The sequence below is a fragment of the Mercurialis annua genome, linkage group LG2 (genome assembly GCF_937616625.2).
Source record: "Mercurialis annua linkage group LG2, ddMerAnnu1.2, whole genome shotgun sequence".
In the NCBI taxonomy this organism is placed as follows: domain Eukaryota; kingdom Viridiplantae; phylum Streptophyta; class Magnoliopsida; order Malpighiales; family Euphorbiaceae; genus Mercurialis; species Mercurialis annua.
In genome coordinates this window covers 12,527,536-12,598,066 of record NC_065571.1, presented here as the reverse complement: position 1 = coordinate 12,598,066, position 70,531 = coordinate 12,527,536, and the positions used below count along the sequence as shown (strand labels likewise).

At 35.0% G+C, this 70,531-nt stretch overlaps 9 protein-coding genes, 1 long non-coding RNA gene and 1 other non-coding gene across 12 annotated transcripts in view; 4 read left to right on the top strand and 7 right to left on the bottom strand.

Moving 5' to 3' along the window:
* Window positions 1-4,092: 4,092 nt before the first annotated feature.
* LOC126669808 (uncharacterized) lies at window positions 4,093-10,009 on the bottom strand. The gene is made up of 2 exons (XR_007638569.2): window positions 9,590-10,009; window positions 4,093-4,497 (listed from the first exon to the last, which is right to left on the bottom strand). It is a non-coding gene; the product is annotated as an uncharacterized LOC126669808 (long non-coding RNA).
* Window positions 10,010-10,291: 282 nt separating this feature from the next.
* LOC126666625 (uncharacterized) lies at window positions 10,292-12,836 on the bottom strand. Its single transcript, XM_050359451.2, has 3 exons — window positions 12,634-12,836; window positions 11,666-11,871; window positions 10,292-10,746 (listed from the first exon to the last, which is right to left on the bottom strand). The coding sequence occupies exons 1-3, from the start codon at window positions 12,721-12,723 to the stop codon at window positions 10,488-10,490; spliced, it is 555 nt and encodes a 184-aa protein (XP_050215408.1). The 5' UTR covers window positions 12,724-12,836; the 3' UTR covers window positions 10,292-10,487.
* A 7,233-nt stretch (window positions 12,837-20,069) lies between these two features.
* On the bottom strand, window positions 20,070-20,537 carry LOC126668204 (uncharacterized). The gene has a single exon (XM_050361415.1). It carries the CDS (start codon window positions 20,535-20,537, stop codon window positions 20,070-20,072), a length of 468 nt encoding a protein of 155 aa, XP_050217372.1.
* Window positions 20,538-24,895: 4,358 nt separating this feature from the next.
* Window positions 24,896-25,003, top strand: LOC126670895 (small nucleolar RNA R71). Its single transcript, XR_007638884.1, has one exon. It is a non-coding gene; the product is annotated as a small nucleolar RNA R71 (small nucleolar RNA).
* A 6,514-nt stretch (window positions 25,004-31,517) lies between these two features.
* Window positions 31,518-32,789, bottom strand: LOC126667069 (uncharacterized). Its single transcript, XM_050360034.2, has 3 exons — window positions 32,707-32,789; window positions 32,256-32,621; window positions 31,518-32,148 (listed from the first exon to the last, which is right to left on the bottom strand). Exons 1-3 carry the CDS (start codon window positions 32,770-32,772, stop codon window positions 31,555-31,557), a joined length of 1,026 nt encoding a protein of 341 aa, XP_050215991.1. The 5' UTR covers window positions 32,773-32,789; the 3' UTR covers window positions 31,518-31,554.
* A 195-nt stretch (window positions 32,790-32,984) lies between these two features.
* Window positions 32,985-36,700, bottom strand: LOC126667067 (serine/threonine-protein phosphatase 7 long form homolog). Of its 2 annotated transcripts, none has more exons than XM_050360033.2 (5): window positions 36,455-36,700; window positions 34,173-34,273; window positions 33,339-34,090; window positions 33,173-33,266; window positions 32,985-33,101 (listed from the first exon to the last, which is right to left on the bottom strand). In XM_050360033.2, the coding sequence occupies exons 2-5, from the start codon at window positions 34,269-34,271 to the stop codon at window positions 32,985-32,987; spliced, it is 1,062 nt and encodes a 353-aa protein (XP_050215990.1). In that variant the 5' UTR covers window positions 34,272-34,273; window positions 36,455-36,700. The 2 variants fall into 2 exon arrangements, with proteins under 2 accessions (XP_050215990.1, XP_050215989.1); XM_050360032.2 differs by lacking the exon at window positions 36,455-36,700 and adding an exon at window positions 34,441-34,497.
* Window positions 35,157-36,075, bottom strand: LOC126668202 (uncharacterized). The gene is made up of 3 exons (XM_050361414.1): window positions 35,752-36,075; window positions 35,574-35,706; window positions 35,157-35,506 (listed from the first exon to the last, which is right to left on the bottom strand). Exons 1-3 carry the CDS (start codon window positions 36,073-36,075, stop codon window positions 35,157-35,159), a joined length of 807 nt encoding a protein of 268 aa, XP_050217371.1.
* Window positions 36,701-37,985: 1,285 nt separating the features above from the next.
* LOC126667385 (ABC transporter C family member 3-like) lies at window positions 37,986-44,286 on the top strand. The gene is given in 10 exon segments (XM_050360340.2): window positions 37,986-39,513; window positions 39,638-39,724; window positions 39,820-40,470; window positions 40,614-40,778; window positions 40,878-41,169; window positions 41,745-41,959; window positions 42,042-42,347; window positions 42,467-42,530; window positions 43,750-43,989; window positions 44,073-44,286. Coding segments are annotated over 10 exon segments (3,417 nt in total). The 5' UTR covers window positions 37,986-38,256; the 3' UTR covers window positions 44,213-44,286.
* A 143-nt stretch (window positions 44,287-44,429) lies between these two features.
* Window positions 44,430-50,968, bottom strand: LOC126667386 (COP1-interacting protein 7). The gene is made up of 9 exons (XM_050360341.2): window positions 50,653-50,968; window positions 50,395-50,574; window positions 49,862-49,980; window positions 49,525-49,565; window positions 49,382-49,434; window positions 49,138-49,290; window positions 48,413-48,654; window positions 46,172-47,778; window positions 44,430-45,752 (listed from the first exon to the last, which is right to left on the bottom strand). The coding sequence occupies exons 1-9, from the start codon at window positions 50,709-50,711 to the stop codon at window positions 44,805-44,807; spliced, it is 3,402 nt and encodes a 1,133-aa protein (XP_050216298.1). The 5' UTR covers window positions 50,712-50,968; the 3' UTR covers window positions 44,430-44,804.
* Window positions 50,969-62,600: 11,632 nt separating this feature from the next.
* Window positions 62,601-63,757, top strand: LOC126670144 (protein EPIDERMAL PATTERNING FACTOR 1-like). The gene is made up of 2 exons (XM_050363813.2): window positions 62,601-62,802; window positions 63,438-63,757. The coding sequence occupies exons 1-2, from the start codon at window positions 62,703-62,705 to the stop codon at window positions 63,662-63,664; spliced, it is 327 nt and encodes a 108-aa protein (XP_050219770.1). The 5' UTR covers window positions 62,601-62,702; the 3' UTR covers window positions 63,665-63,757.
* A 5,671-nt stretch (window positions 63,758-69,428) lies between these two features.
* Window positions 69,429-70,531, top strand: part of LOC126669820 (ricin-like) — a 1,855-nt gene continuing 752 nt past the window's right edge. Inside the window, exon 1 of the mRNA XM_050363384.1 lies at window positions 69,429-70,531. This exon is cut by the window's right edge and continues 752 nt beyond it. Within this exon, the coding sequence (XP_050219341.1) occupies window positions 69,434-70,531 (1,098 nt within the window). The 5' untranslated portion in view covers window positions 69,429-69,433.

Genomic DNA, 70,531 nt, shown 5'->3' with positions numbered 1-70,531 from the left:
TATAATTATTATAAAGTATTTTGAGTATATTAAAGATATATAGTATGATTTCAAAAAGAAAGCAAAAATAGATTTGGCAATGATCCGACAGAACAAGATTTCCCATTAGACGTTAATAGGACTGTGTGATCACCGGTTGTCAGTCGAGTATGCATGGATGTTATGATCGAGTCCGGCAACGACTTAGAAAGTTGGAGGCAATGGCCTAGACTCATCTGAAAGGAATCCTGAGGCAAAAGCCTAGATTTTCTGACAGTTCTCAAGACGACGGTATTAAAGTACGGCTGAAATCTGTCGTATTGTAAGAAAAGTTTGGAACTTTTAAATACGCTTAAACAAATTTGTCTAGAAAAAAATACTAAAATATGTGAAATGGATTGGTATGATATATATATATATATATATATATATATATATATATATATATATATATATATATATATATATAAGCATGTAGTAGCATGAACTTTAAGATTAGGGTTTTGTCCATGATCCAACTAGAATCGTATAATTTCATATGTGATTTCAATATCGTTTTTATTTAATGTATGTTAGTAAATTTATGAACTCACCAGTATATCTGACCCCATGTTGTGGAACTTATTTTCAGGTATGTTACCTGTGTTTGGACGAGACTTCATTATTTTTTGTTTCCGAAGTCTCTTCTAATTTTTAAAGTGGTATTCCTTGTACGTGTATCTTAGAAACTGCAGTAGTAGCTTTGACAGTTTGTCGTCGTATGCATGTTAGTCTCGGCGATGAATGCCCCTCCATAACTCTATTTTTTTCATCGTATGTTTTTTGATTGCATGCTTACGTTTTGGAATATAGTTGCAACCCGAGTACACAGTAATACCGGGAATTATGAGATATAGTATAAAGTAAACTGTATGCATCTATATATTATATGTATGATATAGGGCCCAGCGTGGCTATATGCATGAATGCATGTTATCGGTTTTGAAAAGATGATATTCGAGAAATACGCATTAAAACGATAACCAAGGATTGGAAACGAACGATTTTTATTTTAAAAAAGAGTTTTCTTAAAAGATAAAATTGGAAAGTGTTTTGAAAGATTTCGCGAAAGATTTATAGCCAATTTGCAAAATATCGTTAAAGATATCAAAAGTGATTTTTAAGAAAAAGATTTTATAACCGTTTGTATCAAGTTTTTTTAAGAGAAAATTAGGTTTGCTACGGACTTCGGAGCAACCACTCTCATTCCCTGTCGCCGGTCTCGATTTGGTAATCTGGTCGTGACACTTGGACGATCGTCTGTCGTGCACAGTTTATTAACTCCAAACTCGAGTCAAATTCATTTTACTCAAAATTTTCAGAACTCAAACTAAATTCTCTCAACTCTAAACACTCGTACTTGATCCTAAGCTTGGTCATTGAAGGTTTTGATCAAATTTATGATCCCTGAGTCAAAATAAACAAGATTTAAAGGTTTGAATTGCATGCAAGTGGTTTGATCAAGTGGGTTTTCAAAAAAGCTTTGATCTTCCCTTTTTCCAAGTTGATTTCTGAGTTTTTGAGCCTCTAGAGGTATATCCATCCTCTGGTTTTCTGAGATTGTTCTTGCATGTGTGTTTTGAGTTCGTTAAACATGATTTGGTGGAGTTTAGGAAATGGATTGTGTGTTGATCATGCTATGTGATGTTCTTATCATTTTCACCATGATTTATTAGCATGCAGGGTGATTATTTGAGTTTTTATATTCTGGAAATTATATATATAGAATTGCATGTTAATATAAATGGAATTAAATGTGGATAATTGGTTAATTGTGGCTTAATTTGAGATATATATGTTTAATTGTGAAATTGGATGATTTTGGCTATGTTTGGCCAAGTTTGGGTGATATAATTGTTGCTATAAATTTGATTATGGTCTATTTTACTTTTGGTGTGTTTGGCATGCGGTTGGTACGATATGGAGAAATTACAAGCTTACGTATCAAATTGTCATTTTCGGCAATTTGAGGGATCAATTTGTATCTTTTCCAAATCTGTGAGTTTTGACCCTAAGGGGATGTTGCTATATGTATTTTGATTGCATATATGAGTTAGTTGAATTTCGTGAATTTTCTAGAGTCGGTTATACTCCATTTTGATTTTAAAGGCGTTTTTGCGAAAAGTAGCGTGTTCGTTGATTTCCGAATTTCTTGAGATTTCGGAAAGATATTGGTTTTAATGGATTTGATAAAATGATATTTATGGAAAAATATGTCTTTTTGAGATTTTGGCGAAATTGTTGTTTTTACGAGATTCCGGGTTTCGGGTTTTCAGTGGGTATTTCGGCTGAAACGAGCGTGAGCCGCTCTTGACGTGGAAAATAGGTTTGTGAAAATATAAAGTATTTTATTAAATATTTTATACCACAAATTTTATTTTTATCGTGGAGCATAACAATGATTCCAATATTATACGAAATTGCCGATGTTTGAGGATTATGTGGTTTTGATGTTTCGGGTCGTTTCTTTGTCGCTCACTATATGTGTGGCCTAGAAATATCTAGAGTTAGGGGTTTTGTGTTCCGTATTTTAATTTGTGTTTTTTCGTAGACCTGTTTATGTCATGTGGTGTGGAGTCGAACCGTGCTTAACGTGGAACTTACGTTGGAGTTTATTTTAGAGATTAACAAGCTGTGAGTAGTACTTTTATATTTTGTTATTAAGTAGTTTTGTAAATTCTAGCAACGTTGTTACAAAATGTTTTTGAAACGTTTTTCGAATATCGTTATGGAAGAATTGAAACGTGCTTTCCAAATGTGTGGCATTAGGACTACGTGCGCACTGGTTTGATCGAATTATGATATGCACATATTGTGGATATTTTTATAGCAATGTACTTGATAAATTAATTTCTCGGGTTTCGACAGAGATGCAATCAATTGATTAAATTTTTGGGCTTCACAACTTATGGTTTAAGTGAAGTCGGTGATGTACTCGATGGATTAAATTCGCGGGCTTAATGACTCCTTGGATTGATCAGAATTATGGATTAAGTGTTGGATCCGTGATGTACTTGATACATTAATTTATCGGGCTTCACGGTCATTTGAATTTCTGATATTATGAGATATTATGAGTCGAGGTTTATGGTTTCAGTTGATTTCGTAACAGCGATATTAAAGTTTTTTAATGATTTTAAATTCACTTACTATATAAATATATTTGTACATACTCTCTCTGATTTTTATCTGATCAGTGGATTTTAACATTTTCAGATGATTTCATTTCGAGGTGGTACTTCCGATGCTTTATTTACTCGAAAGCGTTATTATCTATAGTTTAGAACCTCCGTAGTATTTAGTTTATGTCTGTTGTGTCTATGTTTCCTCGGGAGTTGTCCAAGAGGGTCAGTTTTTATAACCGTATTAGATGTTTATCCGCTGTTGACATGCTTAATTATGATTATATTGTATTTATAGCTTGGCATGTTTTAACTTTCGCATATATTTATATCTACTATGCTATGTTAGATCTAGGTTAGAGTCTCATTTGCCTCCGAATATTGTATGATTGTTGTTCGTTTTATCGTTTTCTTTGGCTTGCTACAGGTTCCGGAGCAACCACCCCTATTCCCTAGCGCCGGTCGCGATGCCACGAAAATCGAGTCGTGACAGGATCCTTGAGCATTTTCCTGTCGTAAAAATACCAGGACTCCAATATAGATGTACAATATGGTCGAAAAAGGGTATTTAAGAACTGCACAATCAATGCAAAAGGGTATTTAAGAATTTGCTTGAAAACGAACCTCTATTCGTCTTCCAGGACGAACCCATCTGGCTTCGCCATTGAAGACTAACAGAGCTTCTTGTGTTTGTCTTCAATGGAGGACAAACAGAAGAAGCTCTATTCGTCTTCCATTGAAGACGAACAGATCTGTTCGTATTTTGGATATTTTAAATTTTTGGGTGTTTTGATGACATGTAAGGTGATGTGGAGTGTTTTTAATCTTTTTTTATAAAATGCCACAACTTCTGTTAGCAGTGTTAGATGAAAAATGGACGGAAGGAGTTTGGTGATGGTCAAACCAAAACTTAGAGGTTTTACGGGCCGAAAATTGAACTTAAGGACTATGGTGATAAAAGGCCCCAAAATGAGGGACTACAGGTGCAAATAAGCCTGTTTTTCACTATTATCAATAGCGGATACACCCAAAACCACAAACTAGAAATCTTCAAAGCTTAAATGCATAAAAAGAAGAAAATTTAATTAAACAAATGTGTAAGGAACCCATTATAATCATTATAAATCTATCAACCAATAATTATGGGAAGAACAAGGGCACATGTCCGGCAAGATTCATGTTTGAGACGTTTCTTGAAGCACAAGAAAATATTAGGTCCCATGGTAAGTAACCGACTTGTGAGAAGTACAGTAAATCCACTCGATCCCAAACTAGTAGCAATGTCTGAATTGTATTTGCAGTATTAATAATGTATTTCGAATTCATATGCCAATTCCTCATGAAAGCCAATCTCGACCTGAAAATCACAAAATAAACAAAAATTGTAATAATAGTTTAAAATTCTTGTCTAATTAAACAGATTTTTATTGCTAATGTAGGGATTTCCCGTACTCGGGTTTGAATTTCTTTAGGAGTCCTTCCTATATCTTCTCTAAAACTTGATTTTGGCCATTTCTCTAAGTTGTAGTCTTCAGTATGCCATCCATGAGTATGGCATATTTTATGTGAAAGTTTTGAGTTATGTTTTTGCCACTTTTTATGGCTCTTAATATTAACCATATCAATAAAAATCAGAAAATCCTTACCAATATTGACAGTCAAACAAATCAACAATCATCATATCAATCACCTCCTACAATCAAGGAAAATTAATCATGTTCATATTACAAATATATGAAATTTATATTAGTGTATCATTGTAATTATATCAATTATTCTTGCTATACTTAACATTGTAATCCTATAAAGATGTACCTCATTCAACAGTAAATATATAAAATTTCAAAAACATTCAGCAACCTTGTCTCATATGGTATCACAGCACCATCAACGATCCGCAACAAACAACCTCCGACCAAAACGCTTCACCTTCAAGCGCACCAACCCACCCTTGCCTCAACCCCGTTCCACCATGACAAACACTGTGCAAGAAACCCTGATTCCCAACCCGCATGAAACCACAAAACCCTTAACTGCTCTCAACCTAAGCCATGTCATTAAGTTGACACCACTTAATTATTCCTCGTGGCATTTTCAGTTAACAAATATACTTTCCGGGCTCAGCTTACTCGGTTTCCTAGATGGATCCGAGTCTCCACCACCCGCCACAGTCCTTGACTCTGAGACAAATGAAAAACCCAATCCCGCCTACTTGGCTTGACTCAAGCAAGACGGACTGATTCTTGGTGCCTTAATGGGTACTATCTCTTCTGCTCTCCAATCCTTAATTGTAAGGGCTAAAACCACTAAGGAGGCTTGGGACATCCTTGCCCATACTTACGCAAACCCCTCGCGTGCGCATATTATGCAACTTAAAGACAAATTTGACTATATTGTTAAATCAATGGATCAAACCATCTCGGACTATATGCACTTGATTAAAGCGTGTGTAGACCAACTCGCCCTTATGGGAAAAGTCCTTGATCCCGAAGATATTATCTCCAAGGTCTTAAAGGGCCTTAACTACGAGCTCTATAAACCCGTCATCAACGCCATTAGAGCTCGTGATACACCCATTAATTTTGAAGCATTACATGAAAAACTACTTCAACACGAACTGATTGTCAAACACCAAGAAACCACCAATCATTTCACCCCATCTGCGAATCCTGCATATCGCCAGAATAACCAGCACCACCATCGTAGTTATTCCCGCCACTAACCCAACTCTCCTTACTCACAAACCACCACCCACAACCATCCAAATCCCCGACCCTTCCAAGGGCGCTGTCAGTGGTGCCGTCAAACAGGCCATGTTGTTGCCAATTGCCCCTTATTCAGGAAACTTTTTCCAACCACTGTCTTCCCGGCGCCACCATCTACTCGCCATAATCAACCACCACCTCAGGCCCACTCGGCCACCTACGGAGCACCTCCACCGAACCCAAACTTCCTGCTTGACAGCGGCGCTACCAATCATATCACCCACGATCTGGACACTTTAGCTTTTCATTCTCCTTATACCGGACTTGACGATCTCATCATCGGAGACGGTTCAACTCTCCCGATTGAAAATATAGGTTCTTTTACTCTCCAATCTTTTTTAATTCAATAATGTGTTGCATGTTCCAACCATCTCACGTAATATTCTGTCAATTTCGCAATTATGTAAAGATAATAATGCATTTATACTTTTCTCACCTGATTTGTTTTGTTTAAAGGCAATATCATCGGGGAGAATTCTGCTCCAGGGCCGAGTTAAGCAAGGAATTTATGAGTGGTGTCCTCAACAACCAATTGCTCAAACCGCTGTCAAAGGAACTGCTCCAATATCTTGGCATCATAAGTTAGGCCACCCATCTTATAATATAATTAAGATTATTAATAAAAATTTATCTTCACCAACATTGGACTATGAACACTGTCATTCTTGTTGTGTTGCTAAGAGCAAAAATCTCCCTTTTTTCTAATTCTTCACTAAAGTCAAATGCACCACCTGATCTTTTGTTCTCGGACTTATGGACCAGCCCGGTCCTATCTCGAGATCACTACAAATACTATATCGTATTCGTAGACCACTTTAGTAAATATGTTTGGTTATATCCATTAAAACGCAAATCTGACACCACGCCAATATTTATTCAATTTAAGGCATTAATGGAAAAATATTTCCAAAAACCGATTCGACATTTTTTTCTCGATAATGAAGGTGAATATATTAAGTTAAATAAAACACTTCTTGAAAATGGAATATCCCACTCTACATCACCACCTCATACTCCTGAACACAATGGATATGCCGAAAGGCGTCACCGTCACATTGTGGAAACTGGTCTAGCTCTCCTAAACCACGCAGGTCTTCCGACCACTTATTGGCCATTTGCATTTAGTACATCAACTTATTTTATAAACCGCCTCCCTACCAAAACCTTAAATGGTAACTCACCATATTCTGTAATACATAATAAACAACCCAATTACACAAAACTCCATAATTTTGGATGTCTTTGTTACCCTTGGTTAAGACCGTATACTAAGAATAAATTAGAAGACCGCTCTATTTCATGCATTTTCGTTGGCTATTCCACCACTCAAAGCGCATACCATTGTCTTGACCCAAAAACTTATCACATTTACACTTCAAGACATGTAAAATTTGTCGATGACGAGTACCCATTTCGTAAATTATCAGTACCACCATCATCCCCTTCGCCTCACACTGATCCAAATGACTGGTGCACCATGTCCATACCCATTCTTCCTCCCGCAAACCCTGCACCTCCCTCAACCCCATCCGTCACTGATCAACCTCACACCAAACCACCCATTACAATTGTTTACTCTCGTTCCCAACCAACAAGCTACATCCAACCCCTCTTCGCCCTCGGATCCGAACCCATTAGACCCCACCTCTACTACAGCTACTCCATCTTCCTCCTCTGATGCCACCTCTATCCATCAACAGCCCACCCAAACCTGCCCTCCACCCAAGTCCACTGCTCCGCCACCTGCCATAAAACAGTCGCTACTCGCCTCAACAACGACATTCGTAAACCCAACCCAAAATACGCTAAAGTTGCTACCCTTAACCGTCTCCTGACAATCTGCCCAACACCGTAAAACAGGCCCTAATACTTCCCCAATGGCGTAATGCAATGCACGACGAATACCAAGCACTTGAGCAAAACCACACATGGACTCTCGTTCCTCGATCTCAATCACAAAATGTCATTGGCTGCAAATGGGTATTTCGTAACAAATATAACCCGGATGGCACCCTAAAACAACACAAGGCCCGACTTGTTGCTAAGGGTTTCCAGTAACGACCGGGTATTGATTATACTGAGACATTTAGTCGTGTTATAAAACCAACTACTGTTCGTCTTATTTTTTCTCTAACTGTTACAAAATCATGGCCTCTTCGTCAATTGGATGTCAACAATGCCTTTCTCTAAGGCAATTTGACCGATAATGTCTTTATGATTCAACCACCCTGCTTTGTTGATCAAACAAAACCCGACTATGTTTGTAAACTCCATAAAGCAATCTATGGACTAAAACAAGCTCCTCGAACTTGGTACACTGAATTAAAAACCCATCTACTTACTCAAGGTTTTAAACAATCTATTTCAGATTCATCTTTATTCATTTTACAAACCAAAAACACTTGTATTTATATGCTAGTTTACGTTGATGATATTATCATCACCGGACCAAATCTAGCACACCTACAAATGTTTATTACAGTATTATCTAAGCGATTTTCCTTAAAAGATCTTGGACCACTGTCGTACTTTTTAGGCTTAGAAGTTATACCAAATGAACTCGGCCTACACCTAAACCAATCTAAATACGTTCACGATCTCCTCACGAAATACACCATGATTGAAGCCAAACCAAATACTACACATATGGCTACCTCTCCATCACTGCTTCTCGAAGACCATCTACCCATTCATGACCAATCAACTTATCGCGCCATCGTCGGAAGCTTACAATATCTATCTCTAACTAGGCTTGACATTGCCTTTGCTCTAAACCGCTTAGCTCAATTTCTTCATCACCCCACAGCTACTCATTGAGCCGCTTTGAAACGTCTACTTCGCTACTTGCAAGGGACTCAAACCTTCGGCATCCAACTGTATCGTAATTCACCACTGTCTTCATGCATTTTGTGACGCTGATCACGCAGGTGACAAAGACAACTACATCTCCACAACAGGCTACATCATTTACCTCGGTCGCAATCCTATTTCCTGGTCCTCCAAAAAACAAAGGGGTATAGCACTCTCCACGACCGAAGCTAAATTTTGGGCTGTCGCTTCCGTTACAACTGAAACACTTTGGCTCCGCAACCTACTCACCGAGCTTCACATCATCGTCAGCAAATCACCATCCATTTATTGTGACAACATTTCAGCTACGCTTTATGCCAAGAAACCAGTCTTTCACTCCAGAATGAAACACATGGCTCTCTCCTTCCACTTCGTCAAAGAACAACTTTAACTCGGCCAAATTCGCATTCAACATGTCGCCAGCAAAGATCAACTGGCTGACATTCTCACCAAACCGCTGCACAAGACTTCATATCAAGAGTTACGAACCAAGATTGGACTCACGCATCAGACGTCCATCTTGCGGGGGCATATTAACCATATCAATACAAATCAAAAAATCCTTACCAATATTGACAGTCAAACAAATCAACAATCATCCTATCAATCACCTCCTACAATCAAGAAAAATTAATCATGTTCATATTACAAATATAGGAAATTTATATTAGTGTATCATTGTAATTACATCAATTATTCTTGTAATCCTATAAATATGTACCTCATTCAACAGTAAATATATACAATTTCAAAAACATTCAGCAACCTTGTCTTATACTTAACACGCATTATTCATCAAAAACAAATATGAAAGTTAATAATGATAATACTTACAGTAGTTCTCCTGTGCTTTGCTGCAATTGCTAGCGAGAGAGCTATGAAATCAAGAAGAATGGCCGATGTAAGGTGCAACATTGATGGAACTGCCAATTTTTCTGAATTTTAAAGAAGTCTAATTGCATTTGACCTCATAGAAAAGGCGTAGAAGCCGGAGTAGGGCCCGAACAGGGTAGTCGCCTAGGCGGTCGTTCTTTCACCGACGATCACCTATTACTTTCGGTTGTCTTTTTAATTTAACATTACAGCCTAGCAGAATCTTTGCTGGCAAGATACTTCATTTCTTTTTAACATTGACACATAAGTAATTAAAATAGAATATGTTTGCCTTGGCACTCAAGCATTGCTTCCAGATCTGCTGCCAGATCAGTGGCCGAATAAATTATATTTTTAGTTATTATGTTTTGACTACCACATGGTGGAGTGAAAGAGCAAGCTAAAATGAATCAGATACATAGTGCTTTTGCTTAATGTTTTTGTTACTTGATATTAAATTATATACTTATGAAAGAAAATATAGAATTCATATTACTATAAAGAAGGTCAATGAAGATCAATGTTACACATAAATTTTTCGAATTTTATTCGATATTACTTTTTATTTCCATACTCGAAAACACTTTTGAAACTCCAAAATTCTACTCTTACAAAATATTAGGGTCTCGGTTTATGTTTTCACATTTCAGTGTTACACATAGATGAAAAAAAATTGTTTACTAATTGACTAGTTCAACAATGTTGATAGTCAAAATATCATATTGATACACAAACAATACTCACCTATTATTGTACTCATACATATCGACAATTTCAGAAAAAAAATCACGAAAACCGCATCGACGAATCTTGCTAAAGGAGCTACACAGTTGTATATATGTATGTTAAAGAGGGTGTCTCATTTGTAGTTTCCCATAGGGACAGAAGCTTCGATGCCGAATGAATGGAAGCTGTCTCTAGCCTTGGAATAGGAAACATAGTAGAATTGTGAAACTATGAGAGTGAAGAGAGTAAAAGCTGCTCCTGCACCAAAAACTCCCTTTCTCAAGGTTTGGCAATCAGGAGGAGTTTCACTGAAAACTGTCCTGTACTTGGTGTGATATGCATTCTGTACCGAACCCGCCAATAAACATACCTCCGCGATGAAGAAAAACACCCTGAAAGATACATTTGCACCAAGTTAAATCGAATTTTGCAACAATTCGTCGAGTTGAAAATTATTAAAAGAATAAAAAAGTTCAGATACCAAAAAAGAATATTTAGAAAAACTTGTGCACCATTTTTGTATTTTGTCCTTTACATTTTATAAATATAATCAAAATCTTTCGGTCATTTTAACTCAATTTTGATTGTTGGCTGTCCCAATTGATTGGTGTCATGCTAAAAAAATGAATATTAGGAGTTATGTGTAAAACTGTGAATATGAATTAAAAGAGATATATAAAGTTTCTTTAGTCATATTACCAGTCACGGGTTTGGGGAGTAGCAAAACTATATATTTTTTTTCATTTGGTTTCCAAATATTTATTGGTTTTATTTTACTTATTAAATTTTAATTTATTTCAATAATAGATTTTTGGCCAAATATAGGCAATTGATTTTTTATTTTTACCTGAAAAATGTGCCACATACGCATAATTTCAGTACACCAAAAATTCTGAGGCAAAATTATGAGTATGTGGTAAATTTTCTATACACAAAATTAGAAAAAAAATACGATGCCGCATAATTTTTTTTTTCTTCAAAAAGTCTAGTTAAAATGAAATTAATAATTAAAATTATAATTGAAAAATTAATATATGGCCCCCAAATTAAAATAAAACAATAGTTTGAGTACCTATATAATCAGCTATCCTTGAAAATACTAAAAACACATGTAAAATTAAACTATCAATGAAATTAAACCTAAATTATAATATATCTTTTAAACTGAAATAATAATTTTTAAAATAATTTTTTTTGTTTGATTTGCAACAAGATGACAAAACTTGTTTTTTTTTTTAAACAATTAAACGAAAATTAAAATTAGTCAATTAAGTATATAAAGCTGTCGGTGGAGGGTATATGGTCCCATACCAGCAAAAAATGAAGAGGATGACAGCCCAAGCCCTGGAGCCACCAGGATTCAAAGACTTGCCACAGCAGAAACATTGACTAGCCAACATAACAATCACCTGGCTCACCATCACAAACAGAAATGCACCCACCCCGAACCCTGTTGCTATGTCCGAGTCATACACACAATAATTATAATCTACTTCACCATCTTGTTTTATTGTTGCCTGCAAAATTTCAAGATCCATGTAATTTATTTGCTCATTCATCCTATAGTAATTGATTGAAAATGCAAGATAGATTTATGTATGACATATTGGTAACTCTAAAGATAAATGAAGAATCGAAACTAAGACTCCTAAATTAAAATACAGCATTGTTGTTATATTGCACGAAAACTTCTCGAGTCTTACATTTTAGCGTTTCGTTTTCATTTCTGGATACATTAATAAAATTTCCGTTCCAATAGGTTTTTTGATGTTGTGTCATTAGATTTTTTTGTTAAATTATTGCAAATGTAATAATTATATACACAATTAGCATTCTTTTATATGATTTCCTCTAAAAATTTAAAAATTATATGAACCTCTGCAGATCAGGTAGTTTGGTCCACATATAAGTACAAGCACATTCCATTTTGGTAAAATTTGTTGTTAATGAGAAATTTCAGAAAAGGAAACAAATTTAAATAACCAAAAATGGAGAACACAGTTCCTATGACAAAAATTAATCATAATTGTATAATCTTTACTAGAAAATGTATTAATTAGTATATCATGTTAACAAGAAATCTAAGATTCATTTTCAGTCAGTTTTTCAATCAAGATTCAAGAAACAGAACCAAATATAAACTTAACAGTCCATATGGACATTACAAGACTATAATAACTCAGAAAATCCAAGATTTTCATTTTTTCTTTCATTTTCTAGGAAACCAAACAGACCCCATCAGCAAAACCAAGAATATAACATTACAAATATACACTTACAGTGCTTCTTCTCTGCTCAGCTGCAACAGCCAAACCAAAGGCAATGAGATCAAGAATAAACACTGTAATCAATAACAGTTTTGACGCCATAGTTCAAGAATCAAGATCTCTTTTTTTCTTATCTCTCTCAAATAACTTTGGTCTAAATAAGAACACCACCAACTACTAAAGTATGAGAATATAAGAATGTGTAGTGTAATAAACAAGAAACAGTTTTACCTAAAGATAAAGACATTACACCTATTTATTTCAGTTTCTTGAAAATGGGCATTTTACCTTCCATTCAAACTATTGCCACTCATTCTAAATATATATATAAGATAAGAGTCATTTCCATCCATAAAGTTTATTGTAAGATTGATTCTATTTAATTTCATTTATTAATATTAAATAGATCCATAAGTTTATAATTACTGAATGATTGAATTAATGGATCTATATTTTCTTATTATTATATCTTGACTTGAATCTTTCTGATTTGATTTTATAAATAATGGATCTGATTTTTCTTAGTTGATCTAATTAAATTTATTTAATTTTGAAACATGAATTTATGGATTGAAATGGTTTTTCCAAAAAATAAAGTATTATTGTACATATTTTGTATAGTTATAAAGGTATTATTGCTTATTTCACAAGGTACAAGAGTTTTGCTGCTGCACTTAATTATTAGGCCAAATATTGTAAAAAGACCAAACCTTTTATAAAAGTTTCACAAAAGTCCCGACCTTTCAATTTTATCGATTTTGGCCAAAAACAAATTATTTGGTTTCAATTGTGCTCAACTCTCAATTTGATTTCAATTTGCTTATGTGACGCCTATGTGGCGCCTATGTGGCATGCCAAATATTGAAAGATCAGAACTTTTGTGAAATCAAATAATTCATTTTTGGCCAAAATCGACAAAATTAAAAGGTCAGGACTTTTGTGAAACCAAATAATCAGTTTTTGGCCAAAATCGATAAAATTGAAAGGTCAGGATTTTTGTGAAACTTTTGTGAAAAGTTTGGTCTTTTTACAACATTTGGCTTAATTATTATATATAGAAAGGGTAGGTATGTTAGTTGCCAAGGTGTTGTTGGTAATTTTGACAGCAATAAAGAATTACTACTACGCCATAAAATGACTATGCCATTTAGGGGTAGGTGTGGGGCTAACCAGTTCACTAGGGTAACTTATAAATCGGTACATAGTAGTATAACTTTTAAAATTAAAAATCTAAATTAAAAATTTTAAAGGTTAATAATTTAAAACGGTTTGATTTTTTTATTTTGCGGTTTTTAACCATGTAACCATTAAAAACCTCAACAAATTGCACCAATGAATGAGTGTCACATCAACACCGTGAATGAATTTCAAAAAAAATAAAAGTTGATATATTTTTATAAGAAAGTTTAAAAAACGTGATTAAATTGAGAAAATGTGTAAAGTTGGTGAATTTTAATGACATTACCCCAAGTATATATTATTTATAAACCGTTTAACCGCGGTTCTTAAAACTCCAAAACTAAACCTAAACCATTAACCGTAAAAATTAAAAATCGAAACCTAAACCTGAAAACTTGGACCGATTAACCACATTTTCCGGTTCGATTTTACGGGTTCGGTTAATCGGTTTTTTTTTGCCTACTCTGATTTAAAAGTGTGCATCCGTTTCTTTGGTTCGGTTTTGAATATTAAAAAACTGATGGTGCCAAATAACTTCTATATCTATACTATACTATAAAGCTGAGCTCCAAAACAACTTTCAATATCATTCTGCCAAGTGGATTTCTCTAATTCAGCCAAGTGGACTTCTACTTATGACAATTATGCTCTTTCATTTCTGCAAATTTCAGTTACGCTATTTGGTTTATAGAACTATTAAAACCCAAAACTATTAAACACTCTCTTGAATGCCAATAGTTACTTCAAAAACGTTTTGAAACACTCTTAAACACACAGGCAAACATAGCGACATCGGAAGTGTTATATATTTATGCTTTAATCGATCGATTTACAGGCAAACACTCTTAAACACTCATAAAACAGTGCCTCAAACCATTATTTCACATGTATCTAGACAGATTTACTTCTTGGCAATACAAGATCAATGAGTGAGCAAAAGGAAATGAGATTTCGTTTTCTTGTTATTGTTGAGCAAAAAGCACAACTTGTAATAATCCGGAAGTCGGAATCGATCCCATGAGGAGTGAATCTAGAGCGATTGATGAGAATGAACTTTAGTTGCGATTCAATTCGTTTAGCGAAACACGAATGGTTGAAGTTCAAATAAGATTAACACTAAATAGGCACTAAACAACTAAACAATTAAACTAACAATTCAAGCAACTATAATAAGAACGAGTTTAATCAATAAGTAAAAGATGTCTAGGGGTTGAAATCATTCCTAGGTCATGCATACATAGTAATGGATGAATTGGTATCTAGCAAGGGCCGAGTTGTGCCTAGCGCACCGTTCCCGCTCTCTCGAACCTCTAAGAACGACAAAATCAATCATCAAGTAATCAATTAATGCCTAACTCACTCTCGTGATACTAAACAAAACCAATTACCCAACATCAATTAATCAACAAACTCAAGGTCACCTAAATCCTAATCCACTCTCGTGGTATTACAATCTAGGCTTCTAATTCCAAAGTCTATTCACCTAACCATTTCTCAATGAGTCAAGCAAACACTAAATCATGCATTAGATAGCTAGGCTAACACAAGCATTAGGAGCTAGAATTAGAACAAGCATTTAACCAATCAAACATACCATTTAACATAACAAGAAGGAAATCATCTCAACCCCCAAACATGGGGGATTAGTTACACATACCAAGAGCTAAATTAACAAAATGATAAATGGAAGGCATGGTTAAAGAGTACTTACAAGGAGATGAAAAACCCACAAATAATAGTTGTAATAGAAAATAAAACTTGTTCATTCAATGAAGCTTCAAAGATCTCAACAATGGTGTAAATATAAAAATCTGGAAATTCTATTGAAGAAGAAGACTAAAATTTAGGGATTTCTAAAATTAGGAGAAGATTCAAAAGTACACTAATAGAATAAAGTCTAGGGAAATCTTCTATACCTAAAATAGAGATAAGGCTCCTTATATAGTACTTACAAAAGAAGGAAAAAGACAAACAATCATTTAACATGTGTTGGGCCCAAAATAGCAAATTAATAAAGCCTTGTTGCATCTTGAAATAAGATTTCCCCATTCCAGCAAGCCCAAGCTCGAATAGAGCTCCTTGGGCTAAATGAGGAGCCCGATTCGAGCTGCCATTTTCTGCTCCGGATCTCGATCTTCAAACCTTTGCAACTCGGTGTAGAAATGTCCGATTGAGTCGATTCTTGAACCGTTGGAAAGCTTAGGACGTCTACTTTAACTTTCATGAAGATCACGAGTTCATTTGAGGCTTCTAGATAGTCCCAATTGGTCAATTAGTGCCCAGGGGTCAGTTTTTCAAATTTGCAAATGAGCTTCCGCATCGCTTTTGTCGTCTTTCCCAACTTTTGCACCAAAATGCTTCCGCAATGCTCCTAAGTACCTGAAATACTAAAACACGTAATAAGGCATTCGAAATACCATAAAACCGTGATAAAACGTTAATAAAGCATGCGGAAACGACACTAAAGATAGGAGTAAAATACTCCTATCAAACCTCCTCACACTAAATCTTTGCTTGTCCCTAAGCAAGAAATGAACTTAGGCAAATCAAACGGTAACTAACCATGGCGATCTCGAACAAGTATCAACAAATGAACTCCTATTCAACAATGGCTCAAATGATATTGTCTAAAGTCAACAACCGCTAATGATGCACACAAGAGATGAATGCACTTTTAATGACAAAATGTGATGACAATTAGACTACACTTGCATTGGCTTAAGGTTCTTGTTGAACAAATCAAGTCATTAAGGTCATCTAAGGGACATGCACTACTTGGTCAAGTGATAAGAGGGCAATCAAGGCATAGCAAACATAGGCATCAATTAAAAGCATATTAATTCTCACAAGATTCACTCTAACACACAAATGTTTGGGGTGCACACAATTAAGCTCAAGAAAAATGCTAATTCACCATAGGCTTGCTTTTAGTCCGATTCTCCCCTACTTAGTTCGGTAATCAATTGCTATCATATGGTCTTTTGAATGGGTTGTAACTTGGCTAGGGGTTAGGGGGGTAGATAAAGAAGGATAATTTGGCTACAAAAATTTGACTTGATAACTAGATATTTGTTCACATTTATTTGTCTAACTTGGAATTTTCTTGCACATTAGAACTTCATCTTGATTTTCATGCCTTTTATTCAACTTTTCTTTTTACTCTTTTTTTTTTCTTTTTTTTTTCTCGATCTTTCTTTATTCTTTCTTTCTTTTGCTTTTCTTTCTTTTTTTTAGGCACATAATTACTTCTTTGCTCATGCTTTTCCTATTCTTCAAGTTAGACAAACTTCTTAATAGTTAAGAGTCATTCAAGTCAATTTTTTTGGGGTATTTTCAAAGGGTAATTTGTTGAAGGGATAGTGTGTTAACATGTGTTATAATTTGAAAGAAATGGTTTAAGGCTCAAAGGGGTGACCTAGTGGTAAGGGTAGGCTTTTTAAGTGGTCTTAAACAAATGGTGATCCTAATGCCATAATCACTTAGCAATCGACACTCAACTATATAGTCTTAAATGGACACCAAGCAAGTTCTAGGAATATAGCTACACAACAAACAAGAATTATAATCAAGGCTCAACATTTTAGAAAAGAATGTGGTGTTATGCACTAATTTAATTCCTATGTTCTCATGCCAATCATGCCCAATTTTATTCACAAATGACCCAAAATATTCAAAAATTTGCACATCATGCATCCATATACCAAAACAACTATCATGCTCACAATTGTTTTCACCAAAGAACATTTTCACCCAATTTCCATCAAAATTTGTCACATAAAAGTATTTTCATCAATCAATCATCATTGGAAGTTGCTTAAATTAGACAAAAACACATTCATGCCATTAAAGATCGGGAGATGTCACAAGTTGATAAATTTCCAAATTCCGCCACAATCACAAACATACAAAACATTCAATAACATGCTTAGAACAAAAATTTAGTGGAGGTGACTCAATAACTAGACTACTAACACAAACTAAAAACAACAAAGTAAAATAAAACACACTAAAGCATAAAACAAGATAAATTTCAACTAACGACATACAATTGACTAACCCTCCTCACACTATTTCGAACTTAGTCCCTAAGTAAGAAATATAAAGCAAAATTGTATGAGTTGAGTTAGAGAAATGCAAATCTTGTTTTAGTCGAATTCCGGTGGTTCGGGCGATGGAGTTGGAGATGGATAAGCCGGCGCCCCCGGGGCATTGAAATAGTCACGTAATTTCTCCTCGTGGCGCCTTTGTCGATCATGAAGCCTCGTCATGCGATATTCCATACATGCCCACATCTTGCGTTGATCCTCCATGAATCGGAGTTGGGCGGCTTCAAAGTCATTCCTTGTATCCACATTAGGAGCGGGAGGCTCCCATTGCACGCCCTCCGGTATTGCTCCTCCTTCGGCGCTTGTTCCGGCCGCATTTTTGTCTTTCCGTCGCACCGGCTCTTTAGGTCGCCTCGGCTCTACTTCTTGTCTTGGTGATGCGCGCAACCTAGGCGAAATTGGCTCGCCGGGATGTGCTTCCACCCAATTATCATGCTTGTACTTTCCCACAACTCTTTCCTTCCGCACATACCCTCCGATGCTCAAGTGATCCATGTCTATCATTCGTGGCGGTTGAATTTGATACTTGCTTTCATCAAACTCCGGATCTTTTCGTGCCAAAAACAACACCAACCATCCAAATCCTTTCTTCTTTTGAGCTTTAGGCTCCTCTTGAAGCAACTTCATCAACCGATACGCCAAATGCACTTGCTTCTCTCGTTCCGTTGGGTAATTCAAAGCTTGCAAAAGGAACAAATCCGACCGTGCTACTTTGTGATGCTCATGGCGTCCATAGAAGGTGTAGCCGTACCACTTAAGCAAGATTATGGTGGCAATATCCCGAACCTCTTTAAACTTGGAAAAGTGTGAGTCGTAGCTTGGTTTCCCCGATGCCTTGTTCATATCACGTTTGCATCAAAATCACCCTTATGCGACAATTCTTTCATCCCTAAGTCGGTTAACCCAAAATCTTGATACAAGTTGATCATGGAATATTCCCGCTCCTTGCCGTCCAACCGAAAGGTAATAGAAGTGTCGGTGGTGGACTCAATTGTAGTGAAGAATTCGTATGTGAGTGCTTCACATTGCTCATGCGGTATCCTTATCAACTTATCAAGAAAAAAGAATTGAATGAGATCATCCAACTTCTCATGAATGCCCAATTTTTCCATAGTCATCTAACAAATTTCATACGCATCGGTGACACCAAATTCCTTAAGCTTCTCAAAGCGTTCACCCTCACTAACCGAGCGGATTTCGAAGGGTGCCTTGTATTTCCGTGAGAGAGCCCCGAAATTGGTTGTTTTCTTCGATGAACGGATAGGTTGTGGTGGTAGTTCAACTTGAAATTCTTGCTCACTAGGAGGTATGGATTTTTGCTTGGAGGCTCGGCTTGCTCTTGTATTCCGAGACATTGTAGAGGAGGGAAAAGGGTGTTTGGAAGTGTGTTTAGATTTGAGTTTGGCTTGAGAATGGTGGAGATAGAGCTTGGAAAATTTTTTTACTAGAAGAAAGAGAATGGAGGTCTTGGCTATGGAGTTTTTGATAATTGGGGAAAAGAATTTGGAGAAGAAGAAGTGTTGGAGTTCTTTTTGGGGTAAGATTTGAAAAATAGGAGAAGAGGGGTGGAGATCTTGCCATGTCATGAATATTTGTGAAATGTTTTTCTAATTTGAAGGCCAAGATTTAAACACCTCATCAATCCATGAGCCTTAAAACACCAACCAATAGGAACATTTCAAAGCCAAGAAGGAAAAAAATCCCCCCCCCCTTAATAAAGGTGGGCTCGAATCGAGCCCACCCTTGAGATGTCTAGCTCGATTCGAGCTAGACAAATCTGGAGGCCAGATTTGTCTAGCTCGAATCGAGCTTTCCTTTTAACAAGGGAAGCTCGATTCGAGCTGGGCAAATCCAGATTTGCCCAGCTCGAATCGAGCTCGCCATTCTTCTAGGGGAGCTCGATTCGAGCTCCCTTATAAGGGTGGGAGTCCGATTCGGTTCTTGGTCCCCCTTTTTTTTTTCTTTTTTCGCCACACCTACGCACCAAAACCAAACACACCGGCGTTATCTCGAACAAAAACACATAAAACTAACAAAAAAAACAATATCTAAACAATCTAAAGAAGGTTAAACAACAACACAAAAACATTAAATCGAACCTCTTGGGAATGCCTCCCAAGTGCGCTTGTTTAAAGTCGAAAGCTCGACCGTCTCACGATGGACTCATGTAGGAGTTGTGAAAGATATCTCATCTTCCACCCGATTTGTCAAGGGTCCAAGATACGGTTTGCACCGGTGGCCATTAACCTTGAAAGTTTCACCCTTAGAATTCTCCAATTCCACCGCACCGTGATTCGCCACATTCCGGATTTTGAATGGGCCACTCCAACGAGATTTCAATTTTCCCGGAAACAACCGCAAGCGTGAATTGTAAAGAAGTACAAACGAACCAACCTCTAAGACCTTTGGGGAGATGTGAGCATCATGCCATCGCTTCGTTTTCTCCTTATAGAGCTTGGCATTCTCATATGCCATGAATCGGAATTCATCTAACTCATTCAATTGAAGCAATCTCTTTTCCCCCGCCTTCTTGAAGTCAAAGTTCAACTTCTTAATAGCCCAATATGCTCTATGCTCAAGCTCTAGAGGAAGATGACACGCCTTCCCATAAACAATACGGAATGGTGACATACCGAGTGGGGTTTTGTAGGCCGTCCTATACGCCCACAATGCATCATCCAATTTCAAAGACCAATCTTTCCGGGATCCATTCACCGTCTTCTCTAGAATTCTTTTCAATTCACGGTTCGAAACCTCAACTTGACCACTCGTTTGGGGGTGATAAGGTGTGGCGACCCGGTGATGCACATTGTACTTCCTCATAAGAGCTTGAAACTGCCGATTGCAAAAATGCGAACCACCGTCACTAATAATCACTCTAGGAGTCCCAAACCGATTCACTAGCCGCTTAAGAAAAATCAACACCACCTTAGCATCATTAGTGGGCAAAGCCTCCGCTTCTACCCATTTTGAGACATAATCCACACATACCAAAATGTATTGGTTTTTGAATGAAACCGGAAAAGGCCCCATGAAATCTATACCCCATACATCAAATATCTCCACTTCTTGAACCGACGTCAAAGGCATCTCGTCTCTTTTTGAGATGTTGCCTACACGTTGGCACCGATCACAATGGTCAACAAACTCTTTAGCATCACGAAATAAAGTTGGCCAAAAGAACCCGCTCTCAAGCACTCTAGCGGCGGTTCTAGCCGAACCATAATGTCCGGTCTCATGACATGAACTCAAAATGGGCATCATTTCCCCAAGGACACACATCGTCTCAACATTCCATCACCACATATTTTAAACAAGAAAGGTTCATCCCACAAGTACCTTTTAACATCGGATAAGAACTTCTTCCTTTTGTGGGATGTCAAGTCCGGAGGCATGACTCCCGATGAGAGGTAATTTGCAAAATCGGCATACCATGGTGTCTCCACTTCCCGAATCATCATAAGCGTTTCGTCCGGAAACCGCTCATTAATCTCCACACCAATAGGGATTGGTTCCGGAATTTCAAATCTCGAAAGGTGGTCCGCTACCACATTCTCCGTACCTTTCTTGTCTCGGATTTCTATATCGAACTCTTGCATTAGATGGATCCATCGAATAAGCCTAGGCTTTGCGTCTTGTTTAGTGAAAAGGTATCTCAAAGCGGCATGATCGGTATAGATGATGGACTTTGATCCAAGCAAGTATTGCCGGAACTTGTCCAAGGCAAACACTACCGCCAACATCTCCTTTTCGGTAGTGGTGTAGTTGAGTTGCGCGCCCGCCATAGTCCGACTAGCATAATAGATCACATGCACCCGCTTATCTTTTCTTTGCCCCAACACGCAACCCAATGCTTGGTCGCTAGCGTCACACATTAGCTCAAAAGGCAAACTCCAATCCGGAGATGATATAATGGGAGCGGTCACAAGTGCCTCCTTTAGCTTCTCAAAAGCATCTTGACATTCCCTTGTGAATTCAAACGGCGCATCTTTGACTAACAAACTTGTCAAAGGTCGTGCAATAGACGAAAAATCCTTAATGAATCGCCGGTAAAAACCCGCGTGGCCCAAAAATGCCCGAACTCCTTTGACCGTAGTCGGAGCGACTAATTTTTCAATAACCGCCGTCTTTGCCCTATCCACTTCAATTCCCGCCTCCGATATCCTATGCCCGAGTACAATGCCTTCATCCACCATGAAGTGGCACTTTTCCCAATTTAGCACCAAATTTGTCTCCACACATCGTGCTAAAACCCGCCTTAGATTCGCTAAACAACCATCGAACGAATCGCCAAACACGGAGAAGTCATCCATGAACACCTCCATAATATCTTCAATCATATCGTTGAAGATTGAGGTCATACATCTTTGAAATGTGGCGGGTGCGTTGCATAGTCCGAAGGGCATTCGCCGGTATGCAAAGGTACCGTAGGGGCATGTGAAGGTCGTCTTCTCTTGATCTTCCGGGAGGATTAATATTTGATTGTAACCCGAGTACCCATCAAGGAAACAATAAAACTTGTGTCCCTCTACCCTTTCTAACATTTGATCGATAAATGGTAGCGGAAAGTGATCTTTTCGGGTTACCTCATTGAGCTTCCGATAATCGATGCATACTCGCCAACCGGTTACCGTCCTTGTGGAGATTTGCTCTCCTTTTTCACTCTCCACCATTGTCATACCGCCCTTTTTAGGAACACATTGAATGGGACTAACCCACTCACTATCCGAAATCGGATAGATTATTCCGGCGTCGAGGAGCTTGACGATCTCTTTGTGCACTACCTCCTTCATATTCGGATTTAATCTTCGTTGCCTTTGAGCCGACTTCTTTGACTCGTCTTCGAGATTAATCTTATGCATCACAATTTGAGAACTTATTCCTCGAATGTCGGAGATTTGCCAACCCATTGCTAACATGTGCTCTTTCACTACTTGCACAACCTTCCTTTCTTGATCCTTAAAGAGCTTGTTTGAGATGATTATCGGCAAGGTCTCATTCTCCCCAATAAAAGTATACCGGAGGTGTGGCGGAAGCGGCTTCATTTCAACCTTCGGGGGCAACTCCGAAGATGGTGGAGTCACACCATTACTCTTGTTTAAACTTTCCGGCTTCGGTTCATCCTCTCTAGTATATTCATCATCCCCCGACTCGGAATGAAACGAAACTTGAGAGATTTGTTGAGGACAAATTTCTACCCTCTTTGCTTCGTTCAATAATTGCACATTCTCCCGGAGTTGCTCTTCCACAATCTTATCAATCACATCAATCCTCATGCAATCCTCCTCCTCGATGGTACCCCGCATGACTTTCTTCATATCAAACTCAACCGATTCCTCGTCAATCCGCAAGGTCAATTTTCCACCATGCACATCAATTAAAGCCCTTCCGGTGTTCATGAAGGGTCGCCCCAAAATCATTGGGCACTCCTTATCAACCGCATAGTCCAATATAACAAAATCAACGGGGAAGATAAATTTATCTACCTTGACAAGCACATCCTCAACAATCCCAAACGGCCTTTTTAACGAATGATCCGCTAGTTGGAGTACCATCGAGGTGCTTTTCACGGTTTGATCTCCACAAAGCGTCCTGAAAAGAGTTAAAGGCATAAGATTGATGCTAGCACCTAGATCACATAAGCAATTAATGGAACTCATGTTTCCTATAGTGCAAGGTATAGAGAAACTCCCTGGGTCCTTCAACTTAGCCGGTAGATCATTCAAGATGATTGAGCTGCACACTTCCGGAATAGGAACCGTTGCACCGCTATCCCAACTCCGTTTGTTGGTAATGATGTCCTTCAAGAACTTGGCATATTGCGGCATCTCCCGGAGTGCATCCGCCAAGCTAAGATTGATTTGCAATTTCTTGAAAATCTCAAGGAACTTATGAAACTTTTCGTTCCCTTGAGCTTTCCTTAACCGGCTTGGGAACGGAACCGGTGGTACAAACGGCGGTGGTGGTGGCGGTCTCACATAGGGCTCTTCAACCTCAATAGCCACCTCCTCACAAACAATAGGTGGCTCTTGACTAGAGCTAGCAACATTAATCACCACTTGAGGCTCATCCTCCTCAACCACATGCTTCTTACCATTAGCTTTTTCTAGATTTCTCCCGCTTCGGAGCTCTACCGCCTTAACATGCTCTCTAGGGTTGTTCTCCGTAGTAGATGGCAACCCTCCTTGAGGTCTTCCTTGAAGCGAAATGGCCATTTGAGAAATTTGAGTTTCCAAATGATGGATAGTAGAGGCTTGATTCTTCTCCCTTTGCTCCATTTTTTCTAGCTTCTCTAGTACCTTAGAAAGCACATTTCCCTCATCCGTATTCTTTTGTGGTTGGAATCCCGGAGGGTGTTGAGGTCTACCACCATAGTTGTTTCCTTGCCCTTGTTGGTTGTGATAAGGACCTTGATAAGGACCTTGTTGTTGGGGCCTATTTCCTCCTTGGAAACTAGGACCCGCTTGTTGATTTGCTTGCACATTGCCTTGGCCCTCTTGATTCCTCCATCCGAAGTTAGGATGGTTTCTCCAACCCGGATTATAAGTATTCGAGTAAGGATCATTCCCTTGGCGTTGACCTCCCATATAATTCACTTGTTCGCTCCACGCTTGACCCGTGGCATAGCACTCACTACTTCCATGATTGAAATCCCCACAATGCTCACAACCTACTTGGACATACGCGACCGGAGCATTCCGTGGGGCCACTTGCTTCTTCAAGGCATCAACTTGACTTTGCAAAGAGGCATTCATAGCTTTCATCGCTTCAAACTCCTTGGATTGGTCAAGTGTCATTAATGTCTTTTGAGCCGGTGGTCTTCTCCTTTCCGAGGACCCAGTGCTACTAACCATAGCCAATTTCTCAATCAACTCATTAGCCTCATCAAGCGTCTTTTGCATCAAAGAACCTCCCGCGGCCGAATCAATGGTAGATCTTGTAATCTCACCCAAGCCATTATAGAATATTTGAAGCACATGCTCCCTTACAAGTCGATGATGAGGTACGTGCCTTTGGAGATCCTTGAACCTCTCCCAAGTTTCATAGAGAGATTCCCCTTCATATTGGTAATAATCAATGATGTCCTTTGTCAACTTTGTGGTTCTCCCCATCGGAAAGTACTTGTGAAGGAAAGCTTGAGCAAGATCCCGCCAATTGTGGATTGATGCATTAGGTAATGACCGAAGCCACAAGCTTGCCTTATCTCTTACTGAGAATGGAAACATCCGAAGCTTGATTTGATCGGAGGTGACATTATGGAGCTTGAATGTGTCCAACACTCCCAAGAACTTGGCTATGTGTTCATTCGGATCCTCACTTGCTAACCCAAAGAATTGGCACCGATTCTCTAGGAGTTGAATCGTGCTAGGCTTGATTTCAAAAGTAGCCGCGGTGACCGGTCTTGCAAAGCACCCATAGGTGACATTATCCATATCCGGGAGGAAGAAATCCCCCAAAGTTTGTCTTTGTGCTTGATGGCCTTGAACTTGAGGGTGATTGTCCCCTTGTTGCTCTTGCCGATTTCTCTCATCGAGTGGAGGAGGCGGATGTTGCCTCACTCCATCGTCTTGAGGGTGATATTGCTCCTCCTCATAATTATCATCCCCATGTTCCATGATAACGGGTCTACGATTCTCCCTTCTCACACTTCTCTCAAATCTCCCGAGGTTGTCTTGAAACGGTTCTAGCGGAAGATTGGCCCTTCGTGTATTGTGCATACACTATAGTTGATCTCCTACACAAACCACAACAAACAAACCACGCGTAAATCCGGAAAGAAGCAAAAACAACAAAAGTGATAAAAACAGAAAATAGAGCTAACTCGACCGAACAATAACTAATTTCAATCAATCAATAAACACTCAACACTCCCCGGCAACGGCGCCAAAAACTTGTTGAGCAAAAAGCACAACTTGTAATAATCCGGAAGTCGGAATCGATCCCACGAGGAGTGAATCTAGAGCGATTGATGAGAATGAACTTTAGTTGCGATTCAATTCGTTTAGCGAAACACGAATGGTTGAAGTTCAAATAAGATTAACACTAAATAGGCACTAAACAACTAAACAATTAAACTAACAATTCAAGCAACTATAATAACAACGAGTTTAATCAATAAGTAAAAGATGTCTAGGGGTTGAAATCATTCCTAGGTCATGCATACATAGTAATGGATGAATTGGTATCTAGCAAGGGCCGAGTTGTGCCTAGCGCACCATTCCCGCTCTCTCGAGCCTCTAAGAACGACAAAATCAATCATCAAGTAATCAATTAATGCCTAACTCACTCTCGTGATACTAAACAAAACCAATTACCCAACATCAATTAATCAACAAACTCAAGGTCACCTAAATCCTAATCCACTCTCGTGGTATTACAATCTAGGCTTCTAATTCCAAAGTCTATTCACCTAACCATTTCTCAATGAGTCAAGCAAACACTAAATCATGCATTAGATAGCTAGGCTAACACAAGCATTAGGAGCTAGAATTAGAACAAGCATTTAACCAATCAAACATACCATTTAACATAACAAGAAGGAAATCATCTCAACCCCCAAACATGGGGGATTAGTTACACATACCAAGAGCTAAATTAATAAAATGATAAATGGAAGGCATGGTTAAAGAGTACTTACAAGGAGATGAAAAACCCACAAATAATAGTTGTAATAGAAAATAAAACTTGTTCATTCAATGAAGCTTCAAAGATCTCAACAATGGTGGAAATATAAAAATCTGGAAATTCTATTGAAGAAGAAGACTAAAATTTAGGGATTTCTAAAATTAGGAGAAGATTCAAAAGTACACTAATAGAATAAAGTCTAGGGAAATCTTCTATACCTAAAATAGAGATAAGGCTCCTTATATAGTACTTACAAAAGAAGGAAAAAGACAAACAATCATTTAACATGTGTTGGGCCCAAAATAGCAAATTAATAAAGCCTTGTTGCATCTTGAAATAAGATTTCCCCATTCCAGCAAGCCCAAGCTCGAATAGAGCTCCTTGGGCTAAATGAGGAGCCCGATTCGAGCTGCCATTTTCTGCTCCGGATCTCGATCTTCAAACCTTCGCAACTCGGTGTAGAAATGTCCGATTGAGTCGATTCTTGAACCGTTGGAAAGCTTAGGAGGTCTACTTTAACTTTCATGAAGATCACGAGTTCATTTGAGGCTTCTATCTAGTTCAAATTGGTCAAGTAGTGCACAGGGGTCAGCTTTTCAGATTTGCAAATGAGCTTCCGCATCGCTTTTGTCGTCTTTCCCAACTTTTGCACCAAAATGCTTCCGCAATGCTCCTAAGTACCTGAAATACTAAAACACGTAATAAGGCATTCGAAATACCATAAAACCGTGATAAAATGTTAATAAAGCATGCGGAAACGACACTAAAGATAGGAGTAAAATACTCCTATCAGTTATCTACTGCTTCTCAAGCACTTATGCAGGTCTGATTTATTAACTATGATAAAACAAATTATTGAATCATGAAAAATTTACATTATGTTTATATATGCTACTGCTAAATGTGCATGCATGCCTCTTACATTATAAAAATACTATTATTGACACTAATATTTTTGCACATTAGCTGTTTGATAAAATGAGACTCAGCCTACTTTCTTAGTGTTTTTTCATTCATCCATTTTGGCTGGCTGTATCTTATTTTTCTACATTATCCTATCCTAAAAAAAAAATGCTTGTAGTTTTGCAATTATGATCAGATATTTGTAAATAGGAAAAATAGGTCTAAATAAGTCTTATCTCTAAAAAATGGTTAGATATTTGTAAATAGGAGGTTTTAAAATCAATTCTATGACATTATGGAATTCCACAGAAGTGGCATCATGTCTAAAATCTGATCAGTGTTCCACATAAAAAGATCAGCTATTCTAATACTCTTTTAATTTTAGAAATTACATTTACTATTTTAAAGTTTTACTATTGTAATCTCCAAGGGTCTATAATTCTGTTTTACTTGCTTTAGTGGTAGATTCCTTTTTATTTAAACTTCTACTATCTTACATATTTAATAGCTAGAATTGGGATTTTTAGACATATTACATCAGAAGTGGTATCATGTTATGAAGAAACTGAATGTGACTTTAATTTTTACATTTCTATTGTGTGAATGAAATTTGACATTTTTTTGTATGGAATACATGTATTTTCTTATCTGTTTATTGATTTATTTTGTGAAATTCATCCGTTGTATTACAATTTTTGAAGTTGAAAAAGATGCTCATGATATCAGTCGTATTACATGTTCTTAATAGCTTTCAGTATGAATCGACCAATATCTGCAACATCGTTTGGGTTTATAACAATTTCATGTGTCAATTTTGCTTTGTTATACTTATATGGTTTCTATGATGAAATGACTGTTATGAAAGTACTGTTTTACCATGATTTTTTTATAATATTATTAATATTTATAAAAATTGTGAAATATGAACAGTTTTTAAAATTTCATAAATAAATTATTTAGTTTAATTAAAGTTTAAAACTTGTCAAAAATTTAATAATTTCATTTTTATGAAATTATACGATATTTTATTCATAGTTATAAATTGTGGAATTTTAAGAGTATTGTATAGTAAAATTTTGGATTAAATTAATTAAAATTGAAATTTAAAAGATAGAATTTGCACCCGCGCATTGCGCAGGCATCGACCTAGTGGATATTAAAAACTAAATTGCACATTTTTTTAACTTAAAACCTAAATATTTTACACCGAATTCTGTCGGTCGGTTTCAGTCAGGTTCGGTACTTCGGTTTCGGCCTTTATAATGGCCTCTATATAGGCCTTTTGCAAATAAAAAAGACTTAACAAAATACATAAAAATATACAAAATACATTTCCTAAATACAAATTTTTCAGTGTTTAATTTCCTTCCTCATAAATTTACAAGTAATATATGTAAAAAGTTACATCTCAATCAAAAATCTTTACTACCAATGCTCTAAACTAATAACCAAAAACTATAATCATATTACAATTGATCCAATCCAACATTTCATTGCAGTAAAAGAAGAGCAGAGAAAAACTAGAGTATGAAGTAGAAGGAGGAGAAGGTGGCAGAATCAAGCTGTTGTGAAATCAAAAACAAAAAATGTAAAACTGAAAACAAATTATTGATTTCTCGACTTTTCCGCTCGAGCTTTCGTCCGTCTTTTCCGTTCCCGCTTCCGTTCGTCTACTTCCGATGGATTTCTCGTCGTTTCCGTCGTTTTTCCGTTTGTCTTTTCCGTTCGCGCTCATCCGTTCACGCTATGGATTTCTCGACTCGTTTTTAGATTTGTATAATTTTTTTTGCTTATTTTAATGATTTAAATATTTTGTAAATAAATCATTGTACATCTATAATTTTTTGTTTATAAAATTATTCTATTATTCCTATAATTATTTATTTTGTCTTTCTCTTATTTATATATTTGTTTATTGCTACTGATTTTTTAAAGAAAAAATTGGTTTATGGTGCATTTATAGTAATTTTATAATATATTTACGTTTTAGTGTATTTTTGGTGTATTTATAGTGTATTTCCGGTGTTTTTCGGGATATTTATATTTTTCGTGTATTTCTGCCGTTTTTTAGTATATCTATGGTGCATTTACAGTGTTTATGGTGTATTTGCAGTGTTTATGGTGTATTTGAAGTGTTTTCATGGTCTATACTATAAAAACACTACAAAATACATAAATACACTATATATATACACTAATCTTACACTATAAAAACAACATAAAAACACTATATATATACACTAATCTTACACTATAAAAACAACATATAAACACTGTATATACACTATTGTTACACTATAAAAAAAATTCCAGAAAAAAATCTATAAAAATAAATAAATTATTAAAAACTGAAAAATAGGGCTGTGCAATCGGTCGGTTCGGTCGATCGAACCAAAAAAACCGAAAACCGAAATTGAAAACTGAAAAGGTATTTGTGAAATTAAAAAAAGAAGGTATTTTTCGTAAATAAAAAAAGTCAGAAAAGAAAAATCAAAACTTGACAGGTAGAAATGTAGATAAATTACCGAAATATATATTTCAGAAAATTACCATTAAAATATATCACAATTATTTCTATTTAATTAAATTTATTCATTTTTACACTGCTAATTTTTCTTTTTGTCATTAAAATAATTTTCTATTAATATCAATTATATGTGTAAGAATTTAAAATTTAAAAAGGATAATAACCGTTTTTAATAAGTTAACATAAATATAGATGTAAAAACTTGTTTGTAGATTTATAAAATTAAAATTAAAATTGCATAATATTATAATAAGAATCTAATTTTTGACTGTCTAATAGAAAACTCACTGAATCTTCATAATAGAAAGCGACAAACAAATCTTTTATAAAGAAATAATATAATTTTTTTTTATAAATAAAGACGGCCATTATAATATTATTTTTTAAAAATAAAATTAACATAATTTTATCTTCAGTTTTGAAATATCTTAATCTATTTTTATGTATATATTAAAATTAAAGTGTTTCGTCAATCAATTTAACCGACGAAAATAAAAAAATCGGCTATATATTTTTATTTTATGAAAAAAAAAAAATGCTTGCCGAAATTGTTGACTACAGGCAAAGCGAAAAATAAAAAGTAATTCTGGACTGATGACTTATTATGATGGATTTGTGTGGCCTGTAGTGTAGCAATATATAAAGCGAACAAAGGATTAAAAAACTCCCTCAACTTGTCACGATATATCAAATAAACCCAAGGTCGTAAAAATGGGTCAAAAAAATCAATAGTTGTGAAAATCAATCAAATACACCCATCTAACACAGAAAGAGAGTGGATAGCCAATTAACCCTAATTTATACTAATTAATCTTAATTAAAATTATAATTAGTCCCAATTAATCAAAATTCTAACTAATAAAAAAATAGGGGCCTGTTCTACCTTTTTTCCTTAATTGAGTTTAATATAACTTAATTAAACTCTAAATTAACTTAATTAAACTCTCCTAAAAAAGAATAAATTCCTAAGTAAACCTAACTGGATTTAACTACCAAGATTCATAATCTGTGAACTCAAATCCAAATAACAAAAACCAGCAAAAGCTCACAAAAACAAGGGTTTTTGACGGATCTGTGCCTACGGGCTTTTAAAAATTCCATTTTGGTGCCTGTGTGGGAATTAATCCCAAATTTGTGCCTGTGCCCACGTCATCCGCGATTTAATATTGCGGATGACGTTGCCATCCGCGATATTAAATCGCGGATGACATTAACAACACTAATTGGGGTAATTAACCCCAATTAATGCCATCCGCGATTTAATATCGCGGATGGCATCTCTCCCTAATCATTGGGGAGACAGTAATCTGTCTCCCCAATGATTGGGGAGAGACAATGATTGGGTTACCCCATCATTTTGTTTAAACTTTTTTTATAAAATAAATTCCGTATTTTAATTTATAAAATAAATTCCGTAATTTAATAAAATTCTAATAGAACATAAAAACCGTTTTTTAGTTAGCATTATATATTATTTTTTATGTTTTTACTAGTTTATACAAAAATTATAAATTGCATAAATAATATAATTACAAAATCGATAAAATAAAGTAGGATTACAAAGTTGATAGTGTTTTACAAAAAACAACAAAATCATAAATAATCTCGATATCTAGTGTTCTTCTCCAGTTGAGTCCTCATATCGTACCTCATATCTTGTCTGCGGCGCAGACTGCTCTCAGTAAGATCGCGATACTGTCTATCACCCGGTCTGTCACCTGGCGCGCCCTCGCTCTCGTGATCATCGTCTAGGGATAGCTCCTGATCATCTGCAGCCGGTGCAATAGTGGGTGCCTCCTGTGACTGCGGAAGGAGGCTGAAGGACGGACCCGAAAACTGAATACTGCCGGACTGTAACTCCTCGAAAGAGCCCCCCTCCCCGAGACCTGGACTGTTCAACCAAGCCTCTGATATCGAAAAAAACATCTGCGACGGATCCGCGACCGGGGTGGAAGGGGAGGGACGCGAATGTGACGTTGACGGTTGATCGAGCCAAGAAAACACGGGCCGGTAACCCTGATCAGAGGGGGTAGAAGGTTGACCATGCAGAGGTGCCTGAAATGGGGGTGGTGTAGCCTGTCGATACTGAGCCGGCTCTGTCAGAGGAGTGGTATACGACGTCTGTTCAGAGGAGTAAAACAACGGCCCGGATGACGGTGGTACCGGAAACGATGAGGTTGGAGGGACCTGAAATAAAGAATAAAATTAAAAATATAAAAATCAACATTTATTAACTTGTATTTTAAAATAAAGTGAAACTATTTTGCAAAAAAACTTAATAAAGTACGCAATACCTGCGAGTGCTGCTGAAACTGTGAACCGTCACCCTGAAACTGAGTAGGCCCGCAATAGTTCTGTCGCGTCTGCGAGCTCTCTCCTGCATCGTAATGATAGTACACAGGGGGCGGTATAGGCTGATCTGGCCGCTGGCGAGGCTGGCGTGGTGTAGGCCGCTGTCTACGACGACCGTGAATGGAATCCAAGTCAACCGTCAGAGGAGGGAGAGGAGGCAGTACAAATGCCGGGACTGCTGGCTCTGGCGGTGGAAGAGTGACATCCCGACGATCCTCCATGTACGCCATTTGTGAACTGCGTGCAGCGGACCCAATTATGGAGTCACGGCTAGATCTCCGGACGTGGACCATCTCCGCCAGATCACGCTATACAAGGGAAAACAGTAATCAGTAAATATATAGAAAGTAGAAAATGTAATTGTAAATTTATAAAAATAAAAAATTTACGTACACTCGAACCGTCAGCTGCACCCTGCCAGGTAATCCACCTCCGGCTGTGTCTTCGATACCACTCCATGTACTGGGAATGGTAGTGTGGTGGACGCTCAAAATGGTAACCGCCAACGACATGTGACTCCCTGTGGAGCCAAATCAGTACGTAATACCCTTGATCTCCATGTAGTTGTTGCTGCTCTTGTAAAGGAGGGAATGGAGGCGGTGATCTTGCACTGGGGCCAGAGGGATAGGCTTAATAAGCCCAAACTGCTGCAATACTCTATCTGGCTGGTGCTACTCCACAATGTTGTAGTAAATCAAGGGTACCCGAGCACGCCAAACTTGTGAACCCGCAAGGTACAGGGAGGGTGTGGATCTGAGGAGATCGTCGGTGTATGGCTGCCAAACAATCTGCATAGAAATAATTAGGTCAAAACATAAACTAAATTAAAATGAAAAGTATTGTAAAAAAATAAACTTACATCATCGTAACGCAGCCTGTCAAGCAAGAGTCTAAAGTAAGACAAATCGTGTCTGGGGGCCCCTCGGACCCGACGCTCCCTAGGGCCCGCCCATCTGTCAATTAAAAAAATTAAATGTCAAATTCATATATAACTATCAAATTAAATTAAACATTATAGTAAATACCTGTCGCCTAAAGGAAGATGCTGTGTGATGGGAAGCGCAGCGTAACGGGGACGTAACGGCGTCAAACGCTCAAAAGCCCAAAGCTGCAAAATCCAAAGGGCGCCACCGATGTTACGTCTGTGCTGTGAAGCCATAGAACAAATGCAAAGCTCGTGGTACAGGTGGGCAAGCACGGCTGATCCCCAACTGATGGATCGCTGATCCTCTAAATCCTCCAAATGTGGTAAAATCCTCAACCCCAAATGTCCACTGTTCAAATCAGTGAAGCACAGACCATCCAAAGCGGCCCAGAGATAAGCCCGAACAGCCCACTCCACCTCCATATCTGAAACGTCGTCGTCTAACTCTCGAAAATGACGGAACTGCTCGAATAACCACCCAGTCCCTACCCACGAAGAACCAGAAGTCGTCCCGCTCAACTCTAACTCTCTCCCCAAAAGGGCTACGCCGACGCCCTGGTAGTCGTGATGTGGACCTCCGATAACTGCAAATCCATCTACAGGCAGTCCTGTCAAGATGGCAACGTTCTGTAGTGTGACTGTGCACTCCCCCTCAGGTAACATAAAGGTATGGGTCTCCGGCCTCCACCTCTCCACTAAGGAAGTCACCAGAGACATATCTACCTGATACTGTCTCATCTCTATAAAACCAGACAACCCTGTCCGTACGACCCCCTCCCGGATACGAGGATGGATACTGTCGAAGGGCGTAAGTCCAAGACTCATACGCGATCCCAATGGTCTCAACTCCCCCTGTCAATAAGAAATGAGATGCAGTTAGATTGCGTTAACATAAAACGTTAAATAGAAATGTACAATATAAAAATTTACTTACCGGGTTGTCCCAAACAACCGATGAAACGTGATCATCCTGCATGGTCAACAAATCGGTCTCTACAGGACCGGGATCGTAGTACTCCTGTCGGGCAGCCATAACTGCATTTCAAATTACAAAAATACGTAAACACATTTCATACTAAGTAAACACATTCCAAACTAAACAAAATAAACACATTTCATAAAAGATAACCATTCATTCAAGTTAAATAGTACACAAAGTACATAAATTACAACCAACATGAAATTGAAAAGTTAAACATTACAACTAACTCTAATTTCCTGGGTTCCTAGCAGCATTAATACAAACTTGTGCCTGGTGGCCGAAAATGCCCGAGAAAATATTCGTGCGGAACATCAGCCCATTCAGGACGCCTCAGAACTGCTAAAATGCCAGCATGGCGATCAGAAATAATGGAAACCTTCCGTCCAAGAATGACCTGTTCCCGTAAATGCCCGAGAAAATATTCGTAACTTTCAGTACTTTCTGATTCCACAATTGCAAACGCTACTGGCATTATATGGCTGTTTCCATCTATCACTGACGCTATCAACATCGTCATCTTGTATCTCCCATACAAATGGGTCCCATCGACAAACAGAACAGGTTTGCAGAATCGAAATCCAGCAACCATCGGAAAAAAAGTCCAAAAACATTCTAACGAACGTTCTAATATTCGGCTGAAGCATCCCGTTAATGTAAACCTCATCGCCTACGCCAAATAATATAGAAAGTTTTAGAGTTAGAATATAAAATGTTTAATTCACCGTTAAACATGATTACATACCTTCCGCATGCCAGAATGAACCCGGATTTACGTGAACCATATTATGCATTAAGTCATTGATACATCCGAAGGATTCATGCCAGTCCCCGTAAACAGAAGCAATTGCCTTCTCCTTTGCATACCACATTCTTTTATATGGAGGTCTCACTCTATGTTCATCCCGAATGCCAGCAATAAGGGTATTAACGCGTATGTCACGCTGCTCCATCACTTCCCCTCCGCACGTATTTCGCAATTTCTCGTGCCCCAAAATTTCTATGATTAGCATTTGGCACCAGCTCATTGCACGTATGCGGCCCGATATATTTTGTGCATGTCCACGTATGAGTTGCTTGAAGCAGAGTTGCACGCAGCCACCATTTGCAAATAGGATTATACCTACATGCAAACACAACAGTATAGTTGGTTGTCTGGCGACTTTTGTGCTCCCTCCCATTCTCAACAGAATAAGCAGTAGCACATGCCTGAACAGAAGCACGATTTGGGAAGATCATCCCAAGTTGGAACTCCATCCCAGGATTCCACATAAGGTTCTCATCAGATTCTGGTGCCACATCAAAATCATCCAAATTGACATGGTTAAAACCTTCTGGGAGTTGCGATTGGTACACTGTCTTCTCCAGAATCATGATCATTGCAATCCTCTTGCTCTTCTGCCTCTTCCTCGCAACCAAAAAAATCCTCTTCATCATCTTCATCTTCATCACTCCCTATCTCCGACCCACTTGATTCACTCAGAACCAACTGATCCACAGAGACATCGTTACAAACGACAGTACGATACTAGACGTAAAATTCTAAAGTATCAAGCGCTCGGTACCGCATCGTCTCTCTCAAAATTCCAAAAATATGCTCGTTGTTTTCCACTGAGTACAACGAGTAGGAGACAATACGACCACTTTCAATTTTTGGAAGCCGAAAGTAGATTTTTGTAATCTCCACTTCCGAGTCCGTAGCGACTGCCCTTATACAAATATTTCTCAATTCTTCAAAATTCATCCTATCAATAATTGGCATATCCACCCGACGGCCGCCCTGGTATTCTACTCCAGCCGGAGAGCTTACCATACGGCCATCGCACCATATCACAAACGATAGGTTCATAGTCGTCATTGCTACAAATTTTATCAAAATAAATATACATCCGACTTATTTTAGCATTTTTTCAAATTCATTAAATAAAGTCTATTTTTTTTAGCAATATTTGTTTTTCATTTAAAATAGTGTAAACTATTTTTTGTCATTTTTCACAATTTTTACTATTTTTTTTAAAAATTAATATTTCACTAAATTAATATTTCTGAATAAACTATAATAACACCTACATTTTTGCTAACAATGACTAATTGAAAAATATAACATATTATACTAAAACTTCGTATTTTTTTAACGTACAATTACTTAATAAATAATTAAAAACCTAACATTTAAATTATATTAATCTATTTTTTTCTAATTTAATATAACAATAAAAAATGAAAAGTAAATTTACCTCTTGTAGTCCTCCTCCAATAGTTCTAAAATAATAAAACTCTTCAAAAATAAATTTCTAATGGAACCGCCATAAAAATAAAATCCGCTCTAAACCGCCGCTTGAGACATTATAATTGAGAGATATTTGTTTCGGTGTGAGAAAAATGAGGGCTGTGAGCCCCCATTTTATAGAATGCAATTCGCGATTTAATATCGCGGATTGCATTTAATTGTTGACCGTTGGAAGTTGTGCTTCCAACGGTCAACAGATTCCCTGCCAATGGCAGGGAATCTTTAAATGCCATCCGCGAAATTAATTCGCGGATGGCATTTAAGTTAGGTTAATCCACAGATTAACCTAACTTAATATCATCCGCGATCTATGAAGCACGGAAACTTCGACAAAGTTGCGTTTCCCGTTTCGAAAACGTTTCGAAAACCGGAAACTTTTGGACACCCGCACGAAACGTTTCGGGCCGTTTCCGTAAATTGTAAAAATTAATAATTTGTAAAAAAATTAAAATTATTGCCCACAAATAAAAAAATCTAACTAGTTACCCATAAATTTTACATTCGCATTGCCCACAATACATCAAATATACTTATTTGTGTTGAATTATATTATATTTTTTTATATATTTATAAAATTTTAAATATTTAGTATATTAGAATGAATTATTTTGTTAATTATCATAAATATTTTTATAATATTTTTATAAATATATCCTTATATTTTTGTTATTTACACGTTTCCCCCACGTTTCGTGTCCTCCATTTTGAAAAACTTTCGTTTTTCCGTGTCCGTTTCGCATCGTTTCCGTTTCCCGTTTCCGTTTCCGTGCTACCTAGTCCGCGATTTAATATCGCGGATGGCAACGTCATCCGTAATATTAAATCGCGGATGACGTGGGCCCAGGCACAAATTTGGGATTAATTCCCACACAGGCACCAAAATGGAATTTTTAAAAGCCCGTAGGCACAGATCCGTCAAAAACCCCAAAAACAACAGGATTGTTGTTCCTTTTCGTTTAGCGGAGCACAACGCTTCCTCGTTCGTCAACCTTGGTGACGATGGTGCAAAGACGATGTTGGTTAAACGACGGTGATGGTATAACGGCATCGATATTGGTTGAACGGCGGTGATGGTAGAACGCCGGAGTTGGTTAAACGGCAGTAACGTTCCCATGTGTAAGTTGATGTCCTAGCGCCGCAGGTTACGGGATTCGAAGAACAAACGGGGAGGAGCTGAGAGAGTTAGGTGAAGAAGAACAGACGACGAGGAGCTGACGGAGTTAGGTGAAGATGGTGGTTGGCGGCCGTCGTGAGTTGGGTAAAGATGGTGATCGTTTTTTTTGTTGGGTTTGTTTAGAAATTAGGGTTTGATTTTGAGAAGATGAAATGTAAAGGAAAAAGTAATATGAGGTCCCTGTATTTTTATTTCAAAAGGTTCCTGTATTTTTAAAGAAAAATTAAAATGATATAAAATTTAAAAATTATAAGGATTAAATTGTGAACAAAGAATTTAATTTAAATTTGAAAATCTTAAACTGTTAATTTAAAAAAAAATTAATATTAAGGACCATTTTGAACTGTTAACCTTTTGTTAATGGAGAGTGAAATACAATTGCAGAGGTGAGAGTAGGGGAGGGTGTGTTTGATCCGGTTTGCCATAGTTGTGGACTTAATTGATCCGGTTTTATAGATTCGTTTGTCCAGTGCCTAAATGGACAAGGAAGATTCAAAAATCAGGGGTATGTTTTGGCTTCTGCCTTCCTGGTGGGAAAGCTTATAGAATGTCTTTCGCAAAGGCATTGGTACTTTATGTTGCAGCAAATAAGAATTAGGATGCGTGCCGTACTTGTGGCAATGATTTATTGCAAAGGGTTGACACTTTCTTGCCAGTCGAAGCAGGGCCAGACTAGTGGGGAGATCATCAATATTATGACCGTTGATACCGAGCGAATTGGTGATTTTAGCTGGTGTATGCATGACCCTTGGCTGGTTATACTCCAAGTTGGTCTGGCCTTGTTCATATTGTATAAAAATCTTGGACTCGCATCAGTTGCTACTTTGCTTGCAACTATAGCTATCATGTTATTGAACTATCCGTTGGGAAGGCTAATGGAGAACTTCCAAGACAAGTTGATGGATTCTAAAGATAAACGAATGAAAGCAACATCTGAGATTTTAAGGAATATGAGAATTCTCAAGCTTCAGGCGTGGGAAATGAAGTTTTTGTCGAAGATTGTCGAGCTTCGGAAGATAAAAACAGGATGGTTGAGGAAATTTGTTTATACTTCAGCAATTGTTAGTTTTGTCTTCTGGGGTTCCCCTACATTTGTGTCTGTGGTCATATTTGGTTTTTGTATGCTTATGGGAATTCCCCTCGACTCGGGGAAGATATTATCTGCACTCGCTACATTCAGGATCCTTCAAGAGGCAATCTATAATCTTCCTGATACAGTGTCTATGATGGTTCAAACCAAGGTTTCCCTTGATAGAATTTCATCTTTTCTCCGGCTTGATGATTTACAGTCTAATGCAGTTGAGAGGTTAACAAGAGTCAGTTCTGTTACAGCAATTGAGATAGCAGATGGCATTTTCTCTTGGGAATTATTAGCTCCTAACCCGACATTGAAGGATATAAACTTGAAAGTACTCCATGACATGCGAGTTGCTGTATGTGGTACAGTTGGTTCTGGCAAGTCAAGCTTGCTATCCTGCATTTTGGGAGAGGTACCTAAGATATCAGGGACTCTTAAATTGTGCGGTACAAAGGCCTATGTCACACAGTCACCATGGATACAGAGTGGCAAAATTGAAGAGAATATTTTATTCGGAAAGAAAATGGATAGGGATAGGTATGAGAGGATTTTGGAGGATTGTTCCCTGAAGAAGGACCTCGAAATCCTGTCATTTGGCGACTAAACTATTATAGGCGAACGGGGCATCAATCTGAGTGGCGGACAAAAACAAAGAATACAGATTGCTCGAGCTCTCTACCAAGATGCTGATATCTATCTTTTTGATGATCCTTTTAGTACTGTTGATGCACATACTGGATCTCATTTATTTAAGGTGAGTCAATATTATTTGTTGAATGCTTTGATTATCTCACTTATTTAACTTGTGTTCAATTTGTTTTTTGTGTAACAGAAAATACTGATGTTTCTCATGAGCTATTTTGTTGGACCATTGACAGGAAGTTTTGCTAGGTTTCTTGAGTTCGAAAACGGTTATTTTTGTTACTCATCAGGTTGAGTTCTTACCTGCTGCTGATCTAATATTGGTGGGTGTAAGTTTTTTTCTTTTGTGCTTTTTGGTATTTATTATCTCGACTAGTCAAATCAATGCTTTTTGGTATTTTTTTATATTTTCGGTTAGGTAATGAAGGAAGGAAGGATTACACAAGCTGGAAAGTACAACGACATTCTCAGTTCGGGCTCTGATTTTATGGAACTTGTAGGTGCACATGAGTCAGCTTTATACGGTCTCAATTCAAATCAAGTAGGACCAGATTCTGAAAGTTTAAGTACCAGAAAAGACGGTGATGACACGAGTAGTACCACTGGGGTTTCCTTGAAAGAAGGAAACAAGGATTTAAGAGATAGTAAAGCTGACGAGATACCTGAGCCAAAGGCACAGCTTGTTCAAGAAGAAGAACGAGAAAAAGGTCGAGTTGGATATCTGGTGTACTGGAAATATCTTACCATGGCATATGGAGGAGCTCTGGTGCCCTTCATTTTGCTGGCACATATTCTTTTTCAGGTGCTTCAAATTGGGAGCAACTACTGGATGACTTGGGCAACTCCTGTATCGGTGGATGTGAAACCTCTTGTCAGCGGATCCACACTAATACTCGTTTATGTAGCGTTGGCAATTGGAAGTTCATTTTGCATCCCCATTCGTTCCACCCTTCTTGTAACAGCAGGGTATAAGACAGCAACTCTGCTGTTCGATAAAATGCATTTGTGCATTTTCCGAGCACCTATGTCCTTCTTTGATGCAACTCCAAGTGGACGAATTTTGAACAGAGTAAGTATACGTCTTTTTATGCTCTTCCGTTGCGTCTATAGATATTTTTCATTGCCTGTGGTCTTATGTTTTGTCTTCTTTATTCCCGTGAGAGATAAGCCGAACCTCATTCTCACTTAATGGATCTATTTTTGCTCTGATAGGCTTCTACGGACCAAAGTGAAGTTGACATGCAGATTCCATATCAAGTCGGGTTAGTTGCATTCTCAATGATCCAGCTACTAGGAATTGTGGCAGTAATGTCTCAAGTAGCATGGCAAGTGTTTATTGTTTTTATTCCTGTGATTGCTGCCTGCATCTGGTACCAGGTAATCTTTCTGATATTCAAACACTTGTATTCTTCAGCACATGCTTCGTAATTGTACATTGTTAACTCTTATTTTCGCAATTGTTCTTTTGTTATGCAGCAATACTACATAGCTTCTGCAAGAGAACTTTCCCGGTTGATTGGAGTTTGCAAAGCCCCTGTTATCCAGCATTTTGCGGAAAGTATATCGGGAGTGACAACCATCAGGAGCTTTGATCATGAACAAAGATTCCAGGAAATAATTATGAAGCTGACAGATGCATATTCTCGGCCCAAGTTCAACAGTGCTGCGGCAATAGAATGGCTATGCTTTCGCTTGGATATGTTCTCTGCTATTACGTTTGCCTTCTCTTTGTTTTTCTTAATCTCATTTCCGGAAGGAATCGATCCAGGTTAGTTGTGCTTGTCCTGACCCATACTCCAACTTATGTTTTTGTTAGGCATAATAGATAATGGCTGCTAGCAGTTTGCTAAACATGAATCTAAAGCTACATTAATTGTTGAAGTACATGTACATACATAGCTAATTATATTGAAGAATTTGAAGTTTTGGGATTCTATTTTTATTAATACTATAAAAAGAATTAAAGTTTCGGTATTAAATTATACTATATATAGGATAAAAACTTGGTATCATTTAACTCTGATACTTATTCATATGGCTGCTAAGTAATGAAAGAATATTAGAGCTACTCTATGATCAATTTTGATATGCAATGCTGTAGGCTGCCTTATATGTTAATGTCATGGTACGGAAATATCAAACATTGATCAAGAGTTTGTTACGGTAGCTATCTATGATCAAGAGTTAGTTACGGAGCTACTCTATGATCAATTTTCGTTTTATTAATTTTCTCTTCGGCTGCCATTAATGATTTACGTCATTGACGGTAGCTATCTCCTTTTTGTTGTTTTTTTGTTTGCAAGACTAAAATAAGTTGGTGCTTATTCTTTTTCCATTTTATAGCCATTGCTGGTTTAGCTGTGACATATGGACTGAACCTGAACACTTTACAAGCTTTGGTCATATGGCATATCTGCAATGCAGAGAATTCAATCATATCAGTAGAGAGAATACATCAATACATGTCTATTCCTAGTGAACCTCCTCTTGTAATCGAAGAACATAGGCCAGACCGTTCTTGGCCAGCATTTGGCGAAGTTGATATTGATCATCTGCAGGTAGTTTACTTGTTTTGCTCGACCCGTAACTCTGATTCTTTTTCCTGGCATACGTGAGATTAATGACAATGACATGATGCAGGTCCGATATGCCCCTCACATGCCGCTTGTGTTGCAAGGTCTGACTTGCATTTTCCAAGGAGGCAAGAAAACTGGTATAGTAGGAAGAACAGGCAGTGGGAAATCGACCCTCATACAAACTCTTTTCCGCATTGTCGATCCTGCAGTTGGTCAGATCATGATTGACGGCATCAATATAGCATCAATTGGTTTGCACGATTTGCGGTCAAGACTTAGCATTATTCCTCAGGATCCCACCATGTTTGAAGGGACTGGACGGAGTAACCTGGATCCTCTTGAAGAATACACAAACAGGCAAATCTGGGAGGTCTGTCTATCATATTTGTTCTGTTTATCGATAGAATAATTCTTTCACTCGAAATGGAGTGTTTTAGGATTGTTAATTTCGTTGAAGGTGCATACTAACGTATATTTTAACGGTTCCAGGCTCTTGATAAGTGTCAACTTAGAGATGAAGTTAGAAAGAAGGAGAAAAAGCTAGACTCCACAGGTTTGTTTTTGTACTCTAGTTTTATAGTTCAAATTGAATTAAAAATGTACTCTTTTTTTCCTCAAAACCGAGTTGAATTCATTTAGGCATCGTTTGGATTGAGGGTTTTTAAAAGGCCTAATGTCTTAAAAAACCCCGACCTTTTAGCCCCTTCTCAATCATACCCTGACGTTGAAAATTTGTCAATTTTACCCTATTTTGCATTTTTGTGTTTCAATTGTACCCTGAAAAATTAAATTAACGTCTTTTGCGTTTGGAAATTTGTTTAAAACATTCTCCATGTCTCGCATATATTGATTGTATATTTTTAAAATTTATTTAAATTTAGTTAAATTAATTAAGAATTTAAATTAGTATTAATTTGATTATAGTTTTTAGTTAGTTTTTAAAAATAAAAGACTTATTTGTACTTTTTTGAATAAAAAAGAATTTAATTTCACGTTTAGACTTAATTAATTGAATGATTTCATCATTTAAATAAAAAAATTAACAAAAATTAAAATATTGGGGTACAATTGAAAACGGAAAATTCAAAAGTGGGTAAAATTGACAAATTTTCAACGTCGGGGTGGTATTGAAAAAAAGTTTAAAGGTGAGGGGTTTTTGAGTGATTAGGCCTTTTTAAAATCCATGGATTTTAATAAAATCGATGGATTTTAAATCAATGGAATTTAAATCCATAGATTTTAAAATTCTATCGTTTGGATTGAATATAAAATCAATAATATTATTTATGGAAAATAATAAATAGTATAGCAATCCATCATCTATAAAAAATGACGGATTTGGACTTTCCCACGTAGTAGGTGGGAAATCAAAACCCTCAAAAATGATGGATTGTAGAAAATGAGGGAATTTATAAATCCATGGATTCTATTAATTTTTTTTCTAGGCAAACGATAGATTTTGTTCAAATTCATGGATTGTATAAAATCCATCGTTTAGAATCCATCAATCCAAACGGTGCCTTAAGTAATTTTGTTCAATCTGAACCAAATCAAATCAGTCGGTCCATTTGATTCTCAATTTCTGTCTAAATTAAAACTGAACTGTAAATCTTTTACGTCCAAAACCGAACTGAAAACCAAATTTCTTTTATATTATCTAAACCAAACTGAATTTGTCGGTTCAGTTTGGCTCAGTTTTTGCCTTTCCCTAGTTGTATGCAAATGTTTGACACTTTATGGCATAGATTAAAACAATCATCCTGTTGCTGCAGTCGCTGAAAATGGAGAAAACTGGAGTATGGGTGAGAGGCAACTAGTATGCCTCGGACGAGTACTACTGAAGAAGAGTAAGATCTTAGTCCTTGACGAAGCTACAGCTTCAGTTGATACAGCTACAGACAGTTTAATTCAGCAAACCATTAAGCAACAGTTCACCAACTCTACTGTTATAACCATCGCCCATCGAATAACTTCCGTTCTTGACAGCGACATGGTTCTGCTTTTAAGTCATGGTGAGGGTGTTATTCAAATCCAGTGTACCTTAGCAAATGCTATTGATATGCAATTTTCTTGATAATTTATAACCGTGATACAGGGCTCATTGACGAATACGACTCTCCGACAAGATTACTAGAAAATAAGTCATCATCATTTTCGCAACTTGTAGCAGAATACACCGCTAGGTCAAACACCAGTTTTGACAAGTTAAACGAATTGAATGAGAAACCTTTGTAAACCAAACATAAGTTTCTTGATGACGACTATAACATCAATAACAATAAGGTAACTAAGTTACCAGTTGCGTTTCATTCAACTCCAGATCATAAATTAAAAACAAACAAATTATCTTCATTCTTAAAATGGAAATCAAATAGCTCAAAATGTATCGGAACAAGCTTACAAATTACAATAACTAAAATACAAGGTTTACTCTAATACATACAAGCAGAAAAAAAAGAATTCAATGAATGATTTGTAAAGAACCAGAAAAAGGGTTTCAGTATATTATCAACACATAAACAAGTAAAAACTTTACTTCTTTGCACTCTCACTCCAGGCAATACCAAACCTGAATAATGTACAAAACATGCTCTCATATGGCTTCACAACCAAAAGCCTTATTACGTATCGAAGCTACCAAACGGAAACGCTCAGGAAATGCCCAAACCGAAGCAATCAAAATGATATTTTTTGTGAAAATAGGTTATAAATATACAGTTTCAAAAATATTTCTGGAAATGAAAATGTAAACGCTGAATGTAGGACTCGAGAAGTTTCCGTGCAACATAGAAGCTACTTATCCATACTTACATGTGATTTGGTGACATCAATTCACAATAGATGTTCGGCTTTTCTTTCCGAACAGAAGAAGCTTCCTAAATCCTTTAGCAGCTTTAGGAGACGTTTCGTCACTGTTCCACTTCTTCCTTGAGTGAAATTGTTCAGGGCTCATTTCAGTAGGTGGTGGGGTTGACATATATATCTCAGATTTCTTTGGTGAAGGAAGATTTTCACTTCCTACACTGTACTCTGCAGTTTTCTCAGCAGAAAGATTTAAGGCCTTGTTTGGTGGTTCCGGCACAGAATGAGTAATCATATCCAAAGTTTGCGGACCATGATCTTCAGGAATTGGTGCTGCTACGAATAATTCCTCGGTATCAAGTTTTAGGTGATTCGGTTTTCCAGATAACTCGATGCGGACTGTACTACCATTATATGCCTTATCATCAGAAGCATCTCTTTCTGAAACCATCTTTCCTTCGTTCTTATCTGCCGAAGCAATATTGTGTAACTCTTTAATGTCTTCATATTCGTCCATGGCGTTGGTAGGTGGAGAGGTTTGTGGAGGCAGCACCACGGTTGGCTTCTCCGTTTTGCCTACAACCTTGATTTCCTTCTTTGGAGGGACATCCGATTTTGCATTGTTCAGACTCGGTTTCTTATTATCAGCAGAAGCAGTCTTTTGTGATATACTATTTGCCTTCAAGGGTATCTTTTTAAGGTGGGCAGGTTGTGATTGAGCTGATTCTACCTTTGGTGTTGTTCGAGCAGTTGCGAGACGATCAATGGTGGAACTCTTAAATACTGCTTTCTTGTTCTCTTGGCTTGAAGACTGACTTTTATAATTTTCATTTTTCAATGAAGCTGAAGTGGACAACTTTTTAGCCGGCATTCTCTTGGACGCTGCCGGACTATTGCCAGCCGCATTTCTTTCAGCAATTCTCTTTTGGCGTTGAATTAATAACTCCTCCATTCTCTTTCTGTTCTCTTCTTCCTATATGTAATTAAGCAGATGAAAGAGTATAAAATGAGCAAACACACAGGAAATGCCAAAAATATAAAAGGAAACAAATAGGAAACGAAGATATTTTTTTTTTTCAACAATGTCAACTGATTTGTCCTGTTTGTTAAGTTACAGGGTTAGAGAACAAACTTCCAAAATCATTTTATTTCCTCATCTATAATTTATTTAGCGAAAGGACAATAACATGTGTTGCACGGAAACGAAATGCTAAGATGGAAAATGCTCAAACGGGGAAAAATGGAATTTCTTACAAGAATGCATTACATTTTTAATGTCTTAAGAGTTTCAAAATTATTATCGAAAATGGAAACAAAATGCTAATTAATTAACATAGGACCCGAAAAATTTCCATTCAACGAAGACTATAACTTAAATACTTGTTTAAGTACCTGGGCAGATTTGCTTTTCGGAACATTGGTTCTGCCTGCAGTAGTTGGTTTCTTGATCCTTGACATCAAATCACTTTTGCTTTTTGTAAGAGATGGATTTGCAATTTTTGACCTTGCTTCCTTACCAGAAAGTTTTCCACTAGATTTTCCATTGATGCCCTTATCATTAGAAAGAGGCTTTTCTTCAGCAGCATTTGTTTCAAGACCAGAATGTCTTCCATTGATTTCAGTAGAAAAGGGGTCATTTCCGTAATCAATTTCTGGAGACCAAGATGATATAACATTCTCAGCTGCGGACTCACGTCCAAGCACCATGAAAAGATCATCCGGTTCCTGAGTACACCCTTCATCCTTTTCATGTGAAACTTCAGCTGTGCCATTTTCATATCGAGTAGCTTCAAAAATATCTGGGGCCATGCTAATATCAGTCCTTAGGATCGATTCAGCATGATCATCTACTAACGGTCTAGCTTGGATCATAAACGAGTCATCGGCTAGAACATCTTTCTTACTTTTTTCAAACTGGAAAGTATCATCCATCAAATATGAAGCATAATCGTCCTTATTTACCGGCTTATCTAGACCATTGCTGATGTACCAATCTCCTTTATTTTGAGTTCTGATCATAAGAGATTCAGTAGAGTGATCAGAAACAGTTGTTTGCCGATTCTCTTGTTCCCCATTTTCTCGAGAAAATAACATTTCTTCATATGTGTTATCACTTTTCCTTGACATAGGCTTCATAATTTCACCAGCCTCAAAGTTTTCGAGACGATATTCACCTTCATTAATAGTTTCTCTATTAGCTGCAATAAAGGAATCATTCGAAATTGATACTTGCTTTCTCAATTTCTCGGATTCCACATTTAATGTCAAGGATCTTTCCTCGTCAAAGTAAAGCTGTGGTTCGGTTTGTAAAGAGTCATCCTTGTCCTGCATAATGAGGTTCTGGAAGGCACCCCACTGATCATTTCCTTTTTGTCGATCAGGATTATTTGCAGCTACTTCTTTATCCTCATCATTTGAACCGTCTATATTGCTGCGATGAGATTTCTTATGTCGTCTCTCCAAAGAACCCGTAATGAAATCTTCTTCATCAGACGTCTTGTCTTCTCCATCCCTCTTAGAAGTAATGTAATTAATATTGCGGATAACGACCTTTCTTGAGGATTTTTTCCCGTGCTTCTTCCTATACGGTTGTTCAACTGAAGACTGCTTTTCGCCATTTTGTGTACTTTCATCAGATTCTGTCTCTGAGCCAGAATCACTAGGTTCAGATGAATCATCTTGGTTTGAACTTTCTAGTCCCTTTCTACGTGAAGACTTCTTTTTCCTGGATGATGATTTATGCCTCTTATGGTCATCTGGTTCACGTTGGCGTCCGTAGCTAGCATCATCCATTCTTGGAGGCCATTGCATATTCCCTGGAAAGTACGGAGGTGCAACTTGCATACCCGGATAAAGGTAGCCTTGATAGGGGGGCATCTGTTGATATACAGGTCCTTGAAAATTATGCATGTATTGAGGAATATTATTTGGCCATGGTATCGGCCCTTGAGCTTTTCCTTGCGTAGAATGCACCTGAGTTGATGGCGGCAAACTACCATCTGTTAAAGATATTCATCAACATCAAAGATGTTCCAACACTAAGAGGCAACATTGCACCGAAACCCTTCTGAAAACTCCCAAACTTTATATTTATAACCTATTACTATAAAAAAAAATGTTTCTCCATATTTCATTTCAAAGTTTCCGTGCGACATTGTTAAGAGGTTAAACTATCAATAGCTTTGTTTTATTTTCAGGTTATGAAAAATGTATACAAATAGAATATAGTAAAGCAAAAGATCCCAATAAAATACTAAATGCTCCATCAAATTCAAGCTCAATAAATCACTGCACTAGATAACAAATGCAAATTGCCATGGTACCGAAAATCTAGAGGCATTCGATCCTTCCATAAAAAGCAGTTACACATGTTACATACTTACGATATGCTATTTTGCAGAACAGAGAAATCCAAGGCATTAAATTTTTTTAAACCAAACATTATGTTCAATACTACAAAAGTTGCGTGCATAAAGCGAACCGAACCATATGTCGAATACTATAGAAGTTATGAATTTTTCTAGTGGCGTACTCCAAACAAGTTTGTAATGCATTTCGATACTGGAGATTGACTGACCATGACTTAGAGAACTATATCACATTATACAGGGGAACACGAATATTTTTCCATACCTTGGTTTGGGTCTACACTTCCAATACTTGTTTCAGAGACTGCATCTATTGAGCCATTGTTTTTACCAACAGAAAGACCGATAAGTTGGCTGGGATAATTTTCCTCATCAGCAAGCACAATTCCAGAAGTTCCAAGGTATGGTAACTCCAGCCTAGCTGCCTGCATGGCTGCAATTTCATCCATCCATAGCCGATCTTGATTCTTTTTCTTGCATAATTCTATGAAATTTAAGCATGCTTCCCTGAGTAAAATCAGAAAAATTTTATTACTGTAGACAAACTACTAAAATGATGATGTTGATAAAGTTAAAGATGCTGAATATAAGTCCGGAACAAACAGAGGATACGGAATTTCCTCCTCCTCAAATGAGAGATTTTGCCAGTCATTATCAGCTAAACCCAAATCTCCAAGTATGATAAGTGCTCGCAAACTTGTCAATAATAACATCACAAAATCGCGATAATAAAAAAGAAAATGAAAAACAAATGCTTCTTTACTATGCCATGCAGTATCTATCAGGCTATCACCAGTTCATTCGGTGGCTGCTACTTGCATTTGTCTCTATTTCTTAAATTTTAAATTCGGACAGTAACAGGCGGGAAATAAGAGAATGTCAGTATGAAAATGTTCATGTGTCACTATGAGACTTGATATAATTTACTCTACACTTACCTACAACTACAGGTGAGAGTTCTAGCGTACAAGAGACTAATATTTTTGATACCTTAAACGTGAAGCTCCAAAAGCATCGGCGAAGGAAATTAGGTCATTCATACAGTCCAGTTCAAATCCAATAACCAAAGCGCGAGCATATGCCATTGCTTGCTCTTTGCGGAGCACAGCTTTCCGAGTTTCTAAAGCCCGTTGAAGATGAGTCCTGTTCATTAGCCCGAGCTTAATAGTTAATTTATGATATTTCAAATGCACTTTATCATCAAATAAGTCAGGTTAAAGTAAGGTAAAATTACTTGGAATTCTCTTCCTGTGTTGCATCACTGACGCCATCGTAATCACCTTTGGCCTAAAACAGATTAATGTTATGCTACCAGGATTGGAAGAAACATCACAAAACAACGTCTCAAATGTATATTTAAACTAATGAGATAGATACCTTAGATGCGCCAGAGAACTTCTGATAATTTCCACCTGCACCTGGAAGAGATTACCAGTCAATACGCAATCAGTTAACATTAGTCTTCATGGATTAAGATACATCTCAATAGCATGGAAATGAAACGAAACAGTCAAAAAAGGAAATATCAAAAGAACTTTTTTTATAAGAATAGGTTATAAATGTAGTGTTTTAGAGTTTCACAAGAGTTAACGAAAATAAAAACAGAACTCCGAAATGTAGGACTTGAAAAGTTTTCGTGCACAAATGCATGTGAATTAACCAACATTAATTGATAATGATGAAAATTTACACTCATCTACCCAAGCATACATACCTTCTGCATCTCCATTAGAAAGCTCGTTTGATTGAACTGAACTCTCAATCTGCTCTAACTCTGTCTCTATTAGAACAAATCTCTCGAGAACTTCCGGTGTGCTAACAAATCTCACAAATCTGTAATTGAAAATATTACAACATTCAGATACTGCAGTTAGTGACTTGTTCACAATGATCTAAACATTTTGTTTCTACAATCAATCTTCAAAGCCTTAAATACAAATAAAATCATTAAATATAGCTTATTTTGCACTTGCAACACTAATATTTAGTGTCATCCTTGTTGATGTGGACGCCGGAATCCGTCTTACCACCCCTTCCCTTTTTGGATTCCGGCGCTCCACGTCAGCATGACCGATCCAATTTACTCTCTGATTCGAATTGCAAACAAATATAAGTTGGTGTTTCAAATAGTAAAAAGTATAAGTAACAGTTCATGATTTTATACCATTTTTCAGATCTAGAAACTGTAAAAATTACAATACCAACCACAAAAGATAAAAAAACATTATTAAACTTGTTTTAAATTACCTCTGAAGAGTAGCCTTAGTGAACCAATAAACATGCGGAGGAAGAGGACGAAGCAGTATGGAATAGCCACCTCTAGAAATCTGATCCTTAGCAGTTTTCAAGTGTAAAACAAAGGGTTGCAAAAGCCCAGATGCCAATTTCTCATTTGCACCACCACCATCATATATCACAAGATCACATCTTCAACAACACACAGTTCAATAAATTTAAACTAAGTAAAGCATTGGTAAATTAATAATAATATTAAAGAAAATGTACCTGGTTCTGGTGGGAGTGAGCTGAAACAGTGCATGATCAAGAACAGTTCTTGGGTCCATAATGAAAGATTTGTAATTTGTGGTGATAGATTCTTAAAGATTCATTCTTTGAACAGAGATACAAACAGAACCAGAAATAGAAAATATTGGGATATGTTGGAATGAAAGAAGGGTCCCACGTGAAGTGCCGACAATGGAGTTCATAAGTGGGTGCACAGGAAGGGAGTGACAGTGTTGGTTTGTTTTGTAGTTGAAGAGAAGAAAAGGTGGATCTAAGGTGGTGGTGGTTGATGTATTTGGCAGTTGAGATGTCTGTTTCTTTCGCAATGGGGATGTAAACCAGTGTTTTAAAAACCGGATTTTTTGATTGAACCGGGTTGGACAAGTTGAACCGGATTAAACCGGTAAAAAGCCGAATGTTGAGCCGAATCGGACCGAATTGAACCGGTAAAAATCCGGTGAATCAGTAATTTTTTTAATTTTTTTTAAATTTATTAAACCGGTTGAACCGGTCATTGAACCGGTTCAACTGGTTGAACCGAAAACCGATGGCCTCACCGGTTCGGACACCGATTCGGTTTTTAAAACACCGTGTAAAGCTACTATATTCATTATAGCGCAAATTACTATAAGGTCCTTTATATTTAACATAATTCACACATTAATCTCACTTGTTTGAAAATTAAACTATATAGCCCCTCATTTTTTTTTCCGTCAACAGTTTAGTCCCTCCGTTTATTTTTGGTGATAGTCAACGAAGTAAAAGGACTTAGGAGTAAATTATTTTTCAAATATGAGGGACGAAATTGTTGATAAAAACAAAAGTGAGGGACTAAATTGTTGACAAAAATAAAAATGGGGGGTCATATAGTTTCTTTAACTTTGTTGACTGACAGTAAAAATGAATGGAAGGACTAAATCATTACCTGAAATAAAAGTGAGGGACCATATCGTTTGATTTTTAAACAAAAAGGATTAAAATATGAATTATATCAAATGTGAGGGGTGTCAAAGTAATTTGCTCTTCATTATATTCATATGCCTTCATATAATTTCAAAGTAATGTTCATGAGTCGGAATCGGGTTGGGATCAGATAGGGCCGGACTTGGTGAGTTTTATTACTTTTTATAGGAAATTACACCATTTACCAAAAAAAATGAAAATAATTACAAAAGTATATATTGACTTTTTTCATTTACAAAAATATTAATAATATTTACAAAAATACAAAAAAATAAAAAATAATATCAAACATACGGTGTATACTGTGGGTATAATGTTAGTATACTAGTAAACTAACATTATATCAACATTGTACAAAAATTATACCAACATTATACATACTGAGATTTTAGTAATATTAAATAAAAATTTACCAAAATTACATCAAATCGTATACTGAGAATTAAATTAATAATATACCAAAATTATACCATCAGTATACCAAAAGTATACAAATTTTCTAGTTCATTACCAACTATAGTGAAAAATACATGTTATCAACTAGAAAATATATATAAAAATTTATAATCAATATACCAAAAATATACTGAAATTATACCAATAATAAACCAAATATTATTTTTAAATTATCTGATTTATAGTTTTAATATTCCAAAATTATACCATAATTATACCGACATTATATAAATCGTACTTTTGTAATTAATTTTCATTTTTTGATACTTTTGTAACTAATTTTAAATCAGTCGTATTTTTGTAAATAAAAAAAGTTTACAGGTACTTTTGTAAATATTTTTAAAATTTTAGGTACTTTTATCATCGTCATGTAAGCTCAAGTCTGGCCCAAGCCCAATCCGGTAGGCTTTACATTTTATATCTAAATCTGGTCTTTACACTCTATAAATGTGAGTTCGAGCCGGAGTTTTTCAAAACAATAAAAAGAGAAAAATTAATAAGTATCCTACATGGCTATACTTAATTAGATTTTTACTGTTGACCAAAAAAAAGTTGATGACTTTTTAAAGTTTCCAAATTGCACAAATAAGTTTATGATATTTGAGGATTAGTGTCAACTATAAAAAAGGAAGGAATTGGTTACAAGAATCAAAATCTCCTATAAAATCTCAAAGCATAAATATATAGCAATTAATATTTAAGAATTTTTAATAATCCTTAATTATAGTAACTGATAATTTGAATTATATGCCATAAACGGCAAAAGGGAAACCAAAAAAATAAAATGATTAAAAAAATAAAAACAACAAGCATTTGAAAAATAAAAAAAATCCAGCAAAACAAGAAATTCATCAACTCATCATAAACAATCAACAAATATGAATATAAAATATAAATTCATTTATTTGTAAAAAAAAACTGAAGTTTACATGCAATTAACCATTAATAAATTAAATTTAATAAAAAAATTATTAACATCATAAAATTATTTTTAGATAAATCTAACAATAATATATCATAAAATTAATAGTACACCAAATTAGTTAATTGTCAGTTAACCAGTAGTCGCTTATTAGTTAACTTTAACTAATAAAAAAATATAATTAACATTATGTATTCATGTTTTAGATAACCAACACAAGTATAGTTAACTAATAGTTAACCGTTAGGAAACATATAATTACCCCCTAATTATTTTCAAAATTATTCAAATATAACAAAAAAACAACTGAACATCAAATTTCAATTATTTTAAAAATAATTATACGTATACAAATAACTGTTAGTTAACTATTAATCATATATTAGTTAACTATAATTAAAAAAAAGTAATTATCAATATATATTCATGTTTTATGTAAAATATCATACAAAATTAGTTAACTATTAATTAATCATTAGAAAACATATAGTTAACCTTAATTATTTTTACATCATTGCTAATATTCCAATTACAATAAAAAGACAACAGCTGCCAGCCACTGCGCCTTCGTTCATCGTTCGCCTATCTTCGTCCCAATCCAACGACTGCTTTCTTCGTTCAACTCAAACCGACTTCGTTCATCGTTTTTTTCATCAGTTTGACAGAAAAAAAACTGCAATATAAAAAATAACAAAGACGATTCAAAAACTTTAGAAATGCTTGCAGAATTAAAATTTCTATTATAAGTTAACTAATAGTGTACTAACAGTTACGTAATGGTTAACTAACATGGATACTGACAGTAATTATTTTTAAAAATGCAGGAATGACAACGTTGAAGGTTGTTGTTTATTATAATATTAAAGGAATTTTAATTAAAGACGATGTGGAATTCTGAACTCTAAAAACAATAACATATAAGGAATTTTTAGAACAATTACCTTGACATCAACGGGCGGAGGAGCAATCTGTTTGTTCTTTTTCACGACATTGACAGTGAAATCCTCGAAATCACTGTCACTCCCTTCTTCTTCTACATGAACTTCAATATAAAAAAACAAAGACGATTTAAAAAATTTAAAAATAAATTGTAGAAGAAGAAATATAACCCACCACCGCCACGACCTCCCGCCGACCTGCACGTCCGCCATCGAATTTTCCACCTCTTCCACAACCGCCATCGTATGTTTTTTTTTGTTGGAGATTTCTCGGTTGGTGGTTGTGTATTTAGCAACCCTTGTTTTCGCCATTTTTTAAAGGAAAATGCAGCCTAATTTCTATTCAAATTGGGAATATTTCTTAATGATAGGATTTAAAGATTGAAGGAGATAATCTAGAGAAAATATATTTGAAAAGAGATGCATGCAGATTGTGGGAGTTACTAAAAATAACGGCATAGTATTTGTTTAATTTAATAAATGTATTTGTGTAATTGAAAAGTTGTTATTTCAAAAACAAATTGCTAGTAAAATCTAAAACAAATTTGGTGACCGTAAATTTCAAATTAAATTTTCCCAACACAGTTAGGGGGCTAATTTTCTCCAATAAAAATGTGAATGCATCTATAAATTAGTGGGTTCTTTCAGAATTGGGCTCGGGCCAGTTTTGGCATATTTAGTGTTCAAGCCCTGTCCTAGAGGGATGGCCTATGCTTGCGGGCCGGGCATCTAGCCCATGAACAGATTTCAGAAACATGGTCATTATAGTGACATGAAGAATATAATTTAGGGCTTTGTTTAGAGATACTTGAAAAAGTGATCCACATGACAATTACACTCCTGAGCATAAACTTTAGCATTTATACGCTTTTTTTATTTTTCAACTTACAAGCGTACGCCGTTAATTTTTCCTCCATCTGACCACATGTTCTTTCTTTAATTATGTAACAAAGCTTTCTTATTCTCTTATGCATCTTATATTAGCTTTGGAAAAGCTATTAGTTGGACTTTGACATTTTTATTTTGATTGGCTACTTTTTAGATTTCATATGTAGAGGGTTAACATCAAAAGAACTAAAAAAATTATTTTTCATCCCAAACATAATTTTTTTCTATAAAAAAATTTGGACAAATTAAAAGATAAAATTTATAAATTATATTTCAGAAACAACAATTTTAAATAAAAAATAAAAAGAATTACTAGTTGTTTATTGGTTACTCTTTTAATATTGTTATTATTATAATCAAAATATTTAATTTTTCTATTAAAAATTTATCATATTTTTTTCAATATCAAAACACTTATTTATCTTTGGATATTTATTTTATTTTGATATGACAACGCTTGTCATATCCATTGTAAGTTTATTTTATTATTTTTCTCTATTAATATATTATCAAGTCACTCAATATTAATTTTTTTTAATTTTACAATTATCAATAATACAATCTCTTTTATTTTTTATTATATTTAAATATCATCTATTTTATTTAGTTAAATATTTTTTATCAAATAAAAAACATAACTAATATTGCTTATGTAGCTGATCATGACAATAAATGTAGACCTGTTATTATAATTCTTGAATATTTTATTTGTTTTTATTATCATTTTTTGTTGTTGATTGTTATTCGTTGTTCGTTTGTTGTTTTCTTGTCGCTTGTTGATTGCTCTTTTATAGTTCGTTGGTTGCTCTTTGTTGCTCAGTGGTTGATCATTACATGAAATGTTCCTACGATATATCTTTTATTGTTTACATATTTAGAAACAAAAAGAAAATAATTAAGTTGAACTTGAAAAAAACATATATACATATATATAATATATATTTATATAAAAAATATGACATACATAAACATACATCATTTTTTTTATCAGTTTTAATTTTTTTCTCTTTTCTTTGCATTCATTGGTCGATGAGGTTTTAATGAGACTTTATGCCGTATTCATTTTCGTTGATTTTATATAATAACACAATAAAACATAGTATTCACTCTAAATTTAATATGTAAATTAAAAGGCATATTCCTTCTTTAATGAAGTATTCAATAAATGTAACCATATATACACCACAGATACAATATAAAAATGAGAAATATTTAAAACAAATAACATTAAAAAATATAAAAAAAATACTCAGCTCTTGTTTTTTGGTTAATTTTTGTTAGATTGTTAATTAGTTTTTCTTTGATCAACTATTGATATTTTAATGGTAGATCATTGGTAGCTCGTTCGTAGCTCATTAGTTGTTATTGAGTTGCTCTCTATATTTGGTGTATTTTACTTTTATTTCGATTCCTTTTAGTTAGTCATTTATTTTTATGACGTTTGAACACAATTACAACCGTTTAATAATATTATTTTTGTTTACTGATAGATACTGAATCCTATTATAAGTACTATAGAGCCGAGCCGCACAAGATCCATCCTCGGGCGATATCAGACTCCCGCACAAAGGGCTAATTTAGACGAAACCAGCGGCCGAATCTATAAAATCCGCTTCGATTGGAATATAATCTCGATCCACAAAGACAATACTGAATCCCCTGAGGACTCGGACAAAGCACGTCGACCTTGAAATTTATTCAGACTACGAAATTTACAAAAATTCTTGAAGATCTTTTCTATTTGAATACAAATTCCAACTTCTAAATATAATCTCTAATTTAGAAAGACTAGACTATTTAGTAGACGTTACTAAATAGGACTCATGTATGAATAAGGAATCATATTTAGTAAGACGTTCCCTATTTCAAGTATATAAGGTATATATTCAACTACTATATAAAGAGTTTGAGGTATGCCAAAACACATAATTAGATTCATAAACTCAAAACGCCGTTCAAAGCTTAACGCTTACTTCAGCATCGGAAAGTTAATCGGACAACCACCGTCCAATTAGATTCTATCATATTTTGCAGGTTAATCCACCGGATCAGAAGGCATACTCTATCATTTCCCAATATTTTTATGCTCAAAATGCATAACTAACCAATAAAAGAAAAATAATTAAAGAAATAAAAACTTATATGTTGGAACAAATTTAAAACATTAAATTAAAAAGCTAAAATTAAAATAACAGATATATGAATATAAGAGATAAATATTTAAATTTTTTTAAAAATAAAAATAAAAATGATAGATTTGACTATAATAGACAAGTTAAAAAATCCATTTATTTATTTTTGTATATATTATTATAAGTAAAATAAATAATATATATATATATATATATTTACAAAAAATAATAATATTAAAAAGTCAAATAAAAAGAATAAAATATAAAATATTATAAATTAATGAACTCTTGAAATTTTTAGTTTTTCTAATTGATAGTGTGAATTACTATTTTATCTTTAAAAAAAAAAAAAAAAAGAAGACGAAGAAGTTAAAGCTGGAAAGATCAAAAATGGAGATGAGAAGGACACACTGGATAGTTCAAGAAAGGAGTAAAAGTGAAAAAGGAAAATTAAAAAACGCGTGCGGTTGATAACTTTGATAGCAATGAGGTATTCTTATAAAGATATTAAATAATAGAGTATACCATGTCATTTCCTCTATAATTTAAAGGTGAATTTGAGTGAGGCGAATTCTTCTTTACATGACCTTTATAAGACATAATTTTTATTGAGATTATTCTGAAGACTCCGTCGAACGATAGTCAAATTTTATTGGCTTACATTATTAATAAAATTGGTGCATGTATTATTGCTCCATTGGTTCTTCATAAATGGAAAGGTTTGGTTGATTTAGATTGCTCACAACATATATTAGATAATATAAATGCAAATATTAATAAATATTTTGAAGTAATTTTGGTTCTTATAGTTTCTGAAATATGCAAGAAGAAGAATATTGGATTACAGTTCAAAAATGAAACTCACGCATCAGAAAAATTTAAAGTAAACTTTTTTAAAAGAATTTTTAAGAAATCAGTAAAATTAAATTTATAAAAATTATTTATGCATCCTCTGGGTCAAATTTATATCTGATACGGTTCGAATTTCTCGCCGAATAAAGAAGCGATTTTCAAATAAGATAATTTAATGTTGAGATTGTTGGATTATTTAGTTTTGATTTTGTACTCAAGCTTTTTTATTTATTTTTAATAATATTCGGAGTGGGAGATACGATTTCTCGATGCCAACCTTTTATCATAAACAATTTTAAAACATATTTGAATTGTTTCTATTTCATTTTAACTAATTACAATTTAAATTAAAAAATTGAAAATAAACTAAACGAATAACTTTGAAAGTTTTAACCATGTTTAAAAAAATTATTTTTCATTGAGTAAACCTTTAAAGAACTCGAGTATGAGATTGGGGATTAGCTACAAATTAGTGTAACACTTTAAAATTTAAGTGAATCTCTTAAGTATATAAAATGTTAAATAATGCCTAAACTTGTATTTATATTTTGGTGAAAGATAACTAATTTATTATCATTAGACAATTAGAAAGTATAAAACAATTAGAAGTAGTACTTTTAATGCTACAAGGACAAGGGAATGTGTGAGATGTGAGGTATTAGTTAATCATAACAATTAGAAGTGGTACTTTTGTAGAGAGCTAAGCATTTTATATGTTTTTCTTTTAATAAGGATAATTAAAAAGAGAATGGTTCATAATATCATTTATTAAGTCTTAATCAACTAAAAATATCAAAACTATGCGAGTTTGTGATTAGTTATATTCAAAAAAAATTAAATATCGGTCCATTTATCTTATTTAAGCATATGTGATATCTTTCCTAATCATTCGAACCAATTTTTTTGCCACATGATAATCTAACCCATCAAATTTAATTTTTTAATCAAATTAATTAATTATAAGATATTAATATCTTGAAAAATAATTAATATTTCTTAATTAATTAATTAAAACTAATTTAATATTTAATTAATTTAATTACACATAAACCTAATAGAATTATTTTAATATATATATATATATAATTTGTATAAATTTATAAAATTTATTTCAAAACTTCATACTTTTCCGAGAAAATATTTATCCTAAGATTTAGATTGTTATATTCTCCACTCTCGCTTTGCCTTCTCCCACTCCGACCACCGCCGCTCTCTCCCACTCCGACTACGATGCCCCTCTCTCTACCGTCTTCTCTTATCACTGGGTTCATTTAAGGAAGGCGAAGTGAGTTCGTCTTCTCCTAGACAAAACTCATCCAAGTTCGTCTAACAGAAGACGGACCAATCTGGATTCGTCTCGTCTGCTCAGTCTAGTAAGCCTTTCTTAAAAACCGGTATTTTATTTTTTGGCAAATCAGTGCGACCGGCCGATTCAAGATACTGGCATTTTAATTTTTTGAGATTGAGTAATATGATTTTGGAAACATGATTTACATTTTATTTGTTTTTATGTTGATTAAATTAAATTTTAATTCACAAGAGCAATCTAATTTTTAAATCATATGCTAATTAATTTATTTTTTACAAAAATTTACTTAACCGGTGTGGTTAAACTGATCAAATCGATAAAACCGGTGGTCATACTAGTTAAATTTAGGATTGTTAATTTTAAAAACCAATATCATGGACCAATTTATAAATTACTCTCATGGAACCCGTCTTTGTCCACCTCTAGTTTTATGACATATGCTCATGATAATAAAATTTAAGGTTAAAACTTAATAAAAGTAATGAGGGTAAATTTGAGTTTGAAGGGGCAAATTTTCAATATATCAAAAGGGAAGGGTTAAAATTTGCAAATTTTCAATATTTAAGACTAATAGATTGTTAGTTGATAAATCATAATTTTACTTGTTTTGTTGAGAGTATTTTGATTTAATTATTATTAGATCATGTAAATTATGGTTTGATTATACCCTGATTCTTTAAGTTAACTAACTTTCTTTAGGATTAAGAAAAATGCGTGATTGAGAGCCAATTGAAGTAAAGATTGCAGCAAAATTTTGGAGTTAACCTTACCTGCCTGCCACCTATCAATTCAGACCTACAGCCGAACCTGCTCAGTAGAACCAGGTCCGGTTTACTCACTACCAAGATGGTTTAGTCAGCCGGACCTACATCTTGACCTACCCAGTAGAACCGGTTAGTATGTCCGGTTAGCAACGCGAATAAGTTCATTTTTAGGTGTTTTTCCTTTAAATTTGGGGACTATGAAAGCTAAAAAGAAGAGTTTTGAGTTAGAGTTCGAAATTTTTTCACAACTTAGAGACTTAGAAGTAGACAGAAGGAATAAAAAGACCAATTAAACAAGATAGAAGAATTTTTTTTTTAAAGATTAAAGGAAGAAATCAACTCATGATCGAATCTGGAATCTAAAAAGTATTTCTTCATTTTTTTATCAATGAATTCTTTTAATTCTGTTTTTGCTTTTCGATTTCAGATTATGTGTAACTAAATTTTTAGGCCAAACCCATACTAAGGTCCCTGTACTATACGACTTTTATTTAGAAGGCCCTTATCTCGAAAATGTTATCTCTTCAGTCCTTGTACTTGTCATTTCCGTGACTTTAATGCCCTTTTTTGGACGAAATGAAGAGAGTGTGTCTCACTCTCCGTTAATAAACAGAATAATGTGATGTGGCATTCCTTCCTTCACATGGAAGTCTATGTGGCATAAATTAAAAAGTTTATCTCATATGAAATTATAACTTAACAAAAAAATTGTATTATAAAAAAAATTTGATGACAAAATCATAATTTTGCCATCATCTTCTTCCTCCATCTGTTTAACCATCGCACTGACACTTCTTTTTCTTCCTTCCGACTACATTGTCACCGATGGACAATTCAAATACGATTGTCACTCACCGCGCATCTCTTTTTTCATTCATACCCGCCACCACCACCGCCCTTTACTCATCCGTTTCAATAATGTAAACCTCCATTGGCTTCAAAGCAATCTTTTGTTCGTTGTGACCTCTAGCGACATACACCATGGATGATCTGAGAAGGGAGCCAGCGAAGTATGAACACAAGACAGACTTTAACGCTTTGTGTCTCCACTTTCCGAAAGCTGCGAGATCCAAGATTTGAATTTTGAGCATTCAGTGTTGTTGCTGCACGATCGTGTCTTCATTTTCAAATACAGTGGTGATGGCTAATTCTCCGGCAATTAAGGATGGTGATGCTTACAGTAGCTAGGTCAGTTTTTTGAGATTGCAAATCAAAAAATAACAATAAACATACAGATAACACATAATTAATAAATAAAAACAAAAAATTGGCATTATCAGAGTAGAACGAGAGCAAATGACGATCGATGACCCGACGACGGCTGCCATTAGAGAGATGAGTTCAAAGAGAAAATTGATAAAAGGGAAACAGGGTGTGGATTTTAAGCTAGATGAAATGAAAGTAAAGGGCAAAAATGAGGTGATTGAAAGTTAGAAAGCCATGGGTCAAAATTTGAAATTTTACTAACTGTAGGTTTGATGTGAACAGTGGCTGGGCAATTTGGCTTGGTGAAGAAGACGAAGTGCTGAAAATAAAGTGGAAAAAGGAAAGGAAAAATTTACTTAAAAGTCCTTTTATTTTATGTGTATTTTATTCTATTTATAAGGATTAAAAGTTAAAAAAACCATGACAATTTATATTTTATACTCTCACATAACGCAAGTGAAACGTACTCTCTTCATTCCGTCCAGATAAGGGCACCAAAATTGCGAAAATGACAAGTAAAAGGATCGGACAGATAACATTTTCGAGATAAGGGCCTCCTGAATAAAAATCGTATAGTACAGGGGCTTTAGTATGGGTTTGGCCAAATGTTTACACTAGAGTTAGGGATGTAGCTTAATTGTGGGATTTATTGTTATTTTATGGATTGAGTTTTTATATTAGTAAGAGATTGTTTAATATCGTGTTTTCGTAATTAATTCTTATGTTTATCGTTCTTTGATTGATTGGCCATCAATTGAACTTTATCTAGAATTTGTGTGCGCATAAATATTGATCAATAATAATTATTTCAAACATTTAATAATTAATTTTATTTGAATAGCCACCGTATTTTTTATTTATAAACACAAGATTAAATAATAATTACTATTAAAATAAAAAAATCATGGTTTTATCTCCTACATAGTAATTATTCTATGTAATCTTAAATATTGATCATTAATGATATAATTTTTCATAATAAAAGTTAATAAGTAGTTTTTTTTAAAAATAATAATATATTTTTATTTAAATAGTTGATATTTAATAAAGCAAAAAAAAATCAATCGAACCTGATTGAATTGGTCGAACCATAAATTTTCAACGAAGCTGATTCGATCTCGGGTCCGGTTTAAAACACATTAGTAAATATCATAAGAGAAGGTTGCATAAAATAAATAGATATGGAGTATGCATATCCTAAGAATAAAAATCCCTATCCCTATCAGTCTTTAATTATGGAAGCATGAAGTTCTAGGTTTAATTTGTTTCTATCTTAATAGAACTCAAGCACCAAATGAGGTTCATTTAATGATAGAAGCACAAATCTTTGAACACATGGCAACAAAAAGACACTGTCTACAAGGCAATTGAGTGTGCAAGAGAAATCCATGTGATTTTGAATATGACTTGTTCTTTTGGGCTCACCCCTTTTCATGTGACCATTTTTCTATTCTATTTTATTCTCATATATGGCCTGTGAATTACTTCAATACTCTATATTGGCCCCCCAACAAATCTTGTATATTTATAAACCCTTTTGGTTATCTATCTTTTTATTATTTCACTCATTTCAAATTTCAAATTTCGTCACTTTCAATTGGAAAGTTTAGTATCACAGCAATGAAATATTCAGTCTACATTTTTGCATTGGTCATGGTTGGTGTTGCTATTCTCATTCCACGGTCTACGCTTGCTAGAGATTGCCGATCACTTCAGTCTCGTATACTTCTTTTCTTGTTTTTATCTTTTGTTTTTATATTTTAATTTTATAATAAAAACGAAAAAATCAAACCTTAAATTCTGAAGTCATAATATATATATATTTGTGTTATTAAATTACCTTTGCGGAAACGATTATTATTTTATGTTAGTACGTTTTAAGCATATCTCTTTTGGAATAGAAATTGTACTTTGGATATTATTAAGTGCATTTTATTTGAAAAAAATTTCGTATTTATTCATCAATCAAAAAAATAAAGTTAGATACAAATAACAATTATATGTCATATAAAATTAAACTATTTTCTATATTGTTTATTACACAGGAACTCAATGTGCTAGAAACCGCTAAAATAAATGCTGCTGGCTTCCCTAAGAGACTTTTCTTTTCATATTTATTTTTGGTAAAATGCATATTGGAGTCCTAGTACTTTATCATTTTTTATATTGAGTTCCTATGCTTTTTATTTATCAAAATTGAGTCCCTAAATATTGAATTCAGTTTTGATAAATATATAAAAGTACAGGGATCGAATACCTAAAAGATACAAATACGTATTCTATCTTTTTTTTAATTCACAATAGCTACAATTTAGTATCAAATTCAAACCCTTAAAATAGTGTCTCATTTTGCAGATGTGCATGAGGATAATGATGGGCGAAAAATGATGGACGAAACAAATGAACAGCCACTTCAAGTTGCTGGGTCAAGATTGCCCGATTGCAGTCATGCATGTGGCTCATGTTCACCTTGTAAATTAGTAATAGTTAGCCCTTTGTGTGCTTCACTTACACGTGCATCAGAGCCATGCCCGGTTTCTTATAGGTGCATGTGTAATAACAAAGCTTATCCTGTTCCTTAAATAATTAGATAGAGACAGTAATCTATTAGGTAAAGTTGGGTTGATTAGTGTTGTGTTTAAGAACTTCTAATCAAAGTTCTAATTTTGGTAGCATTCCTCTCTTTAAATACAGAGCTCTTTTTGTCTCATTTTGTTTATATTTGATTTTATTAGTCTTGGATGATATATCTTGAGAAATAAAAGTATGTTAAGGTATTTAAAAAACTTAATTAAAAGGCAAAAAGAATCACTATAAAAAAGTAAGTTTAGTTGCTTTAAAAATCATAATCTTTAACGTTTATTTAAATTTTAACACGAATTTTCAATTTTAGCAATTTTATATAAAATTTGAAGGTTGGTGTCCGATAATAAACTAAATTTAAAGTTCGTACTAAAATTTCAAAACATGCTAAATTTCGTGATTTTTAAATCAATGAAGCCTAAAATAATATGATTATAAGGTTTAAGCATATAAATATAAAAAAATAAAAAAATTAAGGTAAAAGGCAAAGATTTAAAATAAAATGTATAAACTTATTATTTTAAATATATGATATGAAAGCGCGCAACGGAAGGTGCCAGGTCCGAATCGTATATTTCAATTCAAAATCAAAATACACAATCCGGATGTTGATCACATCAACATGAACACGTGGGATCAACGTATCATCTAATTTGAATAACATTCAGGAATCAGAGACGAATACATGTGTCGGTTCTCCAATAATTTTTAGAGTCCCGAAAGTACGGCGACCTCAACCTCGTTCACATGATTATGCTCCCGATTGAATTTTCGCCCGAAGTGATCCGCTCAAGTTCCTCTATCAAGAGATTCGATCTCAACTCTCGCTACGATAACCTCCTTACTCGAATGCTTGAAAACTTCTCCAAATTTTTAGTGATTGATAAACTTGTTGCTTGAACACCTTCAAGCAACTTTAAACTTTCTTATATCTCTCAATTGAACTACTTCAAGTGATTACTCTCTACAACTAGCAATGAAATTTAAAAAGATTCATATAGAAAGTGAAATGACCCGACAACAAAGAAAACGACTCGCCAAAAGAAAAGCTAAAATCAAATAAGACGTAAATACCAAGACATTAGTTCAATTGCGGGGGGCTAATGATGGAAACAGATTTCAGAATAAAATAATAAACCGAGTCGTAGCGAGCGAATCCAAGGGCTCGCCCAAAAAGCTAACGATGTCTGAGTCATAGAGGCTCTGTCATGACTAAAGACAACTTAAGAGGATTCGCCCGAATCCCTATAAGGGCCAAATCCCGTAGGATTCGGTGAATCTCAAAATTACATCCAAAGCGTGTTGCCAGTGGATCTGATTACGTGAATAACTCAAAAACTATAAAAATGCTAAAAGATCAGATCTTGCGGAATTACTTTCCTATATGGAAACATATTCCCATCTGAAAGGCTAATCCTATTTAGAAAGACATTTCTAAATAGAACTCTTGCTAAAAAAAATCATATTTCTATTTTGATTTATATAACTAAATATGAATCGTTTTCCTATTCTAACTCTAAAAGGTATTTACTATGCTTACTATACAAAGGATTTAAGGTATTGCCTACAACACATTATATTGGGATATTAAACTCTTTAGTTTACTGAGTTATTCTAGGATTACAGAAAGCGTACTAAAATTCAAATCGTTAAAAATAGTTACTAATTTATTGAATTATTTCTTAGGAGGGTCACCGTCTTAAAAAAAGGTCATTAATTTTATCACAAATTACAAAACGGATACTGAATTATACTCTTTTATTAAAAAAAAGGATACTGAATTATACACTTTTTTGTAATTATGGCATGCCATGTAGGACAAAACTCAAAAAAATTAGTACGTTTTGCCTCGAGTGACATCCCTGAAATAATTCAATTACTTAGTGACTGTTTTTTAACGATTTGAATCTTAGTACTCTTTCTGTAATATTGGAATAACTTAGTGACCCATTGAGTTTAATATTCCATTATATTGAATACAACTCCGTCGGTAAAGCACTATTTCCTAGTAGTGTTAAGCATCAGAGCGCTAATCCGGTAAGCTGTCTACTCTGTGTTCCAGGTTCAAATTCCGTTAAGAAGGCATACTCCATATTATGACACTGGGATTGACTATAAATTGCCAAGTGGAATTTTCAATAAAAAAATTGATATATTAGTTTATTTTATGGTTTTTGTTCATTTTTATTAATATTTTAAAAGTTATGAAATATGAAAAGTTAAACCTGTAGAATTTTAAAATTCTAAGTTATGAATTGAAAAGTTTAGTAAATAATTAATGTTTATAAGTAATTTGATCAAAAATATTTTAAAAAATATATAAACGAAATAGTTTAATGAATATTTAATGTTTATAAGTAATTTAATATAGAGAGCTTTTAAAAATTTATTTGAAAAATTTACGAGTATAAAATTATAAAATTTAGATATTGTAATAATAATTTTAGGTTATTTTATATAAAGAGTTTTTGTAAAACTTAATCAATAAATTATTCATATTAATAAATTCTAGATTTAATTAATATTAATAAGTTTAATAATTTTATTTATCATGTTATAGAAATAAATTATATTTTTGTGAATATATAATATTAATAAATACTTTAAGAATACATCTTATTAAACATTATACTTATGAAAAGGAAAAAAAAAATGCAAAAATGACCCTAATATAACCACCGCACCTCTTGACACCCCCTAATATTTTTTGAAGTTCAATAATGATCCTCGTTTTTGCAAAACCTAAAACTTGCACCCCTCATTTTAACTGTGTTATAAGTCACTAAGCAATTTATTACAGGAAAAAGGTCAAATGACCTTAATGTAATTTACCAAAGCTCATGACAGCCTTTAATAGTTTTCAAACTCAATAATGACCTTCATTTTGGTTAAAAAAAAATAATGACCTTCATGTGCAAGATAATCCCACATCACTTAAGAGAACAAATATAAATAAATTTATAAGTGTAAAGATTTAACTACCTATCAACTAATTTTAGTTATTAGATAATAATTGAACCTAAACACTCTCGTAAGTATCTGGATTGTCACATTCTTCCCTATATAAAATCAATTACTCCACCAATATTTCTAATATGGTATCAGCGGGTCTGGCTCGGGTTCTTAATTTTCCGGTTGTCCGTCTAGATGTCCAGTCCCAGCGGCCCGTTCCGATGTTGCCGCTGCGTATTAAATAAAAAATTTAAGTGGGTCTGACCCGAGTTTTTAATTTGTCGGTTTTCCCGTTTGGATGTTCATTCCCAGCGGTCCGGTCAGGTGTTGCCGCTGCTTGTTAAATCAAAAGTTTCAGTTTCAGGGGGAGTCAATTTCAAGTGACAACCGGACGTCCAGTCCTGTTTCGGTTGCACTTGAGGGCGGGTGTTAAAGATAATCCCACATTCCATAGAGGAACAAATATAAATGAGTTTATAAGTGTAAACATTCAACCACCTATCAACCAGTTCTAGTTACACTATAAGGAATTTTGTATATAGCAACAAAGTTTTTTACAGCTAATTTTTTTTTTACTGATAAAAAAAATTTTGCAGCATTAATTTTAAAAGTTGCTGCCATTAGTTAAATTATAGGAGCATTTTACAGCAAAATTTGTTACGAATTATTTAAGGCAACGTTTTAGTAGCAGCAACATGCCACAATTTTTTTATCGCTATATGTTAATAGTAACAATTTTAGCACTATTAATAGCAAAAATATTTGCTGCTAATTCTAATATTTCTTGTAGTGTTATTAGGTTATGGTTGAACCTAAAAATTTTCATAAGCATGTGGATTGTCACATTCTCACCTATATAAAATCAATTACTCCACCAATATTTCTAATATATCACTTATTAAATGTATAAAAAATTATCACACAAAATATATATCATGCTAAATAATTTACAATTAAATAACATTATTTAGGTTTCATGAACATAAGGGTAGTTATTAAGCTTTAAAAAATATCAGGGGGTATCATGTGCTGTCGTGGTAACGTTAGGGTCATTTTTAAATTTTTTTCTGTAATAAATTATTTAGTCATCAATCTATGTCAGCAACTTAACATTTTTTAAAACACCGTCAAAATGGAGTGTGTGAATTTTAGGTTTTGTAAACATGAGAGTTATTATTAAATTTTAAAAATATGAGGGAGTGTCAAGAGATACGGTGATTACATCAGGCTCATTTTTTAACCTTTTCCCTTTCGAAAGTAATATTATAATGATTTAAAAATTTAATTATGACATATACAAGAATTTTATATTATTTTATGTTAAAGATGTCGAAAGTTTTTGAAATTAAATTTAATTATTAAAATTAAAAGATTATTAAATATGAAATTTTGACATTTATTTATATTTACAAGCTGAAAAATTTCAAGAGTTTTTATATCTGATTGATATTTATAAGTAACGAAATAAAATGTATTTTCAAAATTCAATTTTACTTAATTAATTTCTGCCAACGAAATGAACGCGGAGCCCGTTCCGAATGCTTTTCTGATTTGGAAGTTCTCGCGAAAAGAAAATTTTTATGGTTAGAAATTTGAAGAGTTATTATATAAATAATATTTATATGTTATTAAATACTTAAGTTTAGTCACTAAATTTAATTATATTATATTAAAAATTAAAAGAATTTGATTTATATTTAAAAGTTAAATATTTAATTTAACATTGATTTAAAATTTGGCAAAATATATAAATTTAAATGTCAAAAACTTTAAAATTTTAATCTCACTTGCCCAAAACGTGGACATCAACGCAGTGGTATATGTAAAGATCATGAATTTATCTACTAATTTTAGTAGAAATATCCTGTGTAATATTTCGTTTTTGATGCATTATTCATTCGATGAGCACGCCTTTTTGGAATTTGACTATTTAGTGTTTGAAAAACTGAGAGACAAACGAGAACTCCACTATATAAGGTGATGAAGTCCCATGCAGAAATCATCTCCACAACTGCAAAAACTTTTGTAATTTTTGCAGCTTATTTCAAAATTGTTTATAGACATTCCTGCATATGCATAAGCATTTACAAAAACCTTTCACCATTAGATCTTTTAAATGCTATTCTAGTATATGTAGCAGCTGAGCTGCATAATAAATATTTACTCTTTTTAAATTTCGTGATTTGCTCATGATGTATGGATCTCTTTTTATTTATCAATCTCGAGAGCTCGAATAAGAAGATCCTGAGATGGTGATACAGCAGTACAACTTCAGTTTATTTTATTTATGCACTCTTTTCTTCTTTTGAGACTTATTTTTAGGTTTACTAGGTGACTAACTGTATATATTAATGGGACTTCTTTGGCATATATTTGAACAGGTGAAATTCGTGGACGATGAAAGGAAACACAGTAGCAATATGGATAATAAACTCCCTGGGTCACTCAAGTCTCAGGAAATTTCAAAAAGGTCACTAAAGTCAATTTTCTTACAAAGTGGTCACTGAACTATACCTTTTATTACAAAAATATTTCTATTGTTACGAAAAGAACACTAAACTTTTCGTGAACTACAATAAAATCATTGGGTTATTTCTTTTATTACAAAAAAGTCACTTAACTATGTTCCTTTTTGTAATTTTGGCTTGCCACGTAAGCAAAAATATTAGGTTTTTACGTCGTTTTATATGGGTGAACCCTTTTGTAATAAAAGGTATAGTTCAGTGACCATTTTGTAAGAAAATTGACTTTAGTGACCTTTTTGAAATTTCCTGAGACTTGAGTGATCCAAGGAGTTTAATATCCTAGCAATATGGATGTCTCTCGCTGTGGCGACATGCCTATGGCTCGGACCAGTTTCGATGGGGTCGTCAACAATGGAGGATGGTGCTGTTAACCCTTTTTTCCAGCAGGACAGGATGGTGATCTTTACCACTTCTGGTGCCACTGCAGCAACTTATAGGACATTTATACGAGCCGTGCGAAATCACTTAACTAGACAAGAGATGCAGCATGGTATACCAATATTGCCTCAGTTTAAGAATGTTCCAACGAATGAACGATTTCTTTTGATTCAACTCGCAAATTTCGCTGAGCAAACCATCACATTAGCAATGAATGTAAGCAATGTTTATATAGTTGGCTATTGTGCCGAAAATCATGCCTATTTCTTTCCACCCGAAACTCCGGAGGCTGAAGAAGAGATCGCTCCTCTTTTCCCTCGCACTGATCGAGAGTTTATGACAGGTTTGGGTGTCAACTATGGTGACCTTGAACGAGTTGCAAATCAAAATAGAGAACAGACCCAATTGGGATTTACGCCACTAGATACAGCTATCGCGCATCTTCATGGTCTTACCACTAACCGTACTGACAATCGGAATCTAGCTCGAGGGTTTCTTGTTATTGCCCAGATGATTGCAGAAGCAGCACGATTCAACCTTATTAGTACTCGAATTGCACGTAGTTTCAGCAATGCAATCGTCCCAGATCCTGGCATGATTCAGCTTGAGAACGACTGGAGTACAATTTCGACTGCAATCCAACAATCTAATGATGACGGAGTTCTCCCTGAACCACTTCTTTTGCGAGATCCAAGAGGTCAACCAATTGAAGTGACTCAAGTGAAGGAATTACTCACGGTCATATCTCTCCTGCTGTACCCATGTAAACGGCCATCTCAGTTTTCTCTGCTTATAAGGCCCGTGGTGCCAAATTTTGCTGACGATGATGTTTGTGTAACTCACCAGCTTACGGTGCGTATTAGTGGTCGCAATGGTCTATGTCTTGATGTGAAAAGCGGTATTTACAGCGATGGTAGCCCAGTAGTATTGTGGCCATGCAAATCCAATACAGATGTGAATCAACTCTGGACTTTCAGAAAAGATGGCACTATTCGATCTGATGGGAAGTGC

Excerpts from the sequence above, each read along its gene's own strand:
- LOC126666625 (XM_050359451.2), bottom strand. The coding sequence starts at position 12,723 with ATGGCGTCAAAACTGTTATTGATTACAGTGTTTATTCTTGATCTCATT. Across the intron at positions 11,872-12,633 it reads CTGAGCAGAGAAGAAGCACT|GCAACAATAAAACAAGATGG; the intron begins GTAAGTGTATAT and ends GAAATTTTGCAG. Across the intron at positions 10,747-11,665 it reads ATCCTCTTCATTTTTTGCTG|GGTGTTTTTCTTCATCGCGG; the intron begins GTATGGGACCAT and ends TGTATCTTTCAG.
- LOC126668204 (XM_050361415.1), bottom strand. The coding sequence starts at position 20,537 with ATGTCACCATTCCGTATTGTTTATGGGAAGGCGTGTCATCTTCCTCTA.
- LOC126667069 (XM_050360034.2), bottom strand. The coding sequence starts at position 32,772 with ATGGAGTGGTATCGAAGACACAGCCGGAGGTGGATTACCTGGCAGGGT. Across the intron at positions 32,622-32,706 it reads GTGCAGCTGACGGTTCGAGT|CGTGATCTGGCGGAGATGGT; the intron begins GTACGTAAATTT and ends TCCCTTGTATAG. Across the intron at positions 32,149-32,255 it reads AGTTTCAGCAGCACTCGCAG|GTCCCTCCAACCTCATCGTT; the intron begins GTATTGCGTACT and ends TCTTTATTTCAG.
- LOC126667067 (XM_050360032.2), bottom strand. The coding sequence starts at position 34,474 with ATGCTGCTAGGAACCCAGGAAATTAGAGTTAGTT. Across the intron at positions 34,274-34,440 it reads CCAGGAAATTAGAGTTAGTT|TTATGGCTGCCCGACAGGAG; the intron begins GTAATGTTTAAC and ends TTTGAAATGCAG. Across the intron at positions 34,091-34,172 it reads CGGTTGTTTGGGACAACCCG|GGGGAGTTGAGACCATTGGG; the intron begins GTAAGTAAATTT and ends TCTTATTGACAG.
- LOC126668202 (XM_050361414.1), bottom strand. The coding sequence starts at position 36,075 with ATGACGACTATGAACCTATCGTTTGTGATATGGTGCGATGGCCGTATG. Across the intron at positions 35,707-35,751 it reads TTGATACTTTAGAATTTTAC|TTGGTTCTGAGTGAATCAAG; the intron begins GTCTAGTATCGT and ends TCTGTGGATCAG. Across the intron at positions 35,507-35,573 it reads TCATGATTCTGGAGAAGACA|AATCTGATGAGAACCTTATG; the intron begins GTGTACCAATCG and ends ATGTGGCACCAG.
- LOC126667386 (XM_050360341.2), bottom strand. The coding sequence starts at position 50,711 with ATGGACCCAAGAACTGTTCTTGATCATGCACTGTTTCAGCTCACTCCC. Across the intron at positions 50,575-50,652 it reads CTCACTCCCACCAGAACCAG|ATGTGATCTTGTGATATATG; the intron begins GTACATTTTCTT and ends GTGTTGTTGAAG. Across the intron at positions 49,435-49,524 it reads AGTTCTCTGGCGCATCTAAG|GCCAAAGGTGATTACGATGG; the intron begins GTATCTATCTCA and ends AATCTGTTTTAG.
- LOC126670144 (XM_050363813.2), top strand. The coding sequence starts at position 62,703 with ATGAAATATTCAGTCTACATTTTTGCATTGGTCATGGTTGGTGTTGCT. Across the intron at positions 62,803-63,437 it reads TTGCCGATCACTTCAGTCTC|ATGTGCATGAGGATAATGAT; the intron begins GTATACTTCTTT and ends CTCATTTTGCAG.